Source organism: Nelumbo nucifera, chromosome 5, assembly GCF_055504915.1.
Source record: "Nelumbo nucifera cultivar China Antique chromosome 5, China Antique-T2T, whole genome shotgun sequence".
NCBI lineage: Eukaryota > Viridiplantae > Streptophyta > Magnoliopsida > Proteales > Nelumbonaceae > Nelumbo > Nelumbo nucifera.
Genome location: NC_142653.1, coordinates 82,367,674 through 82,439,762, shown reverse-complemented (window position 1 = coordinate 82,439,762; position 72,089 = coordinate 82,367,674). Strand labels below are relative to the sequence as shown.

Sequence of the window (72,089 nt, the reverse complement as noted above, 5' to 3'; positions counted from 1 at the left end):
CCCAAGTCACATGACTGCTTAAGCTATCATTTGACCACTTGATTAATCCAATTAATCATTGACTTTAGGCCCATTAAGCAAGTGGCTCACGTCCTAAGTAGTTGTTGGCCCATTTAGGTTCACTTTATATGGTGTGGGACCCCAATAATGACTTTACATAAGCCTACATGGGTTCGGCCTAGCCTCTGTGAAAAGGTCTAGCCGAATTCACTGTCAAGTACAATGAACTCCTAAGTCCATCAGTATGGACTCTTAATGGGTCCAACATTTATAGTAAATGATCCTTGAGTCCAACCATCCTATGAAGGCCCAAGGATAATGGACTTAAGTAAGATATAGCCCATCAGGCAAACAACCCTAAATGGTCTCTTATACTTAATCTCTCAGCCCATATAATGATCAAACACTACCCAACAGGGAAAGACCTCTCCCATGGCTGCAAGGTGCAGTGTTGCACTCTTTGCTCGGATGGGTCCCAGGAATTAAAACATTTTGCAAACACCTTTTCTAAAAACATAATATATATATATATAGATAAATATGTATATATATCATATAAATATATTTTGCAAAACAAATCTCAAATACAGCTGAAATCAACTGCCGACAGTTTTGCTTTCCATCAAAGAGAGTGCAATCATAATCATTCACTTTGTTTGACAAATGGACTAATCCTATCACTATGATCATCCACTCGGGTGAATTTTCAAACTGCCCCAACATGCCCAGGTTTTGACCCCCAAAGGATCTTACTGATTGGCATATCAAAGACAACCCAATCTAACACCCAGTGCAGTACCATAATCGAGTCTAAGGGCTAAGTGTAACATTCCAGTTCTGCCCATCAGTCTCCAAGGTCCAAGGCATAACTGGAAATTGGTCCAGGTTTAGTATTTCAAACAAACACACTGCATCTACTTCGGGTCCAACACTGGCAACTGAGACAGGCTGCCCCAACCTTTTTGGTAGCACATTAGTGTCAGCCTTGACAGGATAAATTCCCCAAGTCTATTCAACGGCTGAAAACATTCTAAACTAACACGAGTCTCATAAGTGTCTAGTTTAAGGGGTAATTACACAGAAACACATCAATCATAACACGAAATAATTATGTACTTTTACTCATTTAGAATAAATGTATCAGCACATCAATTTGATTGGAACTAAAGGCATGTACTGTCTAATACAAACAACATTATTACCGAACAAGCAAGTGAAAATGTATTGATTCTAAGGCTTTCCTTGCCCTCTCCACATGTCGACAAAGATTATGTTGAAGATATCAATAAACTCTCCATGCTCAAATCAAGTGAGTAGGGATTTCAATTAAATTCACCTGTTAAAACTCTCTGAAGCCACAGAGCACACACAAGATAGACTGTTGTGATTACATGATAGTCAAAGTGTGACAGAAAACAAGTTAAATTCTTGTCTCATGTTATAACTTTAGGAACCACAAGACCTACTACCCTCTTGGATATTGAGGAAATAGTTGGGTAAGCCATAGCATGCTATCCTAGCCCCACTAAAATAGTCAACTCGCTACTATGCCTCTTAGCAAAAAGAATATCTAATCTCTTCCTTTAATACTCAACGACATTCTCAAAAAGTAGTTGGGGAATTGTCTTAGATTATGCAATGAGAGAGACCAAATTATAGGCATCTAGGTCAACAACCCACATTCTTTGAAAAACCTCCTATACAGGGAATAGGGACATTGAAAGGTAAGGAGGCACTCCCTAGTAATCAGCCTTCATCTATCCTCCAACAATAAGCTACCCTTCCTTGAACCCAATTTTACTCAGAGAAAAAGCAAATTGCTCCTTGGTGTTTTTCCTTTCTTTAGTTTGCTATTGTGGTAAGATAACCTGGTTCTTAACTTATCACAACCTGACTTCATGTTTTGATTATCACAACTTGGTTTCTTTGATCTAAACCTCTGCTAACCTCCTCTTTTTTAACATGATTTTGGAAGACAACAAAATAATTGTGTAGGTACATAGTGTTCACTTAGTCCCTCAGAGCACAGAAAACACTAGATTGACGCCACATGGATGCTTGCGATCAGCCTATAGTTCATCTTTACTCTGCAATGAACTTATAGCACATCGCAGACTTGTGATGAACCCACGGTTCACCATGCGCTTGCAATGAACATACGCTTAGCGCAAGCCCAAAATAGACTCGAGTTGAACCTACGATGAGTTTTTACACGCATTGGGCCATGCAATGAACCCTGGATCGTTATGGGATCCTAGTTCGTTAAGAGTCGGACTCAAATATTAGCTACATGTGTAATTTCGAAGTGACAAATATGACAAGGAGCCACGTAGGTCTAATAAGACATTGTCCGCCAAGTAGTGATGTCACTAGCGCCACGTCGGTTAAGTAAGGTGCAAAAGGTAATAGCACAAGTGGGTTATGGGGATCTTCGGTTGAAAGGAAAGTCAATCCTCGAAGAGATCCCTATAGGAACATGTGGCGAAACCCTAACAATTCTCCTTAATGACCGATAATGAATCCAATATTCCCTTTCCAAGTAGAAAATAAACATTTTTAGCTCCTTCCTTTCAGGATCTCGGGATGTTCCCCATAAATAAAGATCATTCTCATAACGAAATTCGTTTAGCCATTGATTAACCCTATTGTTGGACTCCCTGCTCAACCATCTCTCCACCCTCTTTGCCTTAACCCTCTTATTGACTCCTCACCTCGGGTCTTCCCTTGTCCTTCAAGGAGACCATCTCCCTAGCCCGACCACCACCTTGCCTACAAATTGAAATCAGATTCAAGCTCTTCAGGGATCCTATAATCAGTCCAATCTAAGTTCAAATCTTATTCTTATTGCCAATCAAGGTCCAAAAACTAAAACATCCAACAATGCTAAGCTACCTCTGTGTAAGGCAACAAACCAACACTTATCATGCTAACAGCTTCCCATTAATGATAACAAAACAACTCCTCAAAGTAGCTCAAGTTAAATGAAAACTCTATCTTATTCAACTAGCATGAAGTAGATCAATGCAAATTCACCATGAGTAACCCAGAAATTATGAAACTAAAATCACAAGAGAGTAGTCCTATTTAAGCAATCCAGAAACAAGGAAATGAAGCTAGCCAATGCCAATGGTCCTTCATGCTTAAATGAGTTCAAATGCTAAATTGAAGTCACCTCTATTTGAGAAAATTCACAAATGTTGGTTTGGGATCATTCCAAATACAAACATATTCAAAATGATAAACTGAGATCAATGGAGTTATGCAAGCTTAAGCAAACTCGGATTGAAAAAATTGATCCTAGCATGTAATTATTCACACCTAAGCAACTCCATATGATTAACCAAAACCACTTTAACATTATGTGCAGGAAAAGAGAAAAAAAAAAAACTTGGAGGGTACCTGTTCAAAGATGCCATAGTTAGATCATGAGGATGCCAAGAAAAACTGTGCATGATGATCTGGACTGAAACTATACAAAATTTGAAAGGATCTAGAAAATGATGGGCTAAAGTCAGCGTGAGAGTCATCATGCTTATGCAAACTTGAGAATACCAGGATGGGTCAGTTACGAAACACCGAAATTATTCATCATTAAAAAAAAAACCTATGAACTTATTCATACCAAAAAGGAAAGAAGAGGAAGTTGAACTGAAACAAAGGGAACATGCTATGTTAGTTTAAATCATAAAACTGTGCCTTAACACCCTAAGTGTTTTAATTCAGAGTTGAAGTTACTCCATAGCTACTATAATTTCTTTCTATTTCATTTGGACTTTCTCCTTTTGTTTCTCCCCCTTCCATCATTTTTATTGTTGCTTTTTTTTCTTTTCTTTTCTTTTTTTTTTGTTTTGTTTGAATTGGTTTCAACTGAATCACCCTATAGAAGTATTCAACAGTTCTAGCTTCCAAAGGGAAAGCTTTAGGTTGTGAGGGACAGACCTATTGTGACTGTACTCTATACCAAGGAGTGGACTATGAACATTCTTTATTTCTCACGAGTTTAAGGTCAATGTAAGGAGAAACCAAAGGCCCAAATAGGTTTTCTAGAAGGTTGGTAAATAGAGGGAGTGAGGGACTAACAAAGCAGGACTAGGTTTGACTTCAATCAAAGCAAACTGAGTTGCTATTGTAGTTGCCGCAATGGGCTAAACCAGATTTGGTTTACTTATGATCATTCTTCCCTCTTATTGGCCAAACTCTTCTCTCAAAACTCAAGACCTTACTAGAAACTAGTAGGCCACGCTTAGTTGCACTGACAGATGGAACTACAAACCAACCTTCTTACTTATCACATTCTTCCCTCTTATTAGCCAAACTCTTCTCTTAAAACTCAGGACCTTACTAGAAACTAGTAGGCCACGCTTAGTTGCACTGACAGATGGAACTACAAACCAATCTTCTTGCCTATCAAAGGATGATTTGTTTATGCAGAAACAGATCAAACCACCCTACTAGAATGGACTACACGTGCTTTAGTAATGAAAATATAGCTCCTGCTCCCTACCTCAAAGATAATCAGCAATGAGGCTCCCTTAAGACAACAATCTTAGTCATCACCCTTGAACCCAAGAACTGCAACTACGACCTTTAGGCTTCTACTAGATTCTGAACTTTAGACTAAACCTCCTATAGAGAAACAGAAGTGACCTCCTTCTACCTTCAAAACCCTCTAGTGTAAACCAAACCCATGTAAGGATGGAAGCACAACTAGAAGGAAAATTCAACAACTTTTCCATGCCAGCTACAGGTGAGGCTTAAAACAAAATTTGGCTGAAATAGCATCAAAGTTCATGTAGTGGGATGATGAAAAATGCATCAAGTATGATACTACACAGAGCCAAGCAAGTGTAGGCATAATGCAACCACTTTGTTTCTTGGAAATTCAGAAAAAGGATGGAACCCAGACCAACACATAAGTGATTATGCTTTTGAAAACCCAAGACAACCAAACTGATATATCCAAAAACATATTTGTCAAGGTGTTTCCTAAGCGACTAGGTGCCCTTAGCTAGGTGCCTCGCTCAAACACCTTGACTTTTAGCAACTAGGCACCCGCCTAGGTGACAAAAATGACAAGGCGGGTGCCTTTTATAATATCATTTATATTGTTGTATCTTATCAATGTATGTGTTAATACATTTTATTATATGTTATATATATATATATATATCAATTATGTTTTGTTTTGATGTTTTACTATTGAAATTTAAAAGATCAAAGGGTTTTGAGAAGAGAAAAAGAAAGAATGAAAGAAAAGAAAAGAAAAGAAAATAAAGGGGAAAGAATTAAACAATAGAATAATAAAGTTCTTTTTTTATACTCTCTCTCTAATTAAATAAAACAGAAACTCCATCCTTGTTTTTTTCTATTTTACTTTCCATCTTGAATATTTATCGTATAAAGTTAATAACCTTCTTTAGCTGCTAATTAATATGAATTTTCTCTATTAAATACTTATTATAGTAGTATTATTTTTGAAAATAATGAAATTAATATATGTAAAAGATTTTTATCTTTTAGATGTGATGATTTGCTACATTTTTAGAGGAAATTTAATGTTCTTAATAAAGAGAATTGCTATTTTTCAATTAGCATACATGTTGAATGGTATATAAAACTAGGAAACTAGCCAAAAGTCAGTTTTTCATATTATAAAATTTTATCGCCTAGGCGACTAGGCGGGAAACTAGCCAAAAGTCAGTTTTTCATATTATAAAATTTTTATCGCCTAGGCGACTAGGCGCCCCATTGTCGCCCAGAATCGCCTAGACGCCTTGAAAACTATGTCCAAAAATGAAGTCAATACTCTTATTAACATGCAATTATTCCCTCCCAAAACAGAATTCATATAAAAATTCAAACACAAACTATAATGGACTTCTTTGATTTTTCTTTTGTTCTCTTTTTTATTTTTATGAATGCCAATAATATTCACAACTAAATGATCATGGCATGAGTTTAGCTTTGATTTATCCCAAGTTCAAGCATGGCTAAGTGATTTCTTCAGCATACAGAACACAACCATGGCCAACTTTGATACTACTCTACCAAAAGGAAAGTGGGGCCTATTGCCTAAGAGTGTCAAGTAAGAACTAGGCCAAGGTGGGAGTAGATATAATGAGAATCACATTATCTACAGCTCAAAGAATCCTACTATCATACTGTATGATCTAATTACTCCCAACTCCTCCATCTTTTTTGAAGATTAACAATTAAAATCATGAAAAAAGGGACAAGAGGCAAGCTGCCATCATAAGAAATGAGAACATGAAATTTAGACCTACCTTCATGCTTGAATTTTTGTTTTTGTTTTTGTTTTTTTTTTTTTTGAAAAACTACTAAATCATTAGAAGATGAACAAGACAAATGCACAGAACATAACAAAAACATAAATGTATGCATATATACATAAGATGCACATTAAGAGGGCTTGCAACTACTTTTTCTTTTCTTTTTAATCTTATATACTTTTTTATCTGTTTTAGAAACTAACTTATGCAACAGGAAAAAAGAAACACACAAGACTAGGAGGCAAATTCCTGAAATTTCAAGTGGTGTGAGAACATCAATGGTAGGGGAGTAACAATATCCCCTTTAAAGAAAACAGGGGAAACACCATCCACACAGCCCTCAATGCTTCCCAGTGGAGTCGCCATTATGTGAACGTCGAAAAATATCCCTCTGACTATTCACTTCATGGTCGAATAGATGGAATCGCCACCCATCAGAAATAGTTAACGGGGAGTGATGGGGCTCCTAGATTTGCTTTTAGTAAAACATCTCAGAATAAATAGTGACTCAGTACCACTTGGTTAAGGAAAGGCTCACCTGGGTAAATTGAGAGGGAGAGAGGGAAGGGGTTAGGCACCCCTCTCTCCGATCAGTGTGAATGTCGAAATTCCCTCCTTGTTTAAGTTCAAACTAAGAATCCGGATCCTCCAATAGCTCGTAAGGAAATGGATGCTTCTCTCCTTCCCCCCAGACCAACCCCTTTTGGATGTAGGGGTCTGAGCAAAAGAGTGATTTCTCACCCCTTTTCTATCAGAACCCCAACCTTCTGACTCGATGGACTAGTCTGAAAGAGTGGAGAAAATACCCATTAACCTCTTTGACACAGGAGAACCTGATGATTCTTGAATTTGAATTCAAGAGAAAAATAGCACACTAAACAAAACAAACCAAAAGAAAAGAAAATAGATAAATAAATAAGGAAAAAGTGCAAGCTAATAGATTACATATCTAGCAAAATCAAGATGTGAAGTAATGGCGTTACCTCTATGTAGCCTTCAAACTTCTAGAGATGTTGATTCAAGGGTTATTATTAGCTTGGTTGACATTGGGTGGGCTTCGGTGATAGACTGAGATGTATAGCTGAACTCGAACGTGAACAGTGACTGAGATTTCAGCAATTGGGAAGGAATAGGAGTGGTAAAACCAGGTTGAAAAGAAGAAAAAGAAGAAGAGAAGAGAAAGAACATGAAACCACTAGAGAACTAATTAGGGGGGATGGTGCTTTTCTGCCGCCGCTGCTGAGAGGAAGGGGACAATGAACGGTGAAGAATTCTCTCTTTCCCCCTCTCTCTTTGACAACTCTATGTTTTTCTTCTCTCTAACCTCAAAGCTCTCCCTCGTTTTCTCTCCACTCTCGAAGTTCTCTCTCGTTTTCTTTCTCAAACGAAGCTCTCACTTTCTCAATTCTCTCTCTCTTTCTCGGAAAAATGGGAGAGCACTCTCTCGCTTCTTTCTTCCTCTTGCTCTCTCTCTCTTGAAACTTTATGCTCTCGCTCTCTCTCTCTCTCTCTCTTCAAATTCACTACTCTCAGTTCGATAGCCTCTCTGAAGGAGAACCACTAAGAGCTCCCCTTCTCACTCGCTCGAGCCTCTTAATAAACCCGAGTAAAATGAAGGGGCTGATTTGACAAGTTAGGGTTTGGAGGAGGGTAATACAAGTTTAGAGGGGGATTTAGGTAATTCGGGTGATTTTGGCAATTTTGGTTCAGATGGCAAAATGGTAATTTGTGTTCCAAAGGAAGAGGCTTAGAGGGGTATTTAGGTAATTTGGAAGGTCATTTTGGTATTTTTGGAAACTTGGGGTAATTTGGGACTGAGGTCAGGGGTATTTTGGTAATTGGTCCATGGGAGGTATTTTAGGAATTTGGTGTGAGGGTAATTCTAGTAATTTGGTCAAGGGTTTTTTGGGCATTTGGTCAGGGGTATTTTGGTAATTTGGAATGGAGGTAACTCTAATAATCTGGTCAAGGGTATTTTAGGCATTTGGTTGAGGGGTATTTTGGTAATTTGGTTAAGGTTATTTTTGGGTATTTGGAGACATGGGCAAATGAAGGGTGTAGAGAACACTGATGTGGTGCCCACTATATTGTACTCGTATGACTATAGTCAGTAGTTATTTTAATGAGTCTTCAAGTCAGTCTTTAATTATTAGTCTTTTATTTTTGCCATGTAAGTAGTAAGGGTATTTCAGCCCTTTTATCTTTATTTGAAAATTAATATAAATAGTAAGAGAGGGGTGGTAGATCTACAATCCTCTCCTTTTCTAATCTCCCCTTCGAACTCTTCTTCTCCTCCTCTCTTCTCTTCTCTTATCCCCTTCCTCTTGCTCAACTTTTTCTTATTAATTGAACACCAAAACTAGGACTGATTGGAGTCTTATTCGACTACAATGGTATCAAAACCAACCTAGGAATTCTTATGGTAGTCTAATATGGCCGACTACATAAGAACTTCCTATGGTTGGAAGCTTTCAGCAAAACAAGACCCTCGGTTGAGTCTTGTAGATTGTTGGCAGTGTGCGCCTAGCATTGGAGGATGTCCAACAATCAAGAAGAGTCAGACGAAAGGAAGAACTTTCAAGATTAGGGTTCAGACTTGATTTTGAAGGTGGCAGCTAGAGTTTCACTGAAGGCAACAGATAGTTCAGTTTCAGCCTTGTAGACTAAGGCGTTTAGTTCTCTGGAAGATCATCAGATCAGTTCTAATTTTCTATGTGGATTGCCAATCTAGAAGGGTAAATTAGGTTCAGCTATTAGCAAATTCTAAGTGTAATTACCCAGTCTCAGTGATCAAAGAGGTATTTTTTTACCTTTACCTTGAGAAAGAATGGAGTTTAAGAGCCAAGGGGGAAAGTTTTTTGGAGGCTGGTGGTGCTAGTAGCATTCATGAGAACAGTTTTCAGATTACCACTGTTAAGTTTGAGGGATCAAACTACTTAGAGTGGGCCCAATCAGCCATGATGGCTATTGGGGTAGAGGAAAGCTAAGTTATTTGCTGGGGGTGTGAAGGACCAGCCAAGGAGGACCAAATATATGCCAAATGGGTTCAGGAGAACTATTTGGTTATGACATGGCTGTGCAACTCCATGCAGCCACATATCAACCAAAACTATTTATGGGAAAAAACAACTAAGGAAATTTGAGATATCATGAAAGAGACCTACTCCCAATCCCTTAATGTTGCTAGGGCTTATGTGCTGAAATGTGAAGTAAATAACCTTAAACAATGAGAGAAACCAGTCTCAGTTTATTTTTCAACCTTAAAATCCTTGTGGCATGAAATTGATCATTTAGAAACAATTGGGCGAGAAAGTCAAAAGGATGCACAAACTTACATAAAACAGGTTGAAACCAATAGGGTGTTTGAGTTCCTAGCTGGTCTGAATTCTGAGTTTGGCATTAACCTGTTGAAAGTTACATCATCATCTAGTTCCAGCAAAACTCATAAATAAAAAGGGGAATGCTAATATGCCTGTTACTACTGATTGTGCAACCTTATCAGACACAAAAGTAGCACTACTAGACACTCTAGCTGTTGTTTGAGCTGCTTTGACCCAGTTGGAAAATGAAGTTGGTAATTCAGCATCATCATCTCAGCCGCCAATCACAACATCGGCTCCTCCCACCTTAACTTTTGCTCATTCAGGTACACGGGCCTCAACTTATCATGCTTCAGCTCTAGGTAACACTAAACTTTGTCGGGTGATAAACTCAGGTGCATCTAATCATATGACTGGCTTGCCCTCACTATTTACTACCTATCACTTATCCTCTGGTAGAGACAATCTATTGCTAATGTTTTACTTGTTCCCATCTCTAGAAAGGGAGACATCAAGTTGTCTAGTGCTATTTCCTTGTCTTCTGTTTTGCATGTTCCTAAACTTAGTACTAATTTGTTTTCAATTAGTAGCATTACTAAAATCCAGAATTACTCATTGACTTTTTTTTTCCTGATTGATGTGTTTTTCAGGATTTGGAGACAAGGAAGGTGATTCGGATTGGCCGTGAGACGAATGGGATCTATCTGCATGGAGGAAGTTTGCACTAGGAAGATAGTGAAGTTAGGGGATCTTTTGTTTCTCAGTCTATTAGTGAAGTTATGCATTGGCATAATCGTTTGGGTCATTTATCTTTTAGGTCTTTGAAAAGCTTGTTTCCTAATTTATTTGAGTCTATCCAGATGTCCAATTTAAAATGTGAAAGTTGTGAACTTGCAAAGCATTGTAGAACAACCTATTCATTAAGTAATAAGAGAAATAGTATTCCTTTTGATATTGTGCATACTGATATTTGAGGACCTTATCACATCACTACTATGGGGGGTACAGATATTTGTTCTTGTTTGTTGATGGTTGCATCCTTTTTTCTTGAGTCTACTTAATGCATTCTCGAGATGAGGTTCCTACCTTGACTCGGATCTTTCATTAGATGATTTTAACACAGTTTAGGGTAAAAATCAAAATTTTCAGATCCAATAATGCAAAAGAGTAGTTTAAAACATCACTAGCCTCATATTTCCTTGACCATGAGATTATCCATCAGAGTACCTGCCCTTATACCCCTTAGCAGAATGGGGTGGCTGAGAGAAAGAATAGGCACATATTGGAGGTGGCTAGAAATATCATATTTAATTCCAATGTGCCTATACGTTTTTTGGGAGATGCTATCTCATAGTTGTATATCTCATCAACCGAATCCCTTTACGGGTTCTTAACATGAAACCTCCACTCACCCTTTTATATCACGATAAAAGGTTGTTCTCTGTCCCTCTTAAAACCTTTGGTTGTACTTGCTTTGTTCAGTCTTTTGGCCATCACCGTTCCAAATTTGATCCTAAAGCCTTAAAATGTATTTTCCTTGGTTATGCACAAACTCAAAAGGGATATTGCTGCTATGAACCTACTTCGGGGAAGAGATATGTCTCTATGAATATCACTTTCTTTGAGGATGTACCTTATTATCCTAGGGTTTCTTCTTAGGGAGAGAGTAGTAAGGTTGGGGTTAACACATCAGAAGTTCCTTTACCTGTTCCATTGAATGAAGAGGGGTGTAATGGGGAAGGTTGTCAGAGATGTCGGGATTTGAGAGTTTATCACAGACAGTGGAGGTAGGTTGGTTTCGATCACCAGCAGTCCAGGCCAGTCCCAATTCCTTCTACGGATCTAGATCCAGGTACCACAGCTCCTTCATCTCCTATTACAGATGAACCTTCTATTGGATGACCTTGACATTCCCATTGCAGTTCGTAAAGGCAAACGTCATTGCACCTCATCCACAGCTCACTGTATCTCACAGTTCTTGTCTTATGATCATTTGTCTCTCTCTTACAAGTCCTTCCTTGCATCCATTGTTGATATTCTCATTCCTAGAATAGTGTAGGAAGTCTTGTCAGTTACTGAGTAGGATGAAATGAAGGTAGAAATGGATGCCCTTCTAAGAAACAATACTAGGAGCTAGTTGATCAACCTAAAGGGAACAAAATAGTTGGATGTAGATAGGTGTTTACTGTGAAACATAATGCTGATGATTTCATTGAAAGGTATAAGGCCCAATTAGTTGCAAAGGGATTTACTTAGACTTATGATATAGATTACTGAGAGACTTTTGCACCAGTAGCAAAGATGACCACTATCAAAGTTTTATTATCTCTTGCAGCAGTTACTCTTGGCCCTTATTCCAGATGGATGTTAAAAATGTCTTTCTCAATGGAGATTTGCAAGAAGAAATGTACATGCAGTTGCCTCCTGGTTTTTATAGTACAAAAATGGGAAAGAAGGTTTGTTGGCTGAATAAAGCCTTGTATGGACTAAAATTGTTTCGTAAAGCTTGGTTTGATAGATTCAGATAAGTCCTTGAAAAGTTTGGCTATGTGCAAGCTCAATTAGATCACACATTGTTTATTAAGAAGGTGGATTCTTCTTTAACTCTATTTCTTGTATATGTGGATGATATTGTAATGATAGGAGTGAGATTTAGTCTCTTAAGCAACTTCTTCATCAAGAGTTTGAGGTAAAAGACCTAGGAGAACTACGATATTTCTTGGGTATTAAAGGTAGCTCAGTTTAAACATGGGATATTTGCTTCTCAAAGGAAGTATGTCCTTGATTTGTTGGAGGAAACAGGAAAGTTGGGTGTTAAGCCAACTGATACACCCATTGAATAGAATCACAGGACCAGTGTAGAAGGTGGAGAGCCTCTTGAAGATAAAGCTATGTTCCAACGGTTAGTTGGAAAACTTCTTTATCTTTGTCTCATACAACCAGACATCAGTTATGTAGTTAGTGTTGTTAGTCAGTATATGCACTCTCCTAGAACTACTCATCTACTTGCTGTTGAGAGGATATTGGCATATTTGAAGAGGTGTCCAAGTAGAAGTGTACTATTTAAGTATAATAGTCACATGAAGATAAAAGTTTATACAAATGTTGATTGGGTTGTGTATATTGATGATATAAGGTCTACCTCTGGATATTGTGCTTTCGTAGGAGATAATCTTGTTTTTTGGAGGAGTAAGAAATAAAATGTTGTTTCTCGTTCTAGTGCTGAAGCTAAATATCGATCCATGGCAAATGTGTGGCTGAAATACTATGGTTGAAATCACTGTTTGAAGAGTTGGGTATTGCATATGAAAAACCCCTAATGTTGTACTATGATAATCAGACTGCTATTATATAGCTCATAATCCGGTACAACATGATAGAACTAAGCATATTGAAGTGGATCGACATTTTATTAGAGAAAGAGTTACATCTCAAGAAGTATGTCTTCCATATATCACCTCCAACATGCAACTTGTCGATCTTCTCACCAAGGCGGTTTCCAAGAAGAAGTTAGAAGGGATCTATGCAAGTTGGGAATGACAAGCATCTATTCCTAACTTGAGGGGGAGTGTAGAGAACACTAATGTGGTCCCCACTATACTGTACTCATATGACTATAGTTAGTAGTTAGTTGTTAGTTGATAGTTATTTCAGTCAATAAGGGTATTTTAGCCCTTTTATCTTTATTTGAGAATTAATATAAATAGTAAGAGAGGGGCGGCAGATCTATAATCCTTTCATTTTCTAATCTCCCCTTCGAACTCTTCTTCTCCTCATCTCCTTTCTTCTCTTATCCTCTTCCTCTTTCTCAATTTTTTCTTGTTAATTGAACACTAAAACTATGACTGATTGTAGTCTTATTCGACTACAAAGGATATTTCGGTAGGTTTGAAAGAAGGGGTATTTTGGGAATTAGGTTAGGGGGAATTTGGGAATTGATCCAAGGGGTAATTTAGGTAACCTGGTTAAGGGTATTTAGTCGTTTTGGAATGAGGGGTATTTTGGAAATTATGTCAAGGGTAATTTGGAAATTAGTCTAAGGGGTATTTTAGTAATTTGGTTAGGGGTATTTGGGTATTTTCAGTTGAAATTTTATAGGGTGGGGGTTTTGGACATTCTAGGTTAATTGGTGGGGCCAAATTGGTCCAATTGGGTCCAAACCAGGTAAATCTGAAAAGGGCTTGATTTGTCTAAATCAGAACCTCAAGACAGAATCTTTTCGGAGGAAGGGACAAACAAGGATAGTTTTGGGTGAATTTTCACAAGGTAGGTTTTTTCGGCAATCTAAGGTGATTGGTGAGGTTAGATTGGGTCAATTGGGCATGGATCGGGCAAATTTGGAATCTGGTCAATCTAGAGCCTTGAAATAGAATCTTTGTGTGATGGAAGGGTAAACAAAGGTGTTTTGGGTTGGGATTTCAAAGGTGGGTATTTGGGTGTCCAAGATCTAATGATAAGGTCTAATCAGTCTTAGAGAGTCAAGATCGTAGGAATTTGGGTCAACGGTATGTTTTAGAATGGAATCTTGATTTGATAGAAGGGCAAGTGGGAGAGTCTTGAGCTGAAATTTCATGGGTGGGTGTTTTGGGGTTTTTTGGGTGTTTCATAAGGATAGCAAAGGTTTGATCGGGGATTTGGGGTGAATTGGGGTTTAGGTGCCAAACTGAGCAAAAATCGAGTGCTGACACCCCTATAAACTTTCTAACTCAATTGTAAGTAAACCCCCTTTATAAGAATCCTCGATTAAGAGGGACAAAAATGTCCAAAATACCCATACAATGACTTTTGATCAAAATGTCCATTTTCCAATTTTTTTTCTTCGTATCACTTGCTACCCCAAGCCCTTCCGATCTCTTTTCTGAAATTGATTTATTTTTCAAATTTGCCCTTCATATAAATAATTTAATGGTAAAGTTGCAATTTTAAACTCTTTTTTTGTTGTTCATGAAGTTTATATTTTTTTTTCTATAGAAATCAATCTTAATAGTAATTGCATGGGTATTTTGGACATTTTTCATACCCCTTATTAGAGGATTCTTGTACAATGGGTCTACTTGCAATTGAGTTAGAAAGTTTAAGAGAGGTGATTGCAATTACCAAACTCCAAAGGAGGTTTCAGCAATTATTAAAAACTTGAGGGGAGATTTCAGCAATTTACTCTTTTTTTGGTATACAAAAGAGGCACTAATAGCAATAATGGGGGTAGTGCAACCCCACACTACAAATCTCTCATATCGTTTATGGTTAATATTTACTTGTACATATACATGGCACAGGCTCTTACATTAGTATAACCTAATGCAAAATGTGTACCTCCTTCCTCCTATACCAATTCTATCTTATATAAAGTAGGATCATCTTACTGTCAATTAATATTTACCTATATATAAAGTATAACCTAAGTTTCACCACCCTCTTGGTACCTCCATTCCCTTTCATAGAAAGTGGGGACTACATCATTTAGTTCTCGTAAGCAATTAAGATGGTCAAATTTAAAATAAAAGTAAGCCATAATTATATATATATATATATATAGGATGGGGTTAAGTCCGCTTCTAGGGGTGTCAATGGACCGATTTTGGGTTGGACTCCATCCAAATCAAAATCTATTTGGATGGATTGGACAGACTAATAAGACATATTGAATTTGGACGGACCATTATGACATATTGGATTGGACTTGGTCCATCCATAATGAATTTATGTTGGATTGAGCCAATATCTGGTTCATTGATAGAAGATAAGAACATATGTATCAATGGACCAGATTTGAGTTGAAACCAATCTAAATTAACAGGAATTTGGACAGATTGGACTGGTCCATTTGTAATGGATTCACATTGGACTGGACCGGATTGGACCAAATCCAGTCCAATTTTAAACTTGATAGTGCAATGAAAAAGAAAGTGCAGTCAACATATATACTTATAAAATGATATTTAAATTATTTGGACATATGTTGTGTTAGACTACGATCAAAAGGAAGATGGTGCAATAACCAATGTATTGGAATGAAAAGAAAAATGCATTTATAAATGGCACTGTTAAAACAAATTAAGAGGAGAGAGGAGGAAAGGTGTAAAAAAGTAGTTGACATGCAGAGAGAAAGAGGGATTGGTCGTTGACATGGGATAGCTCGAAGTTATTAGGATTCCATAAATACTTTTTGCAAATATGCATTTTATTCTGATTTTGTATAATAAAAAAGGACACATTTTTAAGTCAAAGAGATAATTTCATGTACAAGTCCACACAAAGTTAAAGATGCAAGACAATAATGTTTACGTTTGGCTACACCTGTTGTGGAGCCCCACGTAAAGAAAGTATTCTTAATGTCCCAAAGTTTGGTTTTGTACTTTTTGGGATTAAAATGATTAGATTACAGATATAGGGTTGATAACGGGGTGGGTTTGGGAGGGTTTTGTAAAATTCTAAATCCTCCCAAAATCCGTAATTTATACACATGGCCCTCTTTGACCCTACCCCCTCTTGTGTAGTTCCATGTAGGAATGGTAGGGTATTTGTGCAAAGTGTCCTATCCATTCCCTTCTTGTTCCAAATCCAGTAAACCCCTCAACCAAACGCTTTCTATTAAAAAAAGTCTTCTACTAAAAAAAGTTTTTTAATGCTTATAGTGTAACTTGAACCTAGATTAATTAATCATAGCACCAAATCTCTTAGCACTATTTTAAGCCATTAAGCCATTTCACCTTTTGTGTTATTTAATGAAATAAAGTAGATTTTATTAACTTTCATGTTTATCACAACAATCAATACATATATGATTAACAATTCCAACTAAAAATTAAAAGAAATAATATTTAAAATTTTCATTTTATATCTAAATGAAATAAACAATTCATAAAATTCAAATTTACATCAAATGGTGATTTTAATCCCAAGAAATTTATACAAATAAAATATTAATAATAGAATAATTATCTTAGTACTTAAAATTTATAAATTTGTGTATGATATATAATATAATAGGTTCATATTTATGCATCTTGGGTTTCGGGTATCCAATACCGTAAAGTCAAAACCCAAACTCTATAGGGTTTTAATCTAAAATCCCAAACCTGCCCCAAACCCTATAAGGTTTTGATAAACGGGTCCTATTAGGGTCAGAATAGGTCGGATATCTGAAAATTCCCACAAATTTGTCATCCCTAGCCCCATCAAGAAAAAGGTGATTTTAAAGTCCTAAAGTTTGGTGCTGTACTTTTGGGCTCCAAATGTTTAGATTATACATATAGAATTGGGTCGGTTTGGGGAGGGTTTTGTAAATTCTAAACCCTTCCCAAAATCCATAGTTTCTCACATATGAAAATACAAAACCCTCCTTTCATTTGGAGGTGGGTCATGGTGTGTTCATTAAAAACCAACAAAAAAAAATCAAAAACTTGAATAGAACTGATGAAACCGAATAAAAAAAGGGGCAAATTTCTTAAAGTACTATGGTTTAGGAAATTGACTAACTCTACCCCTACTGTTTGCATATTGTCTTAAAGTATCCTTAAGGTTTTTGACAATTGTCTAAAACCTCCCTTTCTATTAGCTTTTTGTCACATATTGTTTACATATAACATCACATGACAGATTTATTTTTTTCAAAAATTTCTAAAATACCCTTTTATGGTAAAAAATTGCCCTTTTCAGTTTGGACGCCTTTAAGAAATTTGCCCATAAAAAAAATCCAATTAACTAAATCAATTGGTATATATATATACATATATAATATACCTATGACCACCCTTGGCGAGTTGAGTTGGGTGAGTCTAGAACTTGCATCTAGTTTCCTGTTATATATAAGCAATAAACAAGTAAAATCAAACATCAAAAATTTGAAATATTTGATTGAAACATGTAGAAAACACATAAATATCAATTACCTTTCACATAAGATTCAAAACATTTTTAAATTCAACACACAATGCATAAGTTCACATGCCCTATAACAACAAATTAAAGCTAATTACAAGCACTATGGGTACTTTAGTAAGTTCTATATATGGGTCGTAGAGGTTGGTTTAGCCTAATACCATACCATGCCAAAACCTCAATTTTAAACCAAAAGAAAAAAAAGACATCGAGATGGAGTAATGTAGGGGTAGGCAATTTAAGACTGTGTTTTTAAAAGAAACCCTTACCAAATGCTTAAAAACATTTGTGCCATCATTTGGTTCACCATGCATACAGCCCAAAGCTCAAAATTAGAAACTTAATGGAAGCATATTATAGAATTAACTCCCCAGTAGTTGTGATGGTACAAAGTGTCCCTCACTCCCTCTTAAACATTTATTTTATAATTACAATCATATACAAATAGAATTTTTCATCTTCTTCCTAATTTCCCTTTTTATTCATATATATTGATTTTTTGTCATTCTTTCCTTTCATTTTCGTTAATTTGGGTAAATTACAAACTACTACATTGTATTTAGGGGTGGTGACACTTAGCTCTCTCAACTTTGTTTTAGGGGCTAAGTATGACTACCAATAAACTTAAAAAGTCTGATGGCCAGCATTCAATTTATCGGATTTGGTTGTTATTTGGATTGGATGTGAATTTGACCCTATCTGGTCCAATAAAAATTGCAGTCCTATTATGATATAATAATACATCTATATGTTAAAATGGAATGTGCCAAGCTGGACTTATCTTTTTATGGTTTTTTTTTTCAAAAGCATTTATCTTTTTTTTTTTGTTTTTTAATTTCTAATTTTGAAATTAAACAAAATAACTCAAGTGACCAATCACCTTTAAGACTTTTAATACTTCTTATTAACTTTCTCTCCATCTCACTCTCTCTCCCCTATTAACTCTTTTAATAAATCTCTCTTCATTAATTATGCCATTAACTCTCTCCTTTAATCACTAATGCCACTAATTCTCTCTCATCTCCACTACTCCATTAAATTCACAAAATTCATTAACTTTATCTATATCTATTTCAATTTTGCTATATATATATATAAATTGTAATTATTAGTAAAGATTAATAACATTGAAATCGAGATATTCAATGATATATTATTACACTAAATAATATACTTCCATTTAAAATTATAATCCATTTATATTCATTTGAAATTAATAAAAATTAGTTAGCCATAATAAAAATAATTTAGTAAGTTAGTTAAATAAAATAAAAATAATAATAATTATTAATTATTGTTACGAGAAAATATTTATTAATATAATAAAAATAAATAAATTAATAAAAAGAATAAAATAAACTAAAAACTAATGCAAAATTATCTAACAATTATTAATTTTACTAATTTAAAACCAATTTAAGTTCTATTGAAAAATAAAAACTTAATATAGTTAATTAAATTTCATAAGGAATTGAAATTTAATAAAATATTTATATACTTAATTAAATTTATTTTTTACTAATTTAAAAAATTAATATAAAATATTGATTTCAAATTTAATTCAATTATTTTAAAATCAATTTTAAATTAAATTTAAAAATAAGGAAAATTATTACAACATCATTAGATTTTCTAACAATCCTATGAAACTCCCCAGTGTTTTGACCTTAACAGAAACCCCCCTTATTGTTCTGAAAAAGGTGCAAATACCTCCCTTTCGTCATCATTCCAAATATAAACATTGGTGTAATGCATTAATTTTAATTCACTTTGTTTTAAAACTTGAACCTTTTTGCCTTACTTTGTCTAAAAGGAGTAAGGAGAATTATTCTTTAAAAGTTGTATGGAAAAATAAAATAGTGAAAGGATAAAGTTGAAACTTTAAATTGTGTAAAATAATGCATTAACAATGATAAAGGTATTTTGGTAACTTCAATGTCTTTGTTACCCAAAAGCCAAGGGAAATGAGGTATTTGCACTTTTTTTTCACAACTTTAGGAGAGGCCATTATTAAGGTCAAAACACAAAGGTGGTTTATAGAATTATTATTTAGATGTTTTTTATAAAGTTACCTAAAAATAATACAAAATTAATAATAAACCAATAAGAATTAATAAAAAAGATATTTTTCTCAAAAAAAGCATTAAGATACAAAAAAATACAAATTTATCTAGAGAATAGGAAATTAGCCACTCTCACTAAAGTGCAACTTAGATTATGGTCGGATAAACTAGATCTAACCCAAAAAATAATACTTGAGTTGAACTTGGATAGGCATTACTTAATTGGAAATGTCATAGAATTCCATCTTCAATTTTGTTTATAAATAACGCCCATACATCACACGCATCCTTACTAGTATATATTATATCATACACACACAAAACAAAAATTCCTATAGTTTAATAAATTTGAATTAAAATCAAATTCGATTATTGGATTTGGGTTTGAAAATTGAAATTAGTCATCAGGTTGAATTTGGATACAGTTGAATCCGATTACAACCATAAAAATCGTAGCCCACCCTAAGGCTGCGTTTGGAAACGATGCAAATGGAGTGTAAATCCCGGTTTAGGGTAAATTTACACTCTGGTTCACTTCTGCTTGTGTTTGGCAACACTACATTTATGCATTGACAAATGACATATCAATGCATATTTACATTGATAATAAGATTTAAAAGTACATCAATAAAAAAGAAGTAAATTTGCATTCAAGTGGGCTTTTGATAAAAAAAAAAGTATATGCTTTATTGGAATTCATGTTTGCATTCATTATAGCTAAAAGTATGTTTGGTAAAAAGATAAATTTGTCAATGCAAAACTGACCAAATTTTATAATTTATATGAATCACTTTACACTCTATATAGTTGCATTCACACTTATTTGCATCTTTTCCAAACTCAGCTTAAACAAGGATGTACCCTTTTTACAAATTACACGAGGATTGAAGCCATGACATTTACAACAAATAATAACTATTCTTAGATTTTGGGCCGTAATCTAACATTTTTATATGTCTTTGAAAAATAGTTCAGTCACTCACCACAATGACAAAATTCATAATTAAATAAGGAAAGACATTAAAGATTATTAACTCCCCTCCCAATAAATAAATAAAATAAAGACATTAAACACATCATATATATACATTTATTTTATCCAAATATGTGTATATGGTATAGACCAAATTACCCTGTCTGCTTGCCAATTTTACTCGAAAAGAATTATCTTTTTTTTGGGATAATAAAAGATATTGATGCCCTTTTCCCCAAATCGAAATATTACATATAAGTCGGATTTCTATTTCTATGTGGTAGTAGTAGTGAGTCAGGGGACTCACTAAAATTCAGAGCAAACGGGTACCGTAGCGTATGGAACAAATTCTAAGTGGAAAAAGAATACCTAGGTGGGTGGTGGCGGAGGGTACGATACCTGTATAATGAGAGGGAAAGTAGGTCTGACAAGTGCCCTTTGGCGCAGTAAAGTAAAAAACCAGGTTTCTCCACTGCTTGCCTCTAGGCTACGGAGATTATCAATTGCGATTTGCGAGCGAGACCTTCACCAAAATCTGTAACCACCTTCGATCGTACTCATACCACTCTTCCAGGTTGTTTTTCTTCCAACTTCAACCAGATTTCGTTTATTCGATTATTCTGTCCTTCTCCATCTGCAGCTTCCGTTCCTATATCCTGTTACTGTATCCACCCATATCAATTTCCCCCCTCTCCCTGGAAATATCCTCAATTTTAGTCCTTCTGGATACGCCTCAGAGAGTCAGAGTCCTTGAATGGCTCAGATGAGTGTCTCCTATGATCTTATGATATCTTGAATTCCCAATATTTTCACTGTCGTTCCGTGTCCCGACGGCCGTCAAAACCGCCGCCGGGGTACTGGGCCTCTGAGGTTCGCCTGCTCTTGTATTCGCGGGGCTGATACCTTCAGCTCTTGGTTGCATGGGCGATCTTCAAGCTTGGTTGCCACTGCCAGACGGCATCTTAACCGAAGACCGCCAGTTCCCTGCCCCATCGTCTTCTTCTTCACCCAATCCAAACCCATTTTCCATTGGTGCCGGCAGCTGGTCGAGGGCCGAGCTAACGACCCATGAGATAGTATGCCGAATTCAGCCTACAGTGGTCTCTGAGGAGAGGAGAAAGGCGGTCATTGATTATGTGCAGAGGCTAATTAGAGGTTATCTTGGAAGCGAGGTAAGAATCATTTCCTTTCAATTTCCTTCATCTTATCTCGAGAGTCGTAATTTTTTTTTTCCTGTGTACCAAATATGTTTATATGTTTATTTATTTCTATATGATTCATCCACCACCTGGTTATGGCTCCTTTTTTTGTTGTTCTTTAACTGCGTGCTTTTTCCAGGCGTAATTGCAATGCATTCAGTCCCTTCACCTGTTTAAGCGTTAAGGTGTTTTGGTTTCAAAAAAGAACACTTTCGTTTCTTTCGTTCTTTGTAAAGAAAGTGGAGGTGGGGGGCTAGTCTTGGAATGCGTTAAGCATCCTGCTCGGCTCCTCCTTACCTTCCGTCTTCTTATGCGGTCACGGTATCGGTTTGCTTTTAAGATGGCATCTAAACTTCTGCTTCATGCAAGAAATTGATCTTATCTTCAACTATCTATCCTACTAATAATCGATCCATGCGTCCACCCATAAACATATACTATTATGTTTCCATGAGGAGTATCTTAAGTTCTGCTTTATGCATGACATTAATCCGTCTTCCATCACACCTTTTTTGATATCAAAAGATAAATTCATTAAAATAGAAGACTTCTACAACGCAGTGGTGATCACCAACAAAAATACACTTCAGCATTATCCCAAACCAGAAATTCGACCAATACATATCACACTTCCAAATAGGATAAAGATAAACTCTACCCTAATACCTAAACCACACAACAAATTAGAAAATATTAAGAACAGACTAACCAAACATCTACATTGCCTCTAGAAAAAACTGGTCCCCTTGATTAAACCTGCACCACCCTACAAAGCCAGGCTCCACCTCTAATCCACTCTACAACCTTACCAAACAATGGCCGCAAGACTCACCTATTACCCCTCTCCCTTGTACCCTAAACAACATCTCAAAAAAAAAAAAGGAAAAAAACTCATTTCTTCTTGAAGCCAATATCTGCCAAGGGACTATCTTTCTTGTCCAATTCCACTTAGCTTTCTCAGTTTGCTGGCGTATATCTATGTATATATGCATGTATCTAGATCCAAGCATATTTGCAGATACTTGCATTTTTTTTTTCTATTACTATATATTGCTGATACTTGCCTTAACTTCATGTCCAGGCCACCATTACTTTAGCCCATGTATTTTCCTCTCTCTCTCTTGCCTCTGTAAGTGCATGTGCCACTCAACTATTATGTATAAATGCATAATATCCTTTCTTCATTTCCAAAAGAAACTACAAAGGAATATAGAGAAGTATATTTAACAGTCACAACAATAATGGTCTCATTGGTTAAAGGAAAACCTGCTCGATCTACTGCTATTTTTGACATGAATTAGTTGAGCAAGATGGTCTCTTATAAAGGAAATCACTTATCACTCTCTTCTTGTTATAACGGCAAGCCAGTTTTCAAGAAAGCAAAAGAGGACAAACAAATTGCATATGTGTATCTATATCTATGCATATACGCATTTGCCTATGTATATATACACTTGTATTTTCTTCTTTGTACTCGATTAGTATGAACTTCTATCTATAATATTCTTTATATCCTATATTTTTATTTTCCAAATTGAATGATTATTGTATTGTACGGGAGCTGTCAATTCTGGGTATGGTGTCAACAGGACCATATTCCTTTATAAAAAAAGAAAAAAGGAAAAAAGATATTCTGATATGTTCTGGATTTTAGTTTGCAGAAGAGTTTCCATGATGTGTCAACATTGGTTCACTTTTCCCAAGTATTCATTTCTTTTGTTTGGTTTTAACAAAGGTTCCTGTCAAAATGCCAGAGATATTCATGGAGTTGATGAGATATTTGCGACCCTATGCTTTCCCATATCATCAATTCATCATCATTATTCCAGCTATATAGGGTTTGCTACGTGGGTCCTGTTTTGCCATTCAGTTTTGTGTATTGCCATATCCATTATTTAATTATGAACCGTTCAATCATTTCTTACCACTTCAATGCATGTCCTTTTAGTCTGCCCCTAGCTCTTCTAGTTCTAGCCTCTTTAACTTGTAAAAGATCACTTTCTCAGTAAAATCATTCTACAACAGAATTTGCTCTGAAGAGGGTAGCTTTCCTTCGAATAAAGTCTGGAAAACTGCAGCCCCTCCCAAAGTTGCCTTCACATGGGTAGCTTCTCTAGGAAAAGGTTTGCCGCTGAGAACCTGGCAAAAAGAGGAAGGCTGATGGAACATTTATTTCTACACTGCAAGTTCGCAAGAGAGCTTTGGTTGAAGGCTTTGAGATGCTTCGAGGTGTCCTTGTGCTTCCCATAAGGTCTTTTGGAGTTACTTTGGAGCTGGAACCTAGCTGGCTTAACTGAAAAAGGAAAAGTCATCTGGGGAGTAATTCCACCAGCAGTGCTGTGGACAGTTTGGATAGAGAGGAACATGAGGCTTTTCGAGGACAAATACAATTCAGATGATTCAATGCTAACAGTTTTTCGGGGAAGAATTTATTCTTGGGTGGCTTCTCACAAATTATTCAAGAACACTCCATACAATACTTTTTTTTGACAACTGCAACATATTTGTATCTAGCTGAATAGAAGCCCATGAGATGTATAAAGTTTTTTTTTTTTTTTTTTGTGTGTGTGTGTGTTTTGTTTTCCTGCTCGGTGTCTTACTGTGCAGGTCTCCTGTAATTTCTTCTCTTCTTTAATGAAATACTTTAGCTTTTCTCAAAAAAAAGTGTTCAGTCCACATTCCCTTATTTTATTACCTATTAGGGCTACTCCTAGGTTCCTTCCAATAATTTCATTTCTGACCATGTCCTTTATAGTTTTCCCACTCATCCAGGATCCATATCAACATTTGCATTTCTGCCAAGCTCTTTTTCTGGACATTTTGTTTCTTGATTGCCCAACACTCTGCTCCACACAATATTGCTGGCCTTACAACCATTTTATAAAATTTTTCCTTTCAGCCTAAGTGGTATTTTCCTATCATGTAAGTCTTTGGCCATCCTGCTCTAATTCTATGGGTGACATCCATTGCATCGAGTTATCACTTGTTTATAATCCCAAGTATACCCTGATTTGCACTCCTATTATTATTAAATTTATACTTCATTTATTCTATTTTAATCCTATTTATTTTAATACCTCTTGTTTCTAAAGCATTTTCAATAAATCTAATTTTACATTTTAATCCTTTGTTTGTTTTGTTTCATCAATTAATACTGCGAGTACACCCCATCAGCAAATGACAAGCACCATGGGCAAATACCATTTATATGTTTTTCCTTTGTTCTAGGTGTTGCTTTGTGCACCTTTATTTGAATGTATTTTTGGGGTCTTGTAAATGGGACATCTTGAGCTCACCATTTTCTTTTTAAAGTTTTATAATTCATATTTCCATCCTTTCTTTGACCCTAAACATCCCACATGAAGGGGCAGTCACCTAAAACATTACTAAATAAATTCAACTACTAAAGTCCTCCATTGACCCATATTTGTGAATCTTCTTCACTAACTTAAAAACATGGTTTTCAGAGCTTTGTTTATTGATGTATCTATAGACTAGTCAGCTTAGGGAATCCAGGAATTTCTGGAGTTGGGGGTGTTTTCAGGAAGTGGGAAGGAAACATTAGAGGAGGTTTATTTGGGGTGGGGCCTATCAAGAAGGTGAAGAAGCCAAAGAAGGTCTGGAAGAGAGAGAAAGAGATTCATCTTCAAGTCACTGGAGAAGCTGAAAGTTCATCAAAATTCTGGTTGAAGGTTAAAGGGGAGTGTAGTTTTTGGTGTCTGTTTTTTAATCTTTTGGTGGTGGATGGGGTTTTGGTGTTATGGCTTTGGGTGGGTGCTGGGTCTTGTGTTGAGTCAGGTTTTCTGTTTTTTTTTTCTGTTGTTTTTGTCTGGTTTGTTTGGGGTTGGGTGGTTGCCTTAATTTTTTGGTGGTGGTGGGGGGGGGGGGTGTATAAATTGTTTGTAGTGGATGGTGAAGTAGGGGGTTGAGGTTTGGAGTTTGGAGGTTGTTTGTTGTCTTTCTTCTCTCAGGTGACTTCTGGTCACCTTTCTTGTAGTTTCTATTTTTTTTCTTTTAAAAAATTTTTATTTTATCTTCAAAAAAGTATCTGTAGATTGGTTTTTCCATTAGTCTTATTATCTTCTGTATCATTTCTAATTTGCATTGTTACAGGTTTTTCCCTTTGGTTCAGTGCCACTGAAGACATATCTTCCTGATGGAGATATAGATTTGACTGCTCTCAGTTATCAAAATGTTGAGGATGCTTTGGCCAATGATGTTCGTACTGTCCTTGAAGGAGAGGAGCAAAATAATGCTGCTGAATTTGAAGTAAAGGATGTTCAATACATTCATGCAGAGGTTTCTCCATACTAACACCTTAAGGACATTTTAATTCTACTAAACTATGTTACCTAGAAATGGCAAGAACATGGTCAGATAAGGTGGTGGATATGGAATTTAAACTAAAAGTTGTAGCATTTCTCTTGATACACAACCCTGTACAGGTGTTTAGTGTCATAGCTAAAAGGATATTCCATGCATGATTATTTGCTGTTTACTTTGCATTTCTTTTTTTCTTTTTTGTGTTTGATATTACTGGCTATCCATGCTTTAAATAGAACAGATTGGAGAAACAGGATTTGTGTAGCTGACCCCATATAGTTTTTTTTTTTTTTATCAGCAACAATGATTGATTCATTAATTAAAAATATATGGGATTAAGTACAGTCTGATGACCTGAATGTCATCCCCAAGACTAAAACCAAAGTTACAAAGATGCCCAGTATAGATGCTGCCTTGCAGCCCCTTGTTTGGCTAAAGTATCTGCTAACCCATTTGCACTCCTGATCCACCTGAAATCAGCATTTATATCCTTCGCTAATCTTTGCACTTCCATGAAGACATGTTTGAGGGTCCATGGGACATGTCTGTTACATCTTGCCCAAGATATAACAACTTTTGAATCTCCTTCCACTTCCACCTGTCAAAAACCCAATTGCTTTGCCAACCGGAGCCCCTGTAGTAATGCTCGTAACTCTGCCTTTGTTGAATTTGTAATGCCAATTGGCCCTGAATATAGAGCCAATATCTTACATTCCCCATTCCTGATTGCTCCCCCTATTCTTGCCACTCTTGGGTTGCCCATAGAGCTTCCATCAAAATTCAGTTTTACTTTGTTAACCTCAGGTGGTTTCCATTCAGCTCTTAGAATTTCCTTTTCTCTAGAGGACTGCTATTTCCTTCCATGCCCTTAGGATGCCAATTACTGAGAAAAGTTGGAAATTGACTAAGGTTTTTATCCACAATGCAAACCTCACCTTTATGCTGTCAATGACCTCTTCCAAAGTTCAACTTTTTTCAGCAAAAAAAATGTTATTTCTTTCCTCTCATACTTCTCCAAGCAATAGTTGCTTTAGTAGCTCTCCACATTATTCTCCCTCTTTTCTTTTATTGCCTCAAGAAGTTGGGATTGAAGATGTCTGTCACCTCTTGGGGAGGGATCCACCTGTAGTCAAAGAGAGAACAAAAAAATTTTCAAATACGAACAGTGATTTAAAAGGCTCGCCCAGGCGCACAGGCGAGGCACGTTTTAGGGTATGCGCCTCGCCTAGGTCCTAGGCGCAGCCCTTTCAAAAGGCGCACAGAGAAGCAACAAGAAAACACAACAGTAAGAATGACTAAAGCATTACAGTTGAGCCCAAAAGCACTGTGCCCTGTTAACCCCTTGTTTTGCCAGTTGATCTGCAATATTATTTTGACATTGCGACCCACTGAAATTCCACCTGCCTATTACTTTGCAATCTTCTGACCTTTTTTTTTTTTATCTCATTCTGAAAGTACCATGGGGCCTTTTCAGGTTGTTTCATCCAACTGATGATCATCTTTGAATCTCCTTCTATTATCAATTTATTGACTTTTATTTCAACAGTTTTTTGTATCCCAAATGCCATAGCATTCCATTCTGCTGTTATGGAGTCCCCTGGGCTAAGAGGGCAGGGATATAGTCCCCAAATTGCTCCACTGTCATCTCTTATCACCCCTCCTATTCCAGAGGGCCCTGGATTACCCAAATTGCTTCCATCAAAATTTAGTTTAAGGAAGCCATTCACTGGTGGGTCCCATGATTTTATCAGTTTCCTCTTTGAATGAGAAGAAGCTGCTATTACCTTCCAGTTCCTGGTTAAATCATCATGACTAAAGTCTGAAAACAGACTTAAAGTCTTAACCCAATGTACCACCCTTACCATAGCCCTTTCTATTACAACTTCCTTGCTTCTTTTCTTTTCCTCAAAGATTCTCAGGTTTCTTTTCTCCCAAATGGTCCATATGATTGCTGCCCTCGTACATCTCCACATTACTCTCCCTCTCTTTTTTGGCAACCTGAAAGTAGAAGGGCCAAACAACCTGTCCAGACTTCCTAGAGTGTTCCACCTGCACCCAAAGAGTGAGAAAAACCAGTCCCAAGTACAATAAGCAAAAGGGCAAGAGATAAGAACATGATAAGCAGTTCCACCATTAGATTCACATAGGTAGCACCAGTTTAGGGAGAGGCACCATCCTGGTCTCTTTCTCTGTAATAAGCAGTGTTTTAAAAGCGAAAGGCGCAAGGGCCATTTTGCGCCTGAGGCGCAAGGCGCAAGGTGAGGCGTGCGCCTCTTTGAGGCAAGGTGCACAATTTAAAAAAAAAGCTAAAAAATAAAAAAAATTCAAAAAATTATAAAACATAATATTAATAAAAATATAAACTTAAGCTTTAAAATAAATGTTTTATAAAACCTGTTATTTAAAATTAAAATACATAAACATAACATGTAAAGCATATTCAAATGAGAATTTAAAAATGAAATCAAACATATAAAACATTTTCAAGCATATAAAACCCACAATCTCTTTTTTTTTTTCCTCAATTTCATCAAGTAACTAATGTGACATATTACATTCTTAATTCTATGAGCCACCTTTGTGCCACGCCCCTCGTGGCAAGCCCAAACAAGCCCATTTTAGGGTTTTAAATTCTGAGTTTTCTCACAAAGGCGTTTGTTTCCCATGTAAATCTCCAAAGCCGTTTTCCTAGGAGAGCCGAGTTCTCTTTCAATCTCCCTAAACCTAACCCTCCCGATTCCTTCCTTTTGCACACTATCTCCCATCTAATTAAATGATCTTTCTTTCCCTCCTCCGGTTCCCACAAAAAAATCCCTCATTAGTTTTTCTAATCTTTTAATAATGGCTTGGGGCATTACCATTTTCCTAAGGGTACTTGGAATTTATTAAGTGTTTATTTTAGGGCATTGCCATGTTCATTTACTACATCTTGTTAAACTAATCTCCAAGCTATCTTAGGAACCATTGTACATATTGGCAACATGAGAAGTCATATTTATTGATTTACCTTTTGTTCATGTATCTGCATAATATCTTATTTTAACTTTATTTTTGTTTTAGTGATAGTTGTAATGGTAACACATTTGGTTTCTTTCTTTCTTTTTCCTTTCATGTGCAATGGATTTTTGTGGAAGAGAAGAAAATTTTCTCTTCCAAATACCATTGAATTGACTTATGGCTAGCTTCTTTTAGAATTTAAGCTAAATGAGAAAAAAACCTCCTACATTTCTGCAGTCTTTTAGAAGAAGGCAGCTGATTATTCAAGTGTTGAACTCTCCGGCTCATACAGTAATGGGACCTTTTACTTGTACTAATTAAAGGTGTTTTAAGAAATTAGAATAAATTCAATAGGAGTTTTTAGCTATATCTTCTCTTTGACACTTATTTGATCCCAGTTCCTCCTTTAATCTCTATGGTTCCCTTTTATATCAGAAAATCTCACAATGTTGTAAAGCCTCAGGTTATCAGGCCCCAAGTAGCTTTTGGTAATTCATTAGATTTTTTGATTGTCTTTATTGTACAACCTTGTACCTCCTGCAGGATTGAGTATTCCTGTTGAGTTCAAAAGATTCTGTGGTTTTATTAGACAATCTTGGTGGTACCCAGAAAGTGCAAGTACCTGGATTTATTTTTTTTGGTTTTCTTTCCTCAATTGGCATTGCATGCATCTCCTTTGATCTGGACCTTTTCTAGTTTTGTAGCTTTCACAAACCTTAAATGATAAAAAATTTCTTTTTTCTTTTCTTTTTCTTTTTTGTTTTGTTTTGGGGGGGGGGGAGGGTTCAAGCGTCTGGCTTGGGATGTGGTGGAAGCTGAAACTGCTAGGGAAAGGGGTGGAAAAAAGATAGAGAAAAGTAAGGCATATGAAGTGGGAAGGAAGGTGGTTATGATCGGAAGGTCCATTTATTCAAGGAAAGGGAAGAAAGAGGAGTGGTAAGAATGGTTAACCAAAGCTTGGTTTAACAGGTTGGTTTCGTAGTTGTGTAGTTGCTGTGGTTCCCTTTGCGTGCTATCACTGTTGGTTGTAGGTTCCAATATGATTGGTGGACAATTGAAGCACAAACACAAATACACTGTATAAGAACAAGTTCAAAAAACTACCCTGAAAGGGTAATTACTCCAATAGAATAAAGCATACAAGTCATAATATTCTCAATCCCCAAATCCCCATACCCTTCTACTCACTAGATCTCATCTCACCAAATGATCCTTCTTAGACTTGCTTGGCTCCCAAAATCTCTCATAATTTTCTCAGTTCTCCTAGCCACTTTCACTAGGATTCTGATTGTAGAGAGAAAGTAAATGGCCAAGTTGGACAGGTTAGCCTTGATTAAAGTGATCCCCCCCCAAAAGAGATGTAAATGTAATTCCTCTTCCACATGGCCAGTCTTTTGGTCAATCTCTCTATCACAGGCTTCCAAAAGTCATCGGCTCTCAGATTTCTCCCCAAGAGAGAGTCCTAAGTAAACCATTGGCCATGATTTTGTCTCACACTCAAGAAGGTTTGCTATAGAGTTTACTTCCTCATCCTCCACATTTTGTTCCTTGTCACATAGCTCTTCCCCAGATTTATCTTTAGGTTAGACATCCTTTCAAGTCTTTGGAAAATATCTATTAGATTCTTCAATTCATCTTCATTTTCCTCCTCACAAAAAAAGATAGTATCTTTTGCAAACTGAAGATGATTACTCTCATCTTGTCTACTTTCCATCCTTTTATCAAATATTACTGTACACTAATGATTAATCTGCTATCAAGGTCAGCAAAAAGGGAGAAAGTGGGCCCCTTGCCTCAATCCCTCTTAGCTTGGAAGAAATCTATTTCTACCCCATTAACCAAGATCAAATTGTGGCGGCTCTTTAAGCACTCTGTCATCCATCTACACCATCTTTCACCAAAACCTTCTCTAGAGTCTCCAACAAGAATGACCAGTCCACCATATCATAAGCCTTAAGTCAATTTGCACACTAGCCCTTTTCTACCATTATGTTTTCCCTCCTCCACACATTCATTTGCAATAAGGATCTGGTCTATTATTTGTGTACCCCACATGAAAGCATCTTGAAAAGGGGAGATTATAGATGGAAACACCTTCCTAATTCTCAAGGATAGCACCTTAGAAATGTTCTTATACATACTTTTCAAGCTAATAGGGCTGAAAACCTTTTAGGAATTACTACCACAAAGGTTGCATTAGCACTTTCATTTATTCTTCCTCTCTCAAAGAATTCATCAAATACTCCTCATGATCTTGTTTGATTACATCCAAGCAGTCTTGGTAAAAATCCACAGTAAAACCATCTGGGCTAGGTGCTTTAGATCTGTTCATCACAACACTACTTGCTTTATCTCTTTCTTATCAAAATTCATCTCTAGCAGCTCTACTTGTTCTCTTCTTAGATCTGCCCAATCCTCTCCACTTTTCATCTAGCTAAACTTATCTGTTAAAGGGTTTGTTGATCTATGTACCCATCTGAATAAGGTGTTCACTCTAGAAGGCAGAGCTCTAGTCTCTCTAATATAATCCCAGACTTCAGAACTGAACTATTTAACTAGGACAATGCATCTCTCTAACACTAAAAGGAAGTGCCTGACATGACTTCGGAAAACCTGAAAGACGGATATATTTCTATAATTATTTCAAATGGTACATGTTTCTCAAAGAATTTGTTAATGGACAGAGAAACACAACTGCACAAGCAACTTGGAAATACAGATTCATTTTAAGGGAATCATTAGCAGAAAAATTGGATGTCATCTTTCATTGGGTTTCTAGAAGTGATGGTTGATGGTTTAACAAGGCAAGGGGTAAATTGAACAGAAATGTATTGGGGTGTGGTTTCAAGGGGAACCTGATGCAAGACTTTTTTTAAGGGCAGACAACATGTGCTGGTCTACAAGTCTTCTCTTGTAAACTTGCATACAATGTTTACATTCTAGGGCAAATTTCTTAAAATACCCTTATGGTTTAGGAAATTGACTAACAATACCCCTACTGTTTACATATTGTCTTGAATTACCCTTAGGTTTTCTGACAATTGACCAATCCTTTCTTGTCATTAACGTTTGTTAACAGAGATATGAAAAGACTATTTTACCCTCCACTCTTTAAATTTTCAAAAGTACACCCATCTTCCTCTACTGCGATGACATCCCTAGTGTCGTCAACAACGTCATTCGACCAACTGAGACTGATCGCTCATCTTCGTTGTTGATGGGACCACTGATCTGAAGCTCGATAGAAGCCACTCACTTGAAGCAATTGAACCAAGCAACAAAGCACTGATATGAAGCTCGATAGATACCACTCACTTGAAGCAATAGAATCAAGCAAGAGAGCACCGATATGAAGCTCGATAGATACCACTCAATTGAAGCAAGAGAATCAAGTAAGGGGTGGTGGTTTCTAGGGTGGAAATTAAGTAAGCCAATGAAGATACCGAGTTGGATTATCAGAGGGTTGGGTAGTGCTAGGAAAAGAAGGGTAGTAAAGGATTTGATTAGAAAGGAAAACCCAGATATAGTCTTGTATCAAGAAACAAAAGTGGCAGTTTGGGATAGGAAATGGGTGAGAAGTGTGTGGTATTCTAGAGGAGTAGGGTGGTCTTTTCTGCCGTGATGTGGGGCTTTAGGAGGTATAGTGACTTTGTGAAGGAAAGAGGTAGTGGAGCCAATGGAAGAGCTAATAGGTCAGTTTACGATTTCTTTGAAATTTACGGGTGTGGGAGAAGAGTTTACCTGGATGATGGCGAACTTCTATGGCCCGAATAGATATGGAGAGAGAGGCGAAATGAGGGAAGAGTTCTATGATATAAGGGGTTTGTGGGAGGATCCATGGTGTTTAGGTGGGGATTTTAATGTGATTAGGTTTACAAATGAGACCAATAACCCCAATCAAGCGATCACAATTAGCATGAGGAGATTCAATGAGTGTGGCTGTTAGAAATCCCCCTCCAGTAGGCTGTCCTCACTTGGTCCAACCTACAATCTAACCCGAGATGCTCTAAGCTGGATAGGTTCATCTTTAGTTCAGATTGGGGAGAACATTGGTTAGGTCTGTCAGCTAGGGTCTTGCCAAGAAACACTTTAGATCATTGGCCGATAAGCATTGGAACTAGGAATTTCTTGAGTGGGAACCTTTCAGATTTGAAAATATGTGTTAACACATCCAAAATTTACCCATAAGGTTAAAGAGTGGTAGAGTGAAGAAGTGGTGGGTACCCTTGGGAGGGGTGTCAAATTTCACAGGAAAATTCAAAGGCTAAAAGGTAAAAATGAAGAGTGGAACATGAAGCATTTCGGGAGAGTGAAGGAGAAGAAATTAAGTGTTATTTCCCAGATTGAACTTTTGGATGAAAAAGGACACAACTTTCTTAGAAGAAGAAAGGACCTTAAGATGGACTATGAAGGAGTTGGGAGAGATAGTGCCAAGGGAAGAGATGTGTTGGAGACAAAAATCAAGGCATCAATGGATTAAGGAAGGGGGTGGTAATACTAAATTTTTCCATGCAATCGCTAATGGAAGAAGGAGAAAAAGCTTCGTGGAAAAGTTAGAGATCAATGGTGAAGTTGTGGATGATCAAGAGGAGATTGCTAACGTTTTCATGAATCATTTCAGGGCAGTTTACAAAAGACAGGGGGATGCGAGGCTTAGGGTGGATGGGTTAGAGTGGTCTAGATTGGACTTAGAGGTGGCAAATCAGTTGGAAAAGGATTTTGATTTGGAAGAAATAAAGGGAGTTGTGTTTTCAATGGATAGATCTAAAGCTCCTGGACCCGATGGTTTCACTATGGCTTTCTTTTAGGATTGTTGGGATATCATCAAGTTAGAATTGTTGGCAGTATTTGAGGAGTTTGCGAAGACTCACTTTATAAGTCCAGGGATCAACTCCACCTTCCTAGCTTTGATTCCTAAAAAGGGAGAGGCTGTTCAACCGAAAGGCTTTAGACCCATTAGTCTAGTGACTAGCATTTATAAAATTTTGGCAAAGTGTTGTCGTTAAGGTTAAAATCAGCCCTTCCAACCTTAATAAGCCAATCACAAGTGGCCTTTATTCAAGGAAGATAGATCATAGATCAAATCTTGATAGCAAATGAATGTGCAAAGGATTTCAAGAGAAGGGGGAAGAAAGGTTTTGTATGTGAGCTGGACTTGGAGAAAGCGTATGACATGGTCGATTGGTCTTTTCTGATGGAATCCCTGAGGAACTTTGGGTTTGGAGAGAAATGGTGTGGCTGGATTGAGGCTTGTTTAAAAACTTGCCATTTTTCAGTTTTAGTTAACGGAGTGGTTAGAGACTTCTTTCTAGCCTCTAAAGGGTTGAGACAAGGGGATCCTCTTTCTCCTTTCCTTTTCACCTTGGTAGTCGATGTGTTTAGTAGGCTCATTTCAAGAGCTGATGGGTTGGATATGTTTAGAGGATGGAAGGTAGGAAGAGAGGGTATTGTGGTGTCACACTTGCAATTTGTGGATGATACAATAATTTTTTGTGAGTCTAGAGATCCCTCAAAGGCCAGAAACTTGAAAGGAGTAATAAAGTTGTTGAATGTGTGTTGAAGATGAAGGTCAATTGAAAAGAGTTGTGTAGTGGGGGTAAATTTGGAGACAGAGGAGTTGAATAAGGTGGCAAAGTCCTTAGGTTGCCTTACATCTAGCTGGCCCTTGAAGTACTTGGGTATGCCTCTAGGAGATAATCCAAGAGAAGGAAGATTTTGGAATTCGATCGTAGAAAAATGCATAGAGAAGTTGGCAGTTTGGAAGAGAAACTACATTTCCCTCGGGGGTCGGATCACTTTAATTAGAGCTACTCTTGTGAACTTGCGAACTTACCTTCTTTTCGTCTTTAGAATGCCACAAAAGGTGATTTTGAAGGTAGAGAAAGTCATGAGGGATTTCTTGTGGGAGTCAGGGAAAGGGAGGAAGGATCATGTGGTTAGGTGGGAAATAGTGTGTAGGAGGAAGGTGTAGGGGGGTTTGGGATTAGGCAATCTAAGGAAGAAAAATACAACATTACTAGGTAAATGGCTATGGAGGTGGCCTCTAGAAAGGGAGAGACTTTGGCATAAAGTGGTAAGGAGTGTGCATGGTGTTGTAGACAATGGTTGGGATGCTGGTGTATCTCGACGTGCTACGCTGAAATCCCCATGGAAGGCTGTTCATAGTATTCTTCCCGTTTTCCTGAACCTGATCAGGTATGATGTTAGTACTAGAGATAGGGTTTTGTTTTGGGAGGATGTTTGGATTGGTGACTGTGCCCTCAAGGACTTCTTTCCCTCCTTGTATTTTTTTTTGATGAATAATAATAAGTTTATTGATTCAGAAGCAACTTTAGAGTGAGTTCATACATCATCCCAACGAGAGGCACAAGCTGCAGCCCCTCCTTGAGTCTTACAAGTAAACTAGGAAAGAAAAACAATAATCACAACTGAGCCAAAATAATTCTTCCCTATTTACCCTTTGCTTAGCTAACACATCTGACAAAGTATTTGCTGATCTCCCCACCCACTGTACAGTGACCAACATATTCCTTGTCAACCAACTAAATTTCTTCATTTCATTCTTGTATCGCCACATAGCCTCTTCAGAATTTTTTAACCAACCCACCACCACTTTGGAATCCTCCTCGATTATTAGGTGTTGTACCCCCAGCTGGTTTGCAAATTGCACCCCTTGTACAACAGCTAAGAGTTCTGCCCTGATGGAGTTCCCAATTCCCAAGGGACCTGGGTAGAGCAACAAAATCTCTCCCTTCTCATTTCTCAAAGCACCCCCCACTCCGGATAATCCTGGATTACCCATGTTGCTTCCATCAAAGTTCAACTTTATTGAGCCTTCGGGTGGAGGAGACCAGCTTGTAATTGATTTGTCCTTTAAAGATGAGCACCTTGCTACTGCTGACCAATTTCTCCAAAGGTCATTAAAGGAGAATTGATGGAAGATTTCCAAGGTCTTCAGCCAATGTATTGCCCTGTTTAACACACAGTCTTTCAAATCTTGGCTGTTCCTTTCCTTGTCTTGAAAAATTCTGAGATTCCTTTCTTCCCAAAGAGTCCAAGTCAAAGCAGCACGAGCACATCTCCACATAATTCTCTCTATTTTTGTAGGCCAATAAAAGGTAGAATGGTTGAAGAGCATGTGAACTTCTGCTGGTAGACTCGAACTACCCCCAAACAACGAAAGTAGCCAAGCCCAAAGGTCTGCAGAAAAGGGACAAGATACTAGTAGATGGTAACAATCCTCACCGTGAGCTCTATAGAGGATACACCAATTAGGAGAAATACAGAGAAAAGGTCTTCTCTTTTGTAGGTTGTCTAAAGTGTTTACTTTCCCATGGAATACTTCCCAACAAAAAGCCATAATTTTTGGGGGGAATGGCCTGCACCAAATTTCTTTAGACGGAAAGGGTTGGTGAGAAGAAAGTTGAGAGATGGACTTGAAGAAAGAAGCACAAGAGAAGGTTCCAATGGGTCTAGGAGTCCAAACTCTCTTATCTGGCTTGGAGGGATCCAAACAAACCTGATTAGGACAACCAAGCAAAATAGAAAGAGACTCAATTTCAGCATCCCTAAGTCCTCTACGAAACCCAAAATCCCAAGTAGGATCTAAGGGTGTTCCCAAAGGTGAAACAAATTTTGAGACCACCTCGTTTTTGTACAAAGAAATAGAAAAAAGCGAAGGTTTGTATTCCATCTTGTGTTTTAAAAACGAGCCAATTCAAAGGTTTGTATCCTCATCCTTTTCTTCTGGCATAAACTGGAATCTGGGTTTTAGAAGAGATTTGAGAGATTCTGAGCTCGACCAGGTTGCTTTGCTCCTTAAAACTATTGGTCCCATTTGCTTCGACCCTCTTTCTGTAGATTCCCGTATTTGGAAGCCTTTACCTTCGAGATCCTTTTCTTGTGCTTCTTTCTTTGCTTCCTTGTGCTTCTATCCATTGTCTCAACCTTTTCATAACAAGGAAGTTTGGTCCAAACCTGTCCCTCCTAAAGTTGGAGCCCTTTGTTGGGAAGTCTCCCTCGGGAAAATCAACACTTTGGATGTTTTGCAAAAATGAAGACCTAGTCTTTGTACCTATCCTAACTGGTGTACCCTATGCAAAGCAAACGAGGAAAGTTGCTACCATCCACTATACTTTAGTGTGAACTGTGTGGGAGGAACGAAATGCTAGAATCTTTAATGACAAGGAGAGGGATCAAACATGCGTGTTAGAAAGTATCTTATGTAGGGCCATAAGTTGGGTAAAATCCTTGGATCTGTTCTCTTCCTACACTTTTGATGACATAAAGAGAAATTGGGAACAACTAGCTAAAAGTTCTGCAGTCAGAAGCAAGCCGGTGGTGGATTGGAAGTCTCCTGATGCAGGCGTCATTAAACTAAACTTTGATGGCAATAGTTTGGGCAACCTGGGGCCATCTGGAATAGGGGGAGTCTTTAGAAATGATGAGGGTCAGATTGTAGCTCTATTTTCTGGTCCTATAGGGTGGGGAGACTCATTAAATGCAGAACTCCAAGCTGTGTTACAAGGAGCAGAATATGCAAAAGAGTTGGTAGTGGAGCATTTAATGATTGAAGGTGATTCCAAATTGGTTATTGGATGGCTAAAAGAACCAGAGACGGCAGCCTAGCCGTACAGGGGGGCTTTGAGAAGATTTAAGTGGCTGACTTCAAATATTTCAGTCATAGTTCAATGGGAAAGAAGATCGGCAACTGGGCTGGCTGACCTCCTAGCTAAACAAGGAGTACATAGGAATCAACTCTTTTGGGCTCAATTGTAAGCTTTATGATGTAGTTTGGAGCCTGCACCTCGCGCCTCTTAGTGGGGAATTGTATGATGTATACTTAGTTCTTTAATTAATAAAATTTTCATTACCATTATCTATAAAAAAAAGCAAGAGAATCAAGTGAGAGTTTTTCTTTTCTTTTTCCCGTAAACAGAATGAGGAAGAACCACTGATCTCATATATCAATTGAGCTGAAACCAGATCACCAACACCAAAATACCTTGAAATCATCGAGGTATGAGAGACGATATCCCTTTCAGCCATTTCATCATATAAAAGGCATGCTTCATCAACGAATCCACATTTCAAAGACATATCCAGGAGACAGTTCAGGATATAAATATCTGACTGGAAACCATACTTCACTATGTTATTATGAATCTGTTTTCCTTCTACGAATGCCTCCAAACCACTACAAGACTTAGAACAAAAGGGTAAGTAGGGTGATTTGGGTCAATACCTGGTCGACACATATCAACAAAAAAGACTATAGGTGGTAATGTCCATTTTGGGATCCATCCTCTTGTCACAAAAGTCTACAAATAAGGGCTTGGGTGCGGGATTTGATGAAAAACAGAAGAGGCTAGATGCATCTGGCGAGCAGAGTTGCATAAATCAATGAGCTTGATTGCAAGAAAGCTTGAATTTTTTAGCCCATTTGTGAATAATTGCACGAGTATTGCAAACGGTTCTCACCGTTTCTGAGAAACCTCCCCATCTCTCACCATCACCTCCCCTCTCCCCCCCTCTCTTAGGCGGCCATCTACTCTACCCCATTGAACCTCAACTAATATTTTTGATAGGAAACAGCAACTTTCATTAGATAATTGAAAAGATTACAGGCGTACCACCCACAAAATGGATGGAAAAAGAAAATCAAAAACTTACAAGTAGGCCCAAAACAAAGCCTCCCTAGTAACTCCATGCTTAGCTAAAGTGTCAGCCATTCCATTTGTTGACTTTCTTACCCAATTAAAGTGCACCCTAATCTCCCTTGCTAAGCTAATAATCTCTCTTAGAGGCTGTCTAAGAGACCACACTCCCAGGTTTCCAGTTTGCATCCACTTTATTACCAGCTTGGAGTCTCCTTCCACTTCTAATTGCTGCATGCCCCATTGGTTTGCCAGTTTCAAACCTTGAAGTAAGGCCATTACTTCTGCCCTTAATGAATCTCTCACCCCAATTGGGCCCGAGTAAAGGGCCAAGACTTTTCCTTCCTCGTTTCTGTACACACCCCCAACTCCCGACTGAGTTGGATTACCCAAGGAGCTTCCATCGAAGTTTAGCTTCACCTTGAACTGAGGCGGTGGTACCCAACAATCTTGTACCACATGGGAGGAAGGCGATGATATAGCTATAACACTCCAATTTCTAATTAAGTCTGCTGAGGAGAAATCCTTGAAGAGATGATGTACTTTCAACCAGTGCATAACCTTGATGGTGACAACCTCCACAAGTGCTTCCTTGGATTTTTCTTGCCCTAGGAAAATCCTATTGTTTCTCTCTTCCCAAATTGACCATAGGATGGCAGCTCTTGTTATTCTCTACATTACCCTGCCCCTTTTCCTTGGCTGTTGGAAGAAGCTAGAGTCAAAAAGGTTCAACACACTTGAGGGAGGGTTCCATCTATAGCCAAACAAAGAAGAGAACCAATTCCTCAAATAATAAGCAAAAGGACAAGAAATCAAAAGATGAGTTGCCGTCTCACCATTTCTTAAGCAAAGGTAACAAACATGTGGGGAAAGGCTCCAGTCTGGTCTTTTTCTTTGAAGTACATCCATAGTATTGATTTTTTGAAGAGCCACTTCCTAGCAAAAAGTCCTAACTTTTGGTGGCACAGGAGAATACCAGATATTTTTAGCAGGAAAAGAGACAAACACAAAAGAAGATTGGACTAAGGCGTTGAAGAAAGATGAACAAGAGAAAGTCCCTAAAGAGGACTCTTTCCAAATTCTACTATCTGGGCAGGAAAGATCTAGGAAAACTGAATTCAACACAGTGAATAACTCATTTGCAGAAGCCAATTCTAAATCCCTCAACCCTCTTCTCAAACCCTAATCCCAAGTCCCCTCAGACACACGAAGTGAGGAGATGGTTTTGAATTTATTTAGGGAAAGAGATTGATCTACTGTCATTAAAGGTTTTCCTCAATTCAAAACATACATTCGTTAGTTGGAGAGGCGGTCCCCCAGTTTTAAGCATTTGTCATCGACGACACAGTTTCAGTGCATTCCGCCAGTCGCCAGCAATACCGTCTATTGAATTTTTTAGCCCATTTGTGAAGAATTGTGTGAGGATTTGATTGAATTGGTGAATATGAACAGTCAATTTTAACAAATAGATGCATTTGTCTTCTGGCCTTTAATTTCGTTGATGAGTGACCAAACATGATCTCAGGAAACATGTTGCCCCTTTTCGAAAATCAGGGCAGGGAATGCAGCTGTAGTGGTACACAGGATCTAGTTCTTTCACCATTGATTACAGAGAGAAAGAGAAGAGGGAAGCAAGGAGATGGGCAGAACGAGAGGTGACCGGGGAGGAAGACTGCCCCCCAAAATCATTGCAAAATGCAGCATAGGGTATTTTGGGAAATTTTGAAGAATACATCAGTCATGTGATGTCACATGTGACGGAGTGTGACGGAAAATTAACGATAGGGGAAGTTTTAGACAATTGTCAGAAAACTTAAGGGTACTTTAAGACAATAATCAAACAGTGAGGGTACAATTTGTCAAATAGCTAAACAGTAGAGGTAGTTTAAGAAATTTGCCCTAAATTCTAATTAAATTTTGGTAAATTCCCCTTTAGTACCCTGAACTTTGGGGGTAGTGTCAAGTTAGTACCCGAACTTTCAAACGTGTCACTACAGTACCTAAACTTTCAAAAAGTGTCAAGTTGGTCCCTGCTGTTAACCGACTGTCAGTTATCTGTTGAAAATGTCAAAACTACCCTTCAAAAGAAGACACTGTTCATTGTCTTCTACCTTGAGACTGAACTGGTTGAGGTGTTTGAGATTCTGGACTAATGAAGTCATTGACTTCTACCTTTAGATGTGAAACACATTCTTGCATAGTTATTTCTTTGCTTTCAGTTATTGCTTCTTGCTATCATATTTCATGTTTTTTCTCTCTTTTTCTTTGAAGATAACCGGTTCAGTCTCAAGGTAGAAGATAATGAACAGTGTCTTCTTTTGAAGGGTAGTTTTGACATTTTCAACAGATAATTGATGGTCAGTTAACGACAGGGACCAACTTGACACTTTTTGAAAGTTTAGGTACTGCAGTGACACGTTTAAAAGTTCGGGTACTAACTTGACACTACCCCAAAGTTCAGGGTACTGAAGTTGAATTTTCCCTAAAATTTTTCATAGTTACTAATAGAAAAAGTTAATGGACATAGCTCTAGTCTCTCTCTCTCTCTCTCTCTCTCTCTAATGTCTAATGTCTAATCACTAACAACTCAGCTCTTGTGGAGTTGCCATGCTCAATGGACCCTGAAAAAATAGCTAAGGTGATGCTAAAACTGTCTCTTATGGTTCCTCAGACACCTGAAGGTTCCAGATTTCCCAAGCTACATCCATCGGAATTGGTCTTTATCTTCAGTTGGTGGCTGCTGTTGCAGACAGCTATTGTGCTTAATTGTGGGGGACACAACTACGCATTACCATCCTCTAAGGATATTTTCCAAGGAAAAGAGGGAAAAGATCTCTAGAGTCTATTCATTGTGTCATTTTGATTGAAACGCTCTAGATAATATCTTCTTTGGATCAGTTCTTTCCATTGAAAATTCTATTGTTGTTTTCTTCCAAAATTATCTAAAGAAAAGCTGCTCTAGGGGGAAACTGACTGAAGAAAATCTGAAGATGGGAGAGTTTGTGGAGGTAGGCCGTTGGAAAAAAACTTTGAAGATTGAAGCTAAGGAGCTCCTATTTGAGGAACAGAGATTAAAAGGTCAGCTGAGCTTGAAAATCAGGGAAGCAAAGAAAGGGATGGTGCTGTCAGAAGGTTTGGGGGTGATTGAAGGGCTCAACGAGTTTGTGGAAGGTGCAAGTAACAAAGGCAAACAAAATAGTTGGAAAGAGTTTCTCTCAGAAACTGGAAGAAGATTTGTAGTAGAGTGTAAGAGAAATTCTAAAGGCTTTTTCATTTCTTGGACAGAATTTTTTGGCAAGGGTAGGAAGCAGATGGTCTGTTTCCCAGAGGGAAGGAAAAGTCAGGGCTGGAAGGCAGTTCATTGGGTATTATGTGAACTGCTGCAATGGTTGGGTGCTAAAAGAGAAGTAGCAGAAAAAAGGAAGATAAGCAGTTCTACTAGTATGGAGAGCAATAATAAGCAAGAGACTCTTATAATGACAGCTTGAGCAGGTAAACACAGAATGGGAGTAAACCTACAGAGAGGAGATTGGGAAAGTAAACTGATAGTTAAAGCTTCAGCTCAGATTCTAGATTGGAGGGAAGTTGCAGATTTGTTAACAGCAAGCTTGAAGTTGAAGAGTATGTTTATATTAACACCCTTTGAGAAAGACAAGGCTTTGCTGGATTTGCTTGAGAATAGAGTAGAAGCTGAGGCTTTAAATATCCAAGCTGAATTTGGGAACTTCACACTATCAAGATGGTGTCCAGGATCAAACTCCAAAGATTTCTTTGTTGAAGACGGAGTGCTGGTGCGTTTCTTAGGCCTTCTCTTTCACTTGTGGAAGCAAGAATTAGCTGAAGCCATTGCTCTGATGTGTGGAGGATCACTAGGAGGTGTCTCTTGGGGGGACCTCTTTTCAGCTTCCATTTTATTGAATGGAGTAAAACCTGAGGAGATTCCTCGGAAGATAGAGGTGCGAGTTGAAGGACAATTTTACTCAGTGTGGCTGGCTTCATCCATTGAACATGCGCTTTGGAAAGATGCTCGTAGGGAGGGAGATGAGAAGGTTGAAGAAGAAGAATTGCGTGGCAATAAAGGATTGGATGGTTCAAACAAGAATAGCACTTTCACTAAAATGGAAAAACAAATGTTGGAGAAACAAAAGGTAGTATTCAGGGGGAAGGTCTTATGCGTGTAGAAGAAGAAAACAGTCTGGAGGGTGGTTGGACTTTTGCACAGGTTGTAACTGGCGCCAATATGGTTTTCTTAAACAAGGAGAAGGTGTTGGTTCAGGGAAGAACCGAACCTAGGTTTGATAAAACCAAACCGAACTTTGGGATGAATGTGTGTGACCCTATTAAAAGTCACGTGAAGTCGCGAGTCTTTAAGAATGGGCCATGTAATAAGCTAAAGCCCATGTTGAGGGAACTAAGTGTTAGTAAAGGCCCAAATGGGTCAGCGGGCCCGACCCAGTCAATTAAAAAGGCGCTTGAGCCTTTAAAGACTCACGTGACTGGGGATAGATCTAAGGCAAACGACAGAAATCGTCTATCATTGTCTTCCTCAAGCTCTTCGACCTCTGCGAAGAACCTTTTTAATCGTCAATTAAAAAGGCGCATGAGCCTTTAAAAGCTTCGTCGGCTGGCTCTCTACGGTGGCTTCCAGTGAAAAAACCTCAACGATCATCTCCTGATCGTCGTAATCCGTGCTGTCAGAAGAAGTAATCCAGAGAAATGCGACTTGAATCTTTTGTTTGAAGAGGAGGATTGCTTTGATACTGATTTTGAAATTGAGGATACTTTGAGCCTTGGCAGTATCGACTTCTCTCAAACAAAGGACCTCTTTGAAGATGGCATTTAAACACTGAAGTGTTGTTCCTAGAGGAAGACGTTTGTGGCTCTTTGACAGGATTTCAAGCGGCAGCTCCCTCCCCCCCGCTAGGTTGTACTTCACATAAGGTCTGTATGGGTTCAACAGCTGTTATGGAAGATGCACAGGGACATCTACTCCAACAAACAAACCCACCTTTGGACTGCAACATGCTCAAGTTATCTATTTAGGGGATCAAAACTCATTATTGTCGTTCTACGCAGAATCACCGATTAGGAGGCAACTTTTAATGGTAGCTTCGGCTACATTGGTTAATACAGATTTGATTGAACCTAGACAACTTCCAAGGATCAATCAATCAGGAGGACCATGCCTAGATTCGATGCCTTCGATAGCACCTTCAACTCTTGTTCCCACTTTACCAATTCCCTTTGATTCAAATACGCCTGTGGATTTGTTTTTTGCTACTAACAAGGGTCCTTTGCCTGGAATAGGTACTTCGGCTTCTCAACCAGAAGGAATGGCCAACGGAGGGGAGAGTGGGACTGCGGTTAAGGGTTGTGGAGAAGAGGAGGGGGAGTTCTTATTGAAAAGGAAGCAGGAAGAAGAATTAGAGAGAATTTGGGAGCGGATTTGTGCTCTCTTGGAGGATTATAAAGAGAAAGAAGAGCAAATGGAGGTTACCCCTACAAAATTGAAACAGAAGAAGGAAATTGAGGACAAAATTGAAAGCCTGGAACAGGGACCGTTTTGGGAGGATAAAGGATTTAAAGTCTTTCTTGTTGACTCAAATTGAAGATTTGGACAAAAAGAAATCTCAAAGGACTATGAATGCACATGAACGAAAGTTGAGATGGAGTTTAAAGAAGGAATTAGAAGAGGTCCTGTTGCTAGAAGAGATTTCATGGAGGCAAAAATCAAGGTTTAAATGGATCAAGGAAGGAGATGGGAATACAAAATTTTTTCATGCGATGGCCAATGGGAGGAGGAGGAAAAATTTTGTAGCACAACTTGAGATTGATGGAGAGGAAATCTCCTCTCAAGAAGAGATAGCTAGATCGTTTTAAGTCAATTCTGAGAAGACCTCTTGATTGTAGGGTGGAAGTGGATGGTCTAGACTGGCCAAGTCTTTTTGAGAGGGACAGAGGATGGTTGGAAAGAAACTTTGAGGAGGAAGTGATCAGACAAGTAGTTTTCTTAATGGATAGATTTAAGGCTCCTGGGCCAGATGGATTTACGATGGCCTTTTATCAAGGTTGTTGGGACATAGTTAAAAATGATTTATTTGAGGTCTTCAGGGAGTTTGAGGATAATTACGTTGTTAGTCCTGGAGTAATGCTACTTTTGTAGCTCTTATTCCCAAGAAGGCAGTCGCTAAGCATCCTAAGGACTTCAAACCAATTAGCTTGGTGACTAGTGTTTACAAAATTTTGGCTAAGGTCTTATCCTTGAGGATCAAAGTGGTACTTCCCTCTCTAATTAGTCAAGCTCAAGGTGCTTTTGTACAAGGAGGGCAAATAGTAGATCAGATTTTGATAGCTAATGAATGTGTGGAGGAGATGAAGAGATCAGGTAAAAAAGGCTTTGTCTGTAAATTGGATCTTGAAAAAGCCTATGATTTGGTGGATTGGAGCTTCCTCTTAGAGGTGCTAAGTAAGTGTGGGTTTGGGAAAGATGGTGTGAGTGAATTAAGGGTTGTCTCACTTCTTGTCGTTATTCTATCCTTGTCAATGGAGTAGTTAAGGACTTCTTCCTAGCTTGTAGAGGCCTAAGACAAGGTGATCCACTCTCCCCCTTTTTATTCACTCTTGTTGCTGATATGTTAAGTAGATTTATTTCAAAAGCAAATAGGGAGGAGGTAGTGAGTGGTTGGAGAATAGGAAGAAATAGTGTGCCTGTGACTCACCTTCAGTTTGCAGATGATACTGTAATCTTTTGTGAAGGAAGCAATTTGAGGAAGGTTGGGAACCTTAAGAACTTAATTAATTGTTTTGAAAAGGCCTCAAATCTAAAAATCAACTTTGAAAAAAGTTGTGTGGTGGGAGTCAATATGGATGCTCAAGAAATAGATGCTATTGCAGGTTGCTTAGAGTGCTCCACCTCATCCTGGCCCTTAACTTATCCAGGTCTTCCCCTAGGAGCTAACCCAAAGAAAAGCCGCTTTTGGATCCCTGTTGTGGAAAAGTTTGGAAAGAAGTTGGTAAGCTGGAAAAAGAATTATATCTCTATGGGGGGTAGAGTGATTTTGATCAAATCCACACTTTCTAATTTGTCGGTTTACTTTTTGTCTGTGTTTAAGATTCCTACTAGGGAAGCTAAGAGGATAGAGAAGATGATGAGGGACTTCTTGTGGGAGTCGGGGCAAGAGAAGAAGGATCATTTTATTAGATGGGAGATAGTTAGTTGAAGTAAGGAGGAAAAAGGATTAGGATTAGGGAATACTACTTTTAAGAATGTAGCTCTTCTAGGTAAGTGGTTGTGGAGATGGCCTTTAGAGAGGGAGAGGTTATGGCATGAAGTGGTGGCAAGTATCCATGGCTATTCCGGAAATGGTTGGGATGCAGGGGTATCTAGACGGGCAGCTCTTGCAACACCTTGGAAGTCAATTCATGGCATCCTCCCACGGTTCCTACGCTTTGTAAGGTATGATGCTTGCTCTGGGACTCGTGTTCTTTTATGGGAAGACACTTAGGTGGGAAATTTGCCCCTTAAGGATCTGTTCCCTTCTCTCTTCTCTATTTCCCTTTATAAAAAAGAACCTGTCTTCCTTTCTTTTGTCCCCATATACCCCTTTGTCGACAAATTGGGATGTTGGCTTCTGTAGAGGGTCGAGGGATGAGGAATCCTTATCAGTTTTTGAGCTCTTATTGTTACTTGATTCTGTTTGCCTGGACCCATTAATTTTTGATAGGAGGATTTGGACTTTGACTCCGAAAGGGTCGTTTACTTGTGCATCTTTCTTTAATTTCCTTTGCTCTAGTTCCTCTCCTCGGGCTTTCCCAATTAAGGAAGTTTGGTCTAGGCCTATTCCCCCAAAAATTGCTGTGTTTTGTTGGAAGTTTACTATGGTAAAATCAATACGATGAATAACCTGCAGAAGAAAAAACCTTTCTTGTGTTTATCCCCTAACTGGTGTATTTTGTGCAAAGCACAGAATGAGGACTGTTACCACTTATTGATTTTTTGTCCTTTTGCTGCAGCCATTTGGAATTGGGTATTTGATTTGTTTGAGTGCAGGTGGAACTTGCCAACTAAGGTAAATTTGCTGTTTTCCCCTTCTACCTTTGTATGGACCACAAGAAGAGGGAGAATCATGTTGAAGTGTATAAGAGCAGCTCTCCTTTGGACTATTTGGGAAGAGAGAAATTCTAGAATTTTTCAGGAGAAGGAAAGAAGCATTCTTGAGGATTTAATGAAGACCTGGTTCAGTATTCTCAAAGTCAAACCCGATTTAAGAGTGTATTGTTACAAGGACTATTTTGTGGCTGAAATTCTTAAGGCTCTTTGAAGATTATTTCTTTGAGGATTTAATGAGGAATTGGTCTCCAGTTGCCCTCACTTCCTCTGGGAAGCCTAGAGTTCAAGTAATTTGGACTCCGCCGATGGAGGGTTTTGTTAAGCTGAACTTTGACGGAAGTGGTCAGGGTAACCCAGGACCGTTTGGGATTGGTGGTGTACTGAGAGATGAGAACAGCAACATCATTGCCTTTTTTCGGGACCGGTGGGGATAGGAGACTCTGTGAGGGCTGAACTCTTAGCTGTGGCACAGGGGGTACAGATTGCTTATCAACTTGGAGTGCAAAACTTGATAATTGAAGGAGACTCCAAGGTGGTAGTAGGATGGTTGGCTGACCTGGGTACTGTCACTTGGAACTTTAAGGATATTTTAAAAAAGGTCAAATGGCTATTGAGGGGCATGATAGTTAGAGTTCAGTGGTTGGGTAGATCGGCTAATGCCTTGGCTGATTATCTTGCTAAACAAGGGGCTACTCGGGTTTCATTGTATTGGGCTTCTTTGTAATTTTCTTTTTCCTTTGTTATGTTCTTTAACTAAAGGGTTGATGGTTTCTTCCATCTTCTCTCCTTAAAGGGGAGGTAGCATCTCGTGCCTCTCCCTAAATTGTACTATCTTTGGCTTTGATTTAATAAATCTGACAATTCACTGATAAAAAAAAAAGCTCCTCTAGTACATGTCAACATATTTTTTTAATGGAAGTTTCTGCATGTGCTCAGTCATGAAAATGACATGGTATCTGACATGTGAAATTCCAATGATGAAGTGGCCTTATTACATTGTACCTGACAGATGGATTCAAGATTTCTTATAATTACACATCCAACAGTTCCTATGTCCAGCTACATGCTCAACCACATATCTCATTTTCAGGGATGCTGCTATCTTTTCATTGTAGATACCTTAGATATGATTCCATTGGATCAGTTTTTACCTTTTGGTAACTTTTTACCTGCTACATTTATCTTGTTAAGACATTAAAAATTGGTTTTCTTTTCATGGCAGGTTAAGCTCGTTAAATGCCTTGTACAGAATATTGTAGTAGACATCTCCTTCAATCAGCTAGGAGGACTCTGTACGCTATGCTTTCTTGAGCGGGTATGATTGGAGATTCACTGTAGTATTCAAAATTTGGATCAATTAGTTATTGTTGACAAATAATACTACTTACATTGTTATATGTTAGAGAACTTAGAGTCACAATGACCTGGCATATTAGTTCGAGTAACTCAAGGTAGTGACCAACAGTTTTTTTGTTTTCACAGGTATTTGCAGTATTGAGATAATGTGAAATATTTAATCATGGAGATATTGTTTCTGATTATATGTTCTGCTGAAAATATTTAGGTTGAATCTTTTCTTGTTTCCTTTTAATGATCGACTGTCTTTTATTTCTGATTTCCTTTTTTGGTTTCTCTGTCACGATCTATTGGAAGATCTGAATGAGCAATCCTGGTGGGAGAAGTGTGGGGAATACTATGATGGAAGAGGATGTCCTGAAATGGACAGATAAATGGCCAGGATTTGTTAGGAACAAAATGGGGAGACAAAGATGGTGTAGGCAATTCAAACTAGTTGTTAACATGTTATTAATCCAGCCTTGGGAGAGGCAGCAGAGGCCATCTGGGTCATTTCCAAATCTTGAATTTGGATCATCTCCAGCACATCCAATGGATGACCAACCAGATTTGTTTCCCCCTCCTCAACAATGATGATCCACTTCGTATTTCCTAAATGTTCTATGCAAACAATTTTTTTATTGAACTCCTTTTTAAGGTAAATGACTTTCTTTTAACATAGTGGAATTATCGTTATTCTTTTAAATTCCAAAAAGTCCACGTTTCTTTTCAGAAAAAAAAAAGATACAAATTGTATTGTTTCCATTCTTTGCCCCTAATTTAGTAGTTGAGTATTTATTTTTCTGATGAATAATAGAAATTTCATTGATTATATTAAAATATGTAATATTATACAGATCCCAAGCATCCTATTGGTATGGTAGCTGGGAAACCACCTGCACCACCACATGGTCTTCACTCTTATTGCTACAAAACTGTTCCAATTTTCCCCAAAACATTGGCTGATCTTTGGATCCATTTCACATTTATAACCCTTTCTCTTCTCAGCATCTTGATTTCCTTCATAGTATTCTTGTATTGCCAAGTGATCAGCTCCTCATTCTCGAACCACTGAATCACCACTTTTGAGTCCCTTACCATTTCTATTTTTCTGTAATCATTTAGCCTGGCTAGTCTCAAACCACTTTTTCCCATAATGTAGTAGCTGAAGTATCGATAAAAAAATTGTAGCAGTTGATGTTTTCTATGCTTTAACCATTCCTTTTCTTGTTGTAACTTATGTTACCTGGATACCTACACAATGGTATGGTAGTGTATCATGTTAGATATTTCAATTTTTAGTTTGACTTTCATATTTGACACCTTGTCCATATAATGGTGGGCCATACCAGAAGAACTGCCTAACCTGTGGCTATTCCTGAAGTTGGACTGAAATTAAACTTTGATGGTTGCAATCTAGGCAACCTTGGTGAATATAGCATTGCAGAGGTAATTAGGGATGATTTTGGTAATATCATTCTTAGCTATCAGGACCCCGCAGAGTTTGGTTCCTCATTAAGAGCTGAATTGGTGGCTGTGACTCAAGGTATTAAGCTGGTAGCATTAAATAATTGGAGAAGCCTTGTAGTGACAAATAATTGTTAAGTAGTGATTCCGTGGTTGTGTAACAATGAATAGGTGCCTTTTGAACTTCTGAGAAGCCAAAGCATTAGGAAACAACATGAACTGCTCATTCAGGTGGGTTTCTAGATCTGCCAATGATTTTGCAGATGCTCTAGCCAAATCTGGGGTGATCAGATAAAGCTTGAATTGTGCTATGCTGGTTTTTGGCCTGTGCCGATTGTAGACTTGGTTTTTGGCCTGGGATTGAGATGTTAATTGCTTTTCCTGTTTTCGTACCTGGTTTTTGGCCTGTGCCAATTATACACTTAATCATAGAAGTCTTTTTTTTTTCCCTTTCTTGGATAGCAAGAGTTTTTTCCCCAATATTGACTGTAATTCATTTCTGTTGACTATAAAAAAGTATACAGAGAAATTGTGCCAAGCACCCCGTTTAATAGGCTTGCCCTTGCTACCTAACCCACTTGTATTGTGTTTTCCATTTCCCTATTTCCTTGCCTTGGGGGGGAGGGGGGAGATAACAGCAAATTCTCTGATCTAATTCTATGTGACTATACCTCAAATCAACTCATATTAACACCACCTTTTTTTTCCTTTTTTTTATTTATCACATATAGGAGCTAGTCATCCCTCTCTGCATTTGCATCTTTTGCTACACATTTTTTGGACATGCTTTTTGATAATCCAACATTCTACTCCATACCAATTGCTGACCTTAACATTTTTCATTTGACTTGATTGGTATTCTCTGGTCACATAAATTCCACATGCACCATTCTATCCAAGGTTTAAAATGTTGATGTTGATGGAAATGCCGCTTACCAAAATATAGGACATATGTTGGAAATGTCGAGGGGAAATATTGTAAAAATTAGAGACCTTGTGGAAATATGCAAAGATATTTTGTAAAATGATAAAAGAAGCATTAATACATATTTCTAGACTATTATCTTATTCCCAACCATTATATAAAGTTAAGAAACTAAGATCAATAACAAATTAGTAAATGACGATTTACTGATTTATTATGCATTTTGATGTTTTTACAAGGTTATCTGATATTTTCTTTTCTTATTTTTAGTTCTGATTTATTATAAATTCTAATATATTTATTTCACACTAGTAAATAGAAATACATTTATTCTGATTTTTTAAATATTAAAGTTATAATACATTATGTTTTATTATAAATTTAATAAACTGATTCTCCTTTTTGTAGTATTAAGATTATGAAAATTCTGATTTCTTATAAAACTTAATGAATTTATTATGATTTTAAATACTAAATTTATAATTAATTATGATTTAGTATAAAATTTATTAAATTTATTCTGATTTTTTATATCAAATGTAGAATATGGTTTATTATAAAATTTAATAAACATTTTCTGATTTTAATAAATATTTAAAAAAATACTAACTAGTTAATATTTTATTACTTGAAAAATATTTTATGTTTTATATTATAAAGTAATTAATTTATTCTTTTGTTTTTATATTTTGTTAATTCTTTTTATAAATATTTTTTTGAAATATTAATGGAATAATCTATATTAATATACTGTATTATATTAATATAATATACTGATATATTATATTTTTAATGTACATTAGTCAACATCTTGTCGATATAATAGGAAAAACTGTATTTTTTTTGGTTATTTGGACCGATTTGGTCGACATTTCCGAAGTATAGGAAATGTCGGCCGACATAATGTAATTTTTATATTACCATCCATTTTCATGTCCGTGAGCCTCGACATCGACATATGTCGGGCGACATTAGCGACATTTGGCGACATTTGAAACCATGATTCTATCTCATCTACTCTGCTCTAGATCTATGTGCAACATCATCTTCAATTTCGGCTCCTTTTTGGTCTATACCAAGGTAAAGGAAGCAGTCACTTTGAGGTATCTCTTTGCCTTCCATCCTAATTGTACCTTGATCTTTTTTTTTTTTTTTTAATCTTGTGTTGCTAAATTTGCATGACAGATACCATCCCATTGCTACCTTTGATCCTGGAGTCATTCTTCATATCTCTTATTTTGCATTTTGTTGCACTCTGGACTTGTCAATCAGCACCCTCAATTGGCAAAAACATGCATCATGGAACCTCCTTCCGGATGTGCTTAGTCAATCCATTGATGACTAGTGTGATAAGAGTAAGGGTTGAAATCGTTGAACCCTGAGGAAGGTCCATGATAACTGAAATGCCTGATATCTATCTTTTAGTTGTTCCAACAATAGTCATTTCACTGTCATACATCTTAGTTAGGTTAATGTATTCATTTGGAACTCCTTTTTTTCAAAGCTCACCATATTATATCCCTAGGAATTTTATCATGTGCTGGATTAAAGGATAATGTAAAAATCTTTCATCCATTATCATGCTTTTCTACAATTGCCTAAGTAAATAGCTTTTACAGTTGATCTCCCTAGCATAAAGTCAAATTGGTTTTCAACATGCATGTTTCATGTTGTAGTTTTTGTGCAATCACTCTCCTAAAGTTTAATGGTGTGGCTTATAAAGTTAATTCCATGGTAATAATTACTATAAATTTGCACATTCCTTTTATTCTTATATAGATAACTTTTTGTTCTTCCTCAACTCCATTCACTAAGTATTTTCCTTGTTATTGATGTCTTATTGAACACCTTAGTCAGCCATAATAAGCATCTCTCATAGAAAAAAATGAAAATTTTCTTTTGCTATCAAAAAAATAAAAAGCATATCTCTCATAGATTTCCAAACGTAGATTAGAATGCCATCAAATCCTAAAGTCTTTCCCTTCATCTTTCTTAGAGCCTGTTTAGCAATGGATATCCTTATTCTGGGAGATTTTCAATCTCACCAAAGCAACTAAATATTCTAAATTGTGTTTAAGTCTAATTAGGTCTTATTGGGATAAGAAATTAATTTTATGCATAAATAGTCTTCATCTGAAGTTTGTTGAGACTATCATGTTGAAGTTTTTTGCTGAAGAGGAGATAACAGTTTATTCTCTTTAAACCTAAAGGGTATTCTTGTCATTATGAAAGTTTTAAAAGGTTAATGTCAAACGAAGCACTTACTGCACAATTAGTAAGTAATAAGTAGTGTTTCCATCAATTATGTCAAAATGAATTTCAAATATAGGTGGGCCTATTAGAATCTGACCAAACATACTAAAAGGTCAAAGTTTCTACTGAGTTTCAATCTTTTATCTCTCTAGTTTCTGCACAGAAATGAGGGTCAAAATAGGTGGCCCTATGGAACTGGGGAAATGCAACTTTTTTTTTTATCTCAACCCCAACCTAAGTAACCTGGAATACAGGTAGTAGGTCGATTCATTGTTTTCTGGTGGATTGGTAAAGGAGGTATTCAATATTTGCATTGATTCCTTTCAAAAAAGGGGAAAAAATGCTTCCTGGCATGTGTTTAACTTTGGTCAGAGTTCCGGCAAAATATTCCTAAGGTACATATTAAAAGATGGATCTTTGATAATCTGTGCAAATTCTTTTGAATACATGAATTTATTTATTTTTCTGTTGTTTTGGCTTGTATGTTTGTACTATGTGGATGCGGAGTATGACTTTTCTGGTACATCCCTTTTGGCAGATTGATCAACTTATTGGTAAAGATCACCTCTTTAAACGCAGTATTATACTGATAAAAGCTTGGTGCTATTATGAGAGCCGCATTCTTGGTGCTCATCATGGCCTGATTTCTACATATGCTTTGGAAACATTGGTGCTGTATATCTTCCATCTCTATCACTCGTCATTAGATGGCCCTCTAGCAGTGAGTTTCACTACAAATTAACATGGTTGTGTTGTGTGTATATGCATCAACTCATCTTTAATAAAATGCTACCTGTTTATAGGTTCTATATAGATTTTTAGACTACTTCAGCAAATTTGATTGGGATAATTACTGTATCAGTTTAAATGGCCCAGTCTTCTTATCTTCTCTGCCTGAAATAGTTGGTAAGCAATATCTTTTTTTCCTCCCTCTCTTTGAGATCGAATGGATTCAATTGTTCATAGATCCTGATACTTGTGTGCCTTTTGCAGCTGAGGTACCGGAAAATGGTAGGACTGATTTGTTGCTTAGTAAAGAATTCCTTAAGAATTGTATGGACGTGTTCTCAGTTCCTGCTAGGGGGAATGAGACAAACTCCCGAGCATTTCCCAAGAAGCATCTTAACATCATTGATCCATTGAAAGAAAATAACAACCTTGGACGCAGTGTGAGCAAAGGTATGTAGCAGTTTTTCCTTCTTGGGTAGTCTTCAGGTCATTGTGTTAACAGAGCTATGGAGGTCTTTCTCGATGTTCCATTCCAGTCGCATTTTTTTCCTGAATTTTTTCAGAAGGGAAATTCTCAAGAGCAAAGCTTGAAGTAAAGAATAACTCTAAAGCTAGAAAACCAAGTATTTAATTGAGTTTTATGAAGACCTTGGGGAACCTTGCTGATATTTCCCATGAATTATTTTTTAAATACATTGATGGTTATGGTCACTCCATGAAAATGTTTGAAATTTAAAAACCTCCAACTTAAGCTAACGTCAATGTTTTTTCAGTGTAAAACTTCTTCCACTTTCATTTGTTAATTACGTATGTCTTCACACAGGCAACTTTTATCGCATACGTAGTGCATTTACATATGGGGCCCGAAAACTTGGCCGCATCCTTTTGCTACCAGGGGAAAGTTTAGAAGTTGAACTGAAAAAGTTTTTTATGAACACATTGGATAGACATGGGAATGGGCAGAGGCCAGATGTGCAAGATCCTGTCCCACATTTTTGTGATAATGGATCTGGTCTTACATCATCAAAATCAGGCATTGGGAAAATCAGAGAGGATAAGTCTCATTCAGAATCTCCATCCATTGATTCTGGTGGCACAATGGGAGAGTCATCATTATGTGAACAAATCAATGGTGTCAGGATATCAGGGACAGAAAGAGAAAGTGGAACTGAAATTGCAAATGAACCACAAAGTTATTCCAACAAAGTTGTTCCTGCACCATTGGAGTTTGAACCAGGTGATTCTGCACATGGGCATGCTGTTTCAGGACATCGTCTAGATGGGGATGCAAAGGACCTTGCTACATCCAGGGTTGAAGATTCACGAAACATAAATGAGACGACATCTAGCTCTGCACCTCCAAGAAATGGGAAGGGTACTTCATTGTTTGGAAAAGCACAAAATGCACCTCGCCTCCACTTCTCCCAATTATTTCCCAGAAATGGGAAGCCTGGAAGTGGAAATACCAACTTTCCAAAGCCAGTGGACTCTGGAATGCATGAGAAGGTATCTTCTTGGTTTCCACCAGTAGGAGCAAGCAGTTTTTATTCACAAGACATGGAAGAGACTTCTACGGTGGCCAGTAGTACAATATATTCTTCAAGTAGTCACGAGGGTCCAACTTTTGGGTCAATTAACATTATAATGCCAAATCAAGTTGTCTATTCCTCAGAGGATTTATCTCCTGCATATGGAGAAAGGGACTTGACTGGCAATGCTGGAAGTCTTGAAGCCATGGATACCTTGGCAGATCTTAGTGGGGACTATGACAGTCATCTCTATAGTCTCCAATATGCTCAACAATGCCACGAATATCACGAATATACCTTCTGGGGCACTGTTCTGCCAATCTCTCCATCATCACCTCAGCTGCAGAACAAGCATGGGTGGGATACTCTTCGTCGGTCAATGCAGTTTAAGAGAAATATATATTCACATGTGAACACAAATGGTGTCATCCCAGGATCACAATTCTACACTGTAAACTCTCCACTATTGTCTCCTGGTGCCTTCATAGAAGAAACATCAAAACCGCGAGGAACTGGAACATATTTTCCCAATACGGTATATTCACTTCAAGGCTTTGGGTGTTTTGGATTTGAGTTATGTTGAAATTATTGTTTGCGGCTGCGTCTATATTTTAGATGATGGGGCTGTTTTGCAGCTTTGTGTTTCTTGTTGAACTTTGCAGATGGTGGGGCCTTTTTATCTCAGTGATTTTATGCTTGAAATTTTTGCAGAATCATCATTCATACAGGGAGAGACCCTCCCTGGCGAGGGGGAAGAATGCAATGGTGGTGACTCAAGGTCAGTTGCAGAGATCCTCTCGTAACAACGGCCGAGCTATGACACCACCAAAGATGAATGTGCTGGACAAAGGCAGCCATGAGCTGTCACAAGCAGACTTCCCAGTTCTTTCAGGCCATGGAAAGCCAGGGTCGTTGGAGTTGTTTCAGTCTGGCCACCCGACTGTGAAGAGTTCCTCACATTCCAATGGCTTTTCTGCCCAAACTGACAGACTTGAATTTGGGTCTTTTGGACATATGTCATTGGGTGCACACTCGGCACAAACAAGCAAGCAATCGGACTCTGGTACCACACACAATCAAGGGGCAATTTCAAATTTCCCAACTTCTGCGGCTCAGAGGATGAGACCTGTTTTGGGTATGCAGCAGGAGAAAAGGTACCGCAATGTTCTACATTATTAATATATTTGGCATTTGGGAACATATGCAGGATGTGTTCTAAGTTCTCTTCTTTGCCTTCCCCCCCCCCTCTGGTTCGGACCTGCAGGGTTGCAGTACAAACCTACCATCTGAAAGATGAAGACTTCCCCCCCTTATCCATCTGAATATGGGTTGCAAGGGGAGGATCTATGTATAGATAAGGTAGATGAACAGACTGAACAGCAGTAAATTCTAACAGACCAGCCCGGAGCTTGAACTTTTGCTTGCGTGCCTTGCTGTCGGCATATTTGAATCATCAGAAAAGAAATCCTTTTCTTTTGTTTTTTTTTTTAGTGTGGTGCACAATGCATATTGTACATTCTCCTGATTCTTTTTCTGATCTGTATTCCCCTTCTTCCTGGTAGCTGCTTCATACACAGAACCTCGTTGATGATTTTCACTCCGGGTCGTCCTTTGCACCATTGTTGGTGATAGATAAACAGAATTTGAGTTTGGTTATTTCTTTAGATAGATTTTCTTTCCCCAAGAAGCATGTGGTTTCATTATTACCCTAAGTAATCCAGCATTACTGCAATCTTTTAGTGAAGTATAAAAGGCACTAAAGGCCAGCCCATAACGTCAACGCTACCAGGAGACACCAAGAAGATTGCGTAAGCGCAAGTGCGCAACTTCATTACGGCCTTATGGGGGCCAACGGGTCAATTACATCTGGCCTTTGGTGCGCTGAAGTCGGGTGATGCGCCCTGCTGTGTTGCTTGTATTTGTTATTTCACATTTTAACTCGACTAAAACTCACAGGAGGACAAAATTTAACGCCTATGTTTGGTGTGTATTTCCCAATAAAATAATTACACTTTCAATGTGGAACTTTTGAATTAAAGGCCGTAGGTCGGTGAGCTGTTGATATTTTGGAGAATGCTAACAATATGAAAACCATCAACGGCTTTCCAAGTTACTGCCAAAAATGGGGTTGTTTTAGTATTTTACCTTTATTCTTTTGGTAAATTTATTGAAAATTAATTCATTCTTCCAACTTGGTGCATGTATAATTAGCACCAATCTTCCTTGCTTTAAAATGTTATGTCATTACGTGTCCAAATAAAGAACAGAAGGTAAAGAACAAATAAAGAACAAATCCTATTTTTGTATTGGCTATTTTGTCATTTAAGATATAGAGAGGGAAATCCAGATGGGCAACTAATTAATAAAACAAATATAAAATATGAAAGAAATATTATTCGGCTTAGTAGATAGTATAATAATTAACAAACAGAAGGTAAAGCATCTGTGCCCAAGCTCTGCCCAACCATAATAACAATAAGAAATTGAACAGAGTTTAATGGGCATAATAATAAGGTTTTTTTTTTAATTTGATTTAAATTTCCTAATTATAATCAAATAGTTGCAAGTTGAAGGGGCTAAAAGGGTTGGGGACAGCCCCCACCACGCAAAAAAAAACAAAAACCGGTAGTACATTAAACAGAATGGCAGAACGAGATTCACGCAACCGACCCTCTGTTGAATGATGATGATGAGTTTTAAGCAAATGTTTGGAAAAATGGATGCTTGAGCATAGGCTTCTTAAATCGAATTCAGACCTACCCACATGACACTACAGCTGTACATTGAGAACATCTCTCCCCTTGAATGGTAACATCTAACATGGGATGTTCTCAATGCACAGATGTACTGAAGCGTGGGTAGGAGATCCGAACTCCCTCAAAACACAAAGCGAGGACATATTGACATAATCTATTGTATTTGTATACCAAACCCTCTTTATGCATTGTTCGTGCTTTTGACATTCGCGTGGAGGGCAATGCCCAGGCTATCGAACTTAAATACAGACAACGTACACTCGATGAGCAGCAAGAAAATATGATGGAACTTAATGTGCATCGAACGTCGAAACTGGCTTAAGTGTAAACGGGCTACACCATTCCTTTACCTAGCAGAAATGGATATATCGTGTTCAACAAAAATCATGTCCAGATTGTGAAAACATAATTATATATTGTATGTAAGCTCCATAACAGTGTAGGATCTACTGATCTTTTATGGCTAAGGTTGTCCTAGAAGATTCAGCAAGCCTTCCAATCCAAGAATGTCAAAATGTAATCACAAGAATTAAGTAAATAATGAAAATAAACTCAAGCACTGTTTTCAAAACCGGACAGTCGGCCGGAAAAACCGGGAACCGGTCACCTGACCGGTTCTGTTTACCTCAAAAACCGTTTTTTCCCCCCAAACCATTGATTTTGGTCAACAAACCACTGAACCGGCCGGTTAACCGTTCAAACGGTTGACTATTTTTCAATTTTGTAATTTTTTTATTTTTTTGTCAGAATGGGCTGGCCATTCGGGTCGAATGGTCGAACCATTCAAACCGGTAACTGGACCCCTGACCGGTTCGTTTTTAAAAACCATGAACTCAAGTTTCATGTATAATTATGTATTTTGATGATAGAGGGTGAATTTATGAGGTGTGTAAAGAGTGCTTTCAGTTAAATTGAGAGTTCCAAGACCTCAATTTTTGCAGCATGAGGAAACCAGCATTGATAACCAAAGAAAAGAGGAAACCAGCAAAGTCACCCCTTAAATCACATTGTTTTCACTTATAACACCCCTTAATCACATTGCTTTCAAAGTGCACAACATAACCATATGCTGATACTAGATAAATTTCAGTTACGGTTAATATCCATGTGCAAAGATATCATACTGCTACATTCCTATATATAGAGCCATGCCCCATCTTGGTGGATGGGCTGGGATTGAAAACCAGTATACATCGTACAGCACATCTGACTTAGGCCGGGTACTTGAATCCAATGGAATGACTAAACTGCAAACTGATATGCCATTTGGGGAGTGAAGATATACATCTTACAATCATGAGAATCAACTTGAGTGCTGAATGATGTCAAAGCATCTTCTGGCATATCTTCATGCTGGCAGTAGATGCATTACAAAATAAGTACGAGTTTTACAAAAGAAAGAAAGAAAGAAAAGCCAAAAGCCTACCAAAAAAGAGCCAAAACATAAAGCAAGAGGACTGAGGTTTCTAGATATTAAAGAGGTTATACCAAGGCTGGAGGCAGTATAAGTGGCAATGAAAAGGCACAGTAAAGGCAATTCTTTAGCTGCAGTAATCTGTTCCTGGATTCTGTCTTAAATTTTGGTTTGGTAGACTCTTTTTCACTATGTTACCCAGATATGGCATGGACATAATTGGATATGCTGTCTACAGATGTCATAGGTTTGGAACTAATTGTTAAGGTTTTGATCAGTAGATAACCCAGGTCAAAGCCAGGTAAAAGTTAGGCAAAGACTCATAACTCAGATGGTTATGATTGCTTTGCATGGTTGGTTCTCTGAGAGATTAGATAGATGAACTTTTGCATAGTGAGTTCGACCAATTTTCATGTGCAACGTATTCCTCGATGGGTTCTGGATTATAAGTATTCTGAAACTACATGTTGGAATGGACATTTCCTTCTATGCACCTATGCAAGCACAAGTATCTATATTATAATCATCCAATCATCTTTGTTCAAGTTGTTCATGCATGTTTTAATCACCTTCCATATATCTCGTACAGAAACACTGATGGTTGGGTCAAGGCCCAATGCTTCCCATTTGGCTGTGATTGTGACTGCTTTTGAACACCGGTTCCAAAAGGCCACTACCAACCGGTTTCCAGACAGAGGGCCTGCCCAAACCTGCAACAACAGGACTCTTTCTATGAGATGGTACTTGGTGTAAGATATATATCTTAGTCTGTATTCTGAAATGATAATTGCAGCATGGACATCTCATTTTTTTTGGTTCTCAAGTCGGCATGTGTCTCCAAGTCAACACATGTCAAATTTCCCAAATTACAAGTGGTACTTGGCAGTATGGGAATGAAGAATTTATAGTTTTCTCCCACCAGGCCTTTTCTCCAAAATTGCAAACCTTGGGAACAGTGTACATCACAGAGATGACCATTTCCATTCATAATGTATTTGTGCACTTCTAACTGATGAGAGCAGAAGCTTTTTTCACCATAGTGGATATAAGTTTTCCAAAATGTCCTTCACAAGCATTACATTGTTTGAAATTTGATATATTGTCAACATTGCATTAATTAACCACAAGCTTAGCCTTATGGAAGCACCTCATGCACAAGTTATGATACTATAAAGATACACATTTCTGCTTTGGGAAATAAAAACACAGAATAATGCAGACATGGAAAAGGGAAAGAAGCCATGAAGAAAAATACCAATTTTTTCCATTTCCTCATCCAACAGTAATTTTTGGGGCTTTTCTAGTTTGTTTTGATTTTAATTTTTCTACTTGTCTTCTAGGTTATGGTTGCCATGCTTCATAAGTTTAATTGATCTAACGAGTCAAAGAAGTAAAATGAGTCATGGTGGAAAGTTCCAAAATTTAGAAAAGTTGAAATTGTGGGTTATCTCACTTTCCTTGCAGCTTAAGTGCTTTTTTGGATGGAATAGTGGGCAACATTCTGTTTGACTAAATTTTTGAGTCATTAAATACATTTTTCAGTTACCTATCCAATGAGCCAAGATCTTGGGAAACCAATCTTCTTCTATTGTCTTTTTTAAGTATTGCTTTTTCTTTTTTTTTTTTTTTGCTTCAAGAGTTCTACTATTCTTCTATATTCTTTATCTAAACTCCATGGCCATTATTCAATATTGGTCCCAGCTATCTGGTGTCTTGGGAGGGGTAGACTGGATATGGACCTAACCTTTGTCATTTATCTGTGCTATATGACTTTCTTCTAATTTCTCATTTGCTACAATCTTCATCCAACACTACTATCAATCTAACTACTTGTATTTCATTTCTATTATTACTTCCCATTTCAAAGTTCTTTCTACTTAATCCTAAATTTCCATTTTCTGTTATGTATAAATCAAAAGATTTTTATTATATTACATATAACAGGGGAAAAATTAGCTGACAGTTACTGAAAAAGATTTTCCACCCACTATTAATACCACGTGCAAAACCCATACTTCCCCCACTTGTATAATTAATAAAAATTCACCATTACAGGAAAAAAAAACAGTTACTGAAAAATAACTTCATAAACTTGGTCAGTTTGCCAGTTAACTCAGTCAAGTAAAAACCCAAAACTGATAAACTACTTTCCAATTCTAACTAGATTTAGATCAATTAGCTGACAAAAACATTGCTTCTTAGAGATATAGATGTAATCTTTGTGGGAGAGGTAGACCTGTTTGCAGTTGTCCTTTCCTTCAGCATAGACTTTCCGGCCTTGAACCCCAAGTGGGTCTGCAAGGAAAAAAAAAAGTGTTCTTAATTAGTCATTCTGCTAGTGCATGCTAAAATTGCACCTAGAGAACATGTCAGAACAAGATACCCAAGAAGAATATAAATCGTAGTAAGAACAAAGATACTACTTTTTAGTCAATGGGAACTAGATGACAGAGAGAAAAAGATGTTAGGGAACCCACCATTATGGTCATACACACATAAAGTGATAAAGATATTCCCCCAAATTCTTTGGCCATAATAGCAACATTAGTATGGAAATGAAAATATAGAATACCTTGGTTTACAGCAATGACCTCTTTATTGCTCAGAATCTCCAATGTTTCTGCAGTCATGTTTCTTACATCACAACCTATCAAAAGAGGTGCCTGTACACACAAAAAAGTTAGTAAACTATGCTACATGCTGTGCAACAGTCAACAGACCTTGTACTTATTGCCCCTTGATCTCCAACAATTGGAATTTGGGACTGTTATTTTTCATGTTGTTGTTAAGGATGTTTTAGACTAGTGAAGTTGTAAATAATACATATTGGTTTAACTTTTGAGAGATCAACATTAAAAAGCATGGCCTTGACTCATAAATTTGGTCTTCTTCCATCTAAGGTCATCTTGTGAAAGAATAAGATAGTAAGAAAATAGCTGAAGTTGATCATCTACTGAGGAAGACTCTTGACAAGACCAGAAAAGTAACATGAAGAGCTCCTAATATGTCATTTTAGATAAAAGGAGAATAGAAGATTAATTATAGACACTTGCAAGATATTTTTCCAAATAAAACAAAATCCTCTAGTCTTGCAGAACAGCACCTTCATCAATGCCCAAATACTGAAATGTGCACGGTACTCCTGGTAAGTCATGCCTCCATTGCCAACTTCTAACATATCTGGGTCTGCTCATAAAGGTCATGGAATCTATTAGCAAGTTGGCAGAAACTTTAATGGTTATAGCTTCCAAGTTCCAATCAAGTCTGCAATTAACAAAAGAAGGCATCCACCACTAAATAATATCCAAGTCTCTACAATGAAGACATGTCTTACCATTCCACCCACCAGGCCCAGCATATGCAGCCCACTTGTCATTAAGATCAGCGATTGTGGTCATACTTCCCAATAAAGAGAAAAAATATGATCAGTATAAAAAGGAACCAAGTTAATCATATTATGCACATCAATGACATGTACCTGCACAAATACTCCCGAGTCCTATAAAAATCCTAAATAAATAAGCTCCAGTTTCTGTTGCAGGCTCATTTTTGTTTCCATACTGTTATAGACTTATAGGTATACCACATGCTGGAATTCTCAAAACCCTGAAGAACACTGAATTACTGAACCAGGATTTCTATCTATTGGGTCACTGACTCACTGCCATGTTCATCAATTGGATTATGAAATTGAAATACTGCACTTCCGTTCAAATTACAAACCTTGCCCATGAGTCATTGATGTCATCCGTTGTTCGCCAACTATTTCCAACTCCACCTGCCCACAAGGCAGGGTCATCCACGCCCCTAATTAAAATGAAAACATCATTACTTTTAATTGAATGACTTTAAATGTACAAAAAGTGCAAAAAATCTTACTTACCATTCACAAAGTGAATAGAAAATTGTATGGCCAGTTGCATTTAGAGCATCACGCATAGGTGGGTATCTGGAAGTGATGGAAAACTGAATCAATTTAGGAACTGCTTACAAATGTTTTTAGACTTCTTACTTAAAGAGATTCAAGGTGAGGTTAAACCTTTTCTCTGGTTTGATCCCTAGGTTGTAACAGTTGTCATACTTCAAATAGTCTACACCCTGAATGAAAAAGCAAAAAAAATATAAATATAAATTGGAAATGAAGCGATGTAAATGAAAACAATTTGACAAATGTGGGATTCACCTAAATTGAGATGACCCAACTGCAGATTCAAAATTTCATTTCAAACTATTTAATTTGTACATAAATGAACTGGAATTCTCATGCCCCATTTTATGAAAAAATATAAAAAATCCTTACCCAAGATGCAAATAATTCAGCATCAGCACTCTCGTGAAAAAGGGATCCAGGCCGAACTTGACATGTAAAAACCCTAAAAGTTTCATTTGGATCAGAAGAGAGTGAAAATAAAGTGCTAATAGCATCTAAAATAAATTATGATGGAGGATTCATTTTGGTATTTCTTTGTTCACTTTCTCGAAGTCTTAAGCATGTACTAAATTCTATCCTTTTTACCCCAATAATTGTGAAATTTATCCTACCCAGCATCAGAATAAATACCAAGCTTGAGGCCCTTCTCATGTATATAATCAGCAAGGGATTTAATACCGGATGGAAAGGTTTCTGGATCAGGGACCAAACTGCCCTGCACAATCACATAGTTGTTATGTGGGAAAATCAAAAAATAAACAGAAAAAACTCTTTTTTTTCCTCTTAAGGAAGAAGGCTTGCCTTGCAAAATGCTATATTCTGTAGGGCTTTGGTCAGCAAAAAATTCAGCATGAAGTTGCAAGTTGCTGAACTTTAATGCATTGAGTTGCCAATCAGGAAAGAAAAAAGGTTTTCTAATCAGGTCAAGCAGGAAGCCTTCCTATTTGATCCCACCCACTTCTGACACAAAGGATAATGTGGCTGATCCAAACCATCCATTGACTGTGCAACCCACAGTCCATACTGACCCTGTAGTCAATCTTATATCAGAAATTTGTCCAATTGTTAATAGTTGCCCATACTTTTTTAATAGAAATTATCCATAAAATGGGGCCCATTTTGAACATGTGGCAAGATCTTTCTTGCTCAAATATTTTCCATGAATAAAGGGTTGGGAGAGGAATGAGACTCTTCTCAAGCTCCAAACTAAGTTGCCACATAGAAGATTCAGAGGTTGTTTAGGAAAAGCTCACTGAATTATCTGGATTACCAGCTCACTCTCGGCTAGCAAGTGTGCTGATTAGGGGTCATTTGGCATATGAGTTATATGATTTAAGAATTTTCAGTGTGACAAGATAGTTGGGAGCCCAAAAGGGCTACCTGTGTTCTGGTCACCGTTTATTAATAGGGCAACCTTTAGCATTAAAACCCTAAAATTAAGCCCTTTTTTGTTGGTAATTCTTAAATTAATAATGCAGCTAGCTACCTGCTACCAGCCAGATCCGGTTTGCCTAAATGGAATACAGGTATCCCATGTAATGTGCTTATATTATGGATCTATATTTAGTTTTTGAATCTAAATGTCATTTTCAGGACTTGTGTATTGCCAAATTTAATTAAGTTTCTAACATGTGCAGATATTTTAGTTATTGAAAAAAAAAACATGTGCAGATATTTGTTTTTTTTTTTTTTTGATCAGTAACAAAAAATTTTATTAATGATGTGAAGATTTGTGAAACTTTAGATACGATAGGGGGAGGTAAAATGTCTTAACTCCCCATCAACAGAATACAATGAAAGAAAGTTAAAAATTAGCCCAAAAGATAGACTCCCTATTCACCCCCTGCTTGGCCAGCCCATCTGCTAATGAGTTAGCAGTCCTCTTCACCCAGCTGTATTGTATCTCAATGTGCAGATGTTTGTTTAAACATACAACATTACATATTGTAAAGTGTCAATGCTATAGAATATATATATCTAGAAGCATCAACCAGTATCTGGTATCATATCCAATAAATATTAGAAACTGGTACACTAGGCATGTACAGGCATCCATGATCCAGGTATCATAATATGGGCCACAAAAAAATGTATGGAAGATTCTAGTATCTGTAAAGATTTGGTTAGATTGAACATATTTGTTAGTGGATTGGTAAAAGAACTGTATTTTATGCCAAAAAATGTAAATATACTAGGGGCATTCCCCTTATACATCAATTACAGGTATGGCTGTTCTGCTCATTTACAAAATCTACAGATACAGATCTTCAGGATAGAAGTATCTTTGGTAGTCTATGTGTGTATATATATATATATATATATATATATATATATATATATAATGAACTGAGTAAAGAATTTGTTTTTGCAACTGTGGCAATCTGTGGTGAGGTTCTATATAAATGGGAAAGCATTGAGATTGTTGTTTAAGACCTATGAAGCACAAGCTTTGGAACAAGTCAGACTCCACCAATATTCTTTTAATCTATATATGCTTGTTTATTTTCTGCTTTTATCGATTCCCTTAACCTTCATCCCACTTCTCTCAGTTATAAACCATAGTTAACATCTTTGTTATTATTCTTTCCCTTCCCCAATCAATCTAGCTCTTTTATTGATCTTCTTCTTAAAAATTTACCCATTAAAATCCCGTGTCAACCACTGTTTGACCCTTTAGATGTGTGTGCCCCTCTTTACCAAACAATTTTAGACTACTAATATACTAAAAGAAAGCTCAAAAAGAAGGGCTGAAGGATTGATATTGATGGCTGAAAAAGTGTCCACCTCAAGGTCCTATCAAATGGACAATTTGGATCAGACACATCATCCCTGGATGTGGTAGAAGCGTGGCATATATGGAAGAACTCTACTTGACATATAATATTTTTTAAGCTTCTTGATTTGGAGAAAACAATAAAACAGATATACTGCTCAAACAGTAAATAAAAACGTGGCACTTGCTGATTCTATTGAACCGTAACCTATCATTACTTATCTAATTATTAAAATTCATTTAAAAATGTGAAGATAAATAGCTCTAAATGAACCTGTAGACTCCTTGAAGGGGAAGACCAACAATCATCTGTCATCAAAGATGATGGATAAGTCTAAGACAAATAAGAGAATAAAATTGTGCCCATTGACTGGAATACATGGGTAATAGGAAGAATTACCTATATTCACATAAACATAACCTAATTCAGCCAAACCAGTCGAGATGAGTTCATCAGCTGCCAGTAAAGAAAACAATTGAAAATCGTGAGGTAGTTTGGTCAAATAACAAGACGAAGCATCGGATAAATTCCTCAGGTGGCATATACGACTGATACTCATACACATCACAGCATTCTCAACAAACCGGTCATACACATTACAGCATATTCAACTAATCAAGCTCACATATATATAAAAATGCATACTCAACGCATCTTAAAATTCGGAGGGAAGGGATAACAAAATATTAAACTCAATACTGAAACAAATAAAGAAGATGCATTAATTTGTCTCTCCTTGCAAGCAACAATATGATGCATGCACAAGCACTAGAATATATGCATTGTAAGCCTCGTGGAAATTGTTGCCTAGGTATCTTGCTGACCCGCTATTGCCCAGGCACCAATTGCGTAGCGAGCTTAATTTAAGAGCTAAACAAATGAACAATGGAAGAAGGCAGATAGTCAGACCTGTTTCCTTAATAACAGTTTCGTTAATATTGCAGGCAAAGAAATTCCAGCTATTCCATCTGCAACCACAATAGAAATAACAATAACTAAAGGCATAGCAAAGAAAAAACAATGAAAAAGAAAACATCAGAACCCAACTAATGATGATGGATTAGTAAAGTAAAATTCAGCCTTGCCCAAAAATGTAAGCCCGTGACTTGCATGTCATTCTAAAAATAGTGTTTTCAATTTGAAGTCGGAATTGAGAAACTGAAAATCCAATTTCCGTTCCAAATCATTATTTTTTTTCTAATTTCAACAGAAATAAGAAAAAGAAACATATTTATTTTTTGCAAATAAACTGCTGGCACGTCTCCAATAAAAACAGTAAATCCGAAAAATCGCTGGTTATTGTGTAGCAAAAATTAAAAAGGAAAAAAAAAAAAACAGAAAAATCGCTGGATATCAGGTGTAGTGAAAATACAAGTTGCAAAAATGTCTCGCTGCTCAAAATCAGGAAGAAGGTCAACAAAAAGATTAAAACAGTATGTAACAATGCATAACAAGTCGGAGAAAAAAGAAGATAAAACTTAGCATTAGTAGTGGGAAACGGTTACCCCATCTGAGGCGTTTGAGCCAATCCGTTGTTGAGTTGCAGTTTTCCATAATTAGAAGTATCGAAAAGGTTGGATTTCAACGCGGGTCTTTCGTTATTTTCAGGAAGAGGTACCACTCGAACTGCGACCGTGATAGAAATTGCAGAAACCCAAAGGATCAGAAGAGAAATGTACACGGTGTGATTAACCATTCTCTCTATCTCTGTCTCTCCGTTTTCTTCTCCTTCCTCACTTGTCAGAGTAAGAACGGAGGGATTTGATTTAAGAAAAAAAAGTGCGGGATACAGAGCTGTTTGCCGGGGCCTGGCGGTTTATCCACTTGATAGTTTGGTACAGACTGAAGCGTGAATTTGGAAGTAAAGATATACTTAATTTATTATTAATTAATACAATTTTGGTTTAATTACAAATATACCCGCTTTTTTTCTTCAACGCTTATCTTTCTTTTTCAATTGAAAAAACAAAATCATTTCAGACTCTTCCTTGTGCAAATTTCCCATTGCTTATTGGAAATTTGCCTTAATACGAGGAGGTTAGGTTAGATCAAGATCCATTCATAGCAAATCAGAGTCTTGAGTCTTGACCGGTAAGTGAGGATACGTAGACTAGATGTAAATTTTGCAAAATCTTGGATAAACAAGACGAGGGCATTTTGGATAATGTGAAATAGTTCTTTATTTATTAAGGCATCGAAAGTTGACGTTTTCGTAATCGGTGATCCATCCAGCATTCCAGTGTCTTCTTCTCATTATTTATTCTTAGGGGGTAGGGATGGGCTATAAGAATTGGGATATGCCACTCACAGAGGGCGCCTCGTAATTAACCTCACAGGCACATCTACTATGTATTGAAAATATTTCCGTAAATAATAATGTATAAGTACGAAAGATGTTTCTAATGCATGGGATGTGATTATGAGGTAGGTGTGGTGCCATGTGTGAAAAGTAGATCCCGTCTCATGTTATAAATTCATCATAATCTTTTACTTACCAAAAAAATAACTCAATCTTTTATTATTAGAGTGGTCAATGGTTATTTTTGTTATTATTATAAAAATAAGTAAATAAATGAATGGGAAGGTTCCACTTCAATATCCTGAACTTTGGGTGTATTGTCAAGTTAGTACTCGAATTTTTAAACTTGTCACTACAATATCTAAACTTTCAAAAAGTGTTAAGTTGGCCCCTACCATTAACCGACTGCCAGTTATTTGTTGAAAATGTTAAAATTACCCTTCAAAAGAAGACATTGTTCATCGTCTTCTACCTTGAGACTGACTCAATTATCTTCAAAGAAAAAGAGAGAAAAAACATAAAATATGATAAAGAGAAACAATAACTAAAAGCAAATAAATAACTAGACAATAATGTGTCTCAGATCTAAAGGTAGTAGAAGACAATGACTTCATTAGTTTACGTTAGAAAATAGTATAAAATACGGAATGGAACATATAAAACAACCCACAGGCCACTTGTAGGCATGCACCCGCTTACCAGACCTCTGTGAACCACCAAGAATGATGCTCATAAAATCGACACTTGATAGAGATAGAAAGTTGTGTTGTGTGCAATGATTTGTGTTTTTAGGTCGACCAACACTCATTTTATGTGAATATTTATAGTGCTTTCCTCCTATGGGTCCCTACCCATAGAGAGAACAAATCTATAGATATATTCCAACTCAACTCCCTTCCCAAGCAATGTGGGATAAGGAGTCTTCCCATGCATTTAAATGAGGGAAGAGGTACAAGGAGGGAGGAGAGATTTTTGAAATTTTGAATCTCCCTTTAGCAGTCTAAAATTTCAAACACTTCAACTGGTCCAGTCTCAAGGTAGAAGATAATGAATAATGTCTTCTTTTGAAGTGTAGTTTTGACATTTTCAATAGATAATTAACGACCGATTAACACCAGAGACCAACTTGACACTTTTTGAAAATTTAAAAGTTAGGATACAAATTTGACACTAGCCCAAAATTCAGGTACTAAAGTAGAATTTTCTTTAATGAAAAAGAAACCACAGAGACCGGATCTGCTTCTCACACCTAGCGCCTCACATGCACATCCTATCATCTTTTGGGAACATCTCTCGTACTTATTTGTTATTGTTCACGGGAGATGTTCCCAATGCACGGTGGATGTGCCTGTGAGGCGCCGATCCCGTCACGAAACCACATGCAGTGAGCCAGTGAGGTGACAGGATCTGTTCCTCACAAATGGGCGCCTCACAGGCACATCCACCATGCATTGGGAACATCTCCCGTGAATAATAGCCAATAAGTATGGGAGATGTTCCCAATGCATGATAGGATGTGCGTGTGAGGTGCCAGGTGTGAGGAGCAGATCCGGTCTCGCCAGTGAGGACATACAAAAGCAATGACACGGTGTTTACTCTTTTTTTTTCTTTTTTGAGATTTTTGGCATGAGAGGTGCCACTCAAATTTGGAGCTGATTGACTGAAACCTCTCAAGTACCGGAAGCCAATCAGAACTAGAATCAAGTGATAATACTGTTAGTTTGATTGACTGATGTAGTCGGTGGTTATCTGATGTAGGAATCATAGACGTGTCCCCTGCATATACGAAGCCCCAAATTCTGGTGTATCACCGGTTGATGAGCTTATCTCAGTCACCTGACGTAGTTGGGTTGGAACTTGGAACTTGGGAACTGGTCCCATAAGAGGAACGAGATCTGCTCCTCACACGGGGGCGCCTTACATGCACATCCACCGCGCATTGGGAATATCTCTCGTGAATAATAACTTATAAATATGGGAGATGTTTCCAATGCATGGTACAATGTGCATGTGAGGCACGAGTGAGGCACCCTGTGTGAGGAGCAGATTCGGTAAAGTCATGGAAGAATTCAGTAAAGCCACCTTTCTCGACATGTACGGTGTTTGGTGTTTCCAATTGGTGGCGGGATCTTCTCCTCACAAATGGGTGCCTCACAGACACATCCACCCGTGCATTGGGAACATCTCCCATGAATAATAGCTAATGAGTACGGGAGATGTTCTCAATGCATGATAGGATGTGCGTGTGAGGCGCTTGTGAGGCGCTAGGTGTGAGGAGCAGATCCTATCTCTTCCAATTGAGAAAGGGCTAATTTGACATTCTAGTAACGTCGTGTCACGTGGTACCTATGAACCTTTGTATAATACCTTGGCGCCACATGGGTAGTGATGCATCATTATCAAGTTAGCTAGATTCACTTTGGATGTACCTTGAATCTACCTCTGATCCACTTTGGTTGCACCTCAGATCTACCTCATATGCACCTCGGATCCACCTTGAATTCACCTTGGCACCTCGGCTAGGGATAGAGGAAGGCATGGCCTTATGCGATGTATGTACCTCAGTGGAGCAAACCAGTAACCTCAATAGGATCAGACCAGGGACCTCGGCAAAGAGGGGCAACCTCCCTCTGAGGACTTATCGACTTGATTGAGGTCGAGGTGACGACCTACATGATGTGGCGACTGACTTCCACTACATGCAATTTATCATCTCCAAGTCCTCTAGGATTACGTTGCCCAACTAATGAGGTTGACTCTCGTGTCGCCCGCATCGATTATAATCGGATAAGCCTTATGACTATCCATGGAAACCACCTCTAAGTGTGATGGGCCGATAAGCCACGTCCTTTTTGGAGATCTCAGATGTGTTATGTGAGACTCATGACTACCTACACCTATATAAAGGTACATCCTTCAATAATAAAAGATACTCGCGATTTAGCTCTCAGAACTTTCTTTCTTTTTTGCTTTCTAACTCTCTCAAAACTCTTTGCTCACTTAAACACTGGAACACCCACCTCGAATACTTTGACTGTCTTCTTGCAGTCTGGCCAACCAATCTTATCATACAAGCGTCTGAACTATCCTCCAATAGGGAGTATTAAATTACGCACCATCACCAATGTTTTTTTAACTAGACTGGCAAACTGATCAACCAAACCGAGTTGAACTAGAATTCAGACTCTTTGATTCTGGTTATGACATGATTTATGAACCCTCCGGACTATATTTAAAATAATGTTGAGTTTAGTCAAATTTGGTTTAGATTGTGAACGATGTACCTAAAATTTAGTTTAGATTGTGGTTGAACCATGGTTTTTAAAAACGAACCGGTGATCGAACCAGTTAGGCGTCCGTTTACCAGTTTGAATGGTTCGGCCATTCGACCCGAACGTCCGGCCCGTTCTGACAAAAAAAAATTAAAAAAAATGAAAAATTGGAAAACGGACAAAACCATTCGAACGGTTCAAACGATTAACCGGTCAGTTCAGCGGTTTGCTGACCAAAATCAACGGTTTTAGGGGAAAAAGCGGTTTTGGAGGAAAACGGAACGACAATTCTTGGTTTTTCCGGTTCGACCATCCGGTCCGATCCAGTTTTAAAAACAATGGGTTGAACCATGAATCATTTAAACCAATTTCTCGGTATATGCAAACCTAACAAATACATAAACAATACTAATAATAGAGCTTAATTGGCTATTAAAACAAAAATAAGGTGCAAGAACATAAGAAACACATGCTTTTAACACACTTTTGTGAAGTAATAATATATTTTAATCAACATAATGGACATGGACTAATTCATATATATATATATATATATATGAATTATAAACCTATTGTAAATTATAGTGTATAAA

General features: G+C 37.5%; 2 protein-coding genes across 3 annotated transcripts; one reads left to right on the top strand and one right to left on the bottom strand.

Moving 5' to 3' along the window:
• The first annotated feature begins 20,860 nt into the window (after positions 1-20,860).
• Positions 20,861-56,734, top strand: LOC104593785 (uncharacterized). Its single transcript, XM_010253786.3, has 9 exons — positions 20,861-21,699; positions 25,840-26,025; positions 48,035-48,127; positions 53,331-53,513; positions 53,596-53,698; positions 53,786-53,971; positions 54,345-55,585; positions 55,762-56,204; positions 56,315-56,734. The coding sequence occupies exons 1-9, from the start codon at positions 21,448-21,450 to the stop codon at positions 56,370-56,372; spliced, it is 2,745 nt and encodes a 914-aa protein (XP_010252088.1). The 5' UTR covers positions 20,861-21,447; the 3' UTR covers positions 56,373-56,734.
• A 2,029-nt stretch (positions 56,735-58,763) lies between these two features.
• LOC104593786 (alpha-galactosidase 3) lies at positions 58,764-67,764 on the bottom strand. Of its 2 annotated transcripts, XM_010253787.3 has the most exons (15): positions 67,431-67,764; positions 66,835-66,893; positions 66,325-66,381; positions 66,199-66,233; positions 63,763-63,866; positions 63,521-63,593; positions 63,260-63,318; positions 63,104-63,169; positions 62,944-63,027; positions 62,555-62,619; positions 62,324-62,406; positions 61,793-61,883; positions 61,457-61,515; positions 59,790-59,930; positions 58,764-59,159 (listed from the first exon to the last, which is right to left on the bottom strand). In XM_010253787.3, exons 1-15 carry the CDS (start codon positions 67,619-67,621, stop codon positions 59,049-59,051), a joined length of 1,278 nt encoding a protein of 425 aa, XP_010252089.1. In that variant the 5' UTR covers positions 67,622-67,764; the 3' UTR covers positions 58,764-59,048. The 2 variants fall into 2 exon arrangements, with proteins under 2 accessions (XP_010252089.1, XP_010252090.1); XM_010253788.3 differs by lacking the exon at positions 59,790-59,930.
• Positions 67,765-72,089: the final 4,325 nt, after the last annotated feature.

Excerpts from the sequence above, each read along its gene's own strand:
- LOC104593785 (XM_010253786.3), top strand. The coding sequence starts at position 21,448 with ATGGGCGATCTTCAAGCTTGGTTGCCACTGCCAGACGGCATCTTAACC. Across the intron at positions 48,128-53,330 it reads CGCTATGCTTTCTTGAGCGG|ATTGATCAACTTATTGGTAA; the intron begins GTATGATTGGAG and ends CCCTTTTGGCAG. Across the intron at positions 53,699-53,785 it reads TTCTCTGCCTGAAATAGTTG|CTGAGGTACCGGAAAATGGT; the intron begins GTAAGCAATATC and ends TGCCTTTTGCAG.
- LOC104593786 (XM_010253787.3), bottom strand. The coding sequence starts at position 67,621 with ATGGTTAATCACACCGTGTACATTTCTCTTCTGATCCTTTGGGTTTCT. Across the intron at positions 66,382-66,834 it reads AACTGTTATTAAGGAAACAG|CTGATGAACTCATCTCGACT; the intron begins GTCTGACTATCT and ends CTTTACTGGCAG. Across the intron at positions 62,620-62,943 it reads ATCAATGACTCATGGGCAAG|TATGACCACAATCGCTGATC; the intron begins GTTTGTAATTTG and ends TTTATTGGGAAG.